The sequence below is a fragment of the Nycticebus coucang genome, chromosome 9 (assembly GCF_027406575.1).
Source record: "Nycticebus coucang isolate mNycCou1 chromosome 9, mNycCou1.pri, whole genome shotgun sequence".
Taxonomy (NCBI): domain Eukaryota; kingdom Metazoa; phylum Chordata; class Mammalia; order Primates; family Lorisidae; genus Nycticebus; species Nycticebus coucang.
The window spans coordinates 62,355,505-62,427,593 of record NC_069788.1 but is presented as its reverse complement, the minus strand read 5'-3'; the positions used below and the strand labels follow the sequence as shown (position 1 = coordinate 62,427,593).

General features: G+C 40.2%; 1 protein-coding gene across 2 annotated transcripts; it reads left to right on the top strand.

Moving 5' to 3' along the window:
* Positions 1-38,881: 38,881 nt before the first annotated feature.
* On the top strand, positions 38,882-64,183 carry STMND1 (stathmin domain containing 1). 2 transcript variants are annotated; one of them, XM_053603815.1, is made up of 6 exons: positions 38,882-38,898; positions 38,932-39,116; positions 48,566-48,731; positions 53,709-53,854; positions 62,338-62,469; positions 63,106-64,183. In XM_053603815.1, exons 2-6 carry the CDS (start codon positions 39,036-39,038, stop codon positions 63,388-63,390), a joined length of 810 nt encoding a protein of 269 aa, XP_053459790.1. In that variant the 5' UTR covers positions 38,882-38,898; positions 38,932-39,035; the 3' UTR covers positions 63,391-64,183. The 2 variants fall into 2 exon arrangements, with proteins under 2 accessions (XP_053459790.1, XP_053459791.1); XM_053603816.1 differs by lacking the exons at positions 38,882-38,898; positions 38,932-39,116 and adding an exon at positions 44,193-44,254.
* Positions 64,184-72,089: the final 7,906 nt, after the last annotated feature.

Genomic DNA, 72,089 nt, shown 5'->3' with positions numbered 1-72,089 from the left:
TTAAACTTCAAATTGTTCCATATTTGACCAGGGGAAACATCTCCTGGTCCCCAAGTTGGTTCCCAAGCCCTTTTGAGATGACTCTAGTATTTTTTGACAACTTCCTTTTTATCTAATATGACAGGATATGCTAGGCATCATTTTGTGCATTTCCTACTCCAGACCTAAAAATGATCATTTCTCTAAGAAGCCTTGATTCCTTCAGTGGAAATCTAGGCAGTGTTTCAATATGATCACCTAGACGCTAGGATGCTTATTGCTGCTGGGCTAATCATTGTTTTAATGATATTTTTAGTGGATAAATCTGGAAAAATGTGTATGAGATAAAATGCCTAGTAAGCTTATACTGGCTTTCTATTTCAATTCAAGATTACTGAATTTTACTCAAACTTTTCTCTATTACATCTGCATCTCCTTTCTTGCACACCAAGAATCTTGATTCTAAAGGCTACTGGCAGGCGGGGGGACCATCTTGCACCATGACAATGTGTTTGTCTAGATTCAGTTCCTGAGTCCACAGAGGTTAAACTTATGATTCACCTACCCTACTGTCCTGACCAGGCCACATGTGATTATTTCCCATTCCCTACAGTCAAAAACCACATGCACAGAAGAAGAGTCTCCAGACCTGGAGAATCTGCTCATGCCTATGAAAGTGAGCTTACAACACTAGAAGAAAATGAGTGGCAAATTTGTTTTCAAAAAATGGTTTATAAGAATGCAAAGTGCATAGAATGTCATGGCAATTATTTTGAGAAATAGTAGTCAATAAAATGATTTTACATTTCTTAATTTTTGTCTATTTCAAAACTTTTATAGTGTCCCTCATGGGTAACTATGGGCATAAATGAAAATATAGTCTCTTGCTATTTATTTTTGGCATAGTATTAAATTTAAGGTAAAGAATGGATTTGATGGGCCAGGGACAGGTGTGTGTGTGTGTGTGTATGCCTGTATGACTTGCATATCCTTTTTGGCTAGAAAAGGCTTTTTTCTTTTTCTTTAATGTTCCGCAGTTTTCCTAGACTACATCTTTGTGTTGGCCTTTCTAGAATGTCTGGCCTCAGATTGACATTCTGAGGTACATAGTGTGGCTTTCCAAACACAGTTTTAAAATACTCTTTTATTTAAAAAGAGTTAACTTGAGTTATAGGATTTTGAGAGGATTAATAAAATAATATGTGTAAAGCATGTAAAGTGCTTGACACATTGCCTTTTATATGTAGTATATTAATATTCAATTAATATTAGCTATAATTTAAATATCCAAATTCAGAATTCTCCCTCTCACCCAGGAGAGATGAAGGAACATTTGCAGCTTCAGATTTCTAAGACTCTGAATGCATTGTCTGATGGAGAGACAATAGTCATGAAGTAGTTGCATTCTCCATAGGCTGTGCAGAGAGAATGCTCCCTGTGCAGGGATCATATAGGAAGCAGGACTTTGAAAAGATGTGCCAGCTTTCCTTCTTGAATTTTGGAGCCAGAAATCCTCTACAAATTAGCCGTACTCCTAGAGCTCACTTAGATGCCTGGAACAAAGTAGAGTCATTATGGATAAACTTAATTTCCTCACTATTCCAGATAGGATGGTCCTATTTAGATATAGCTGGAAACTAGAATTGATTATGTCTATAAGAAATGTTGAAAGTTTTCTGGCCCCTACTATACCTCTCTCACCAGACTGACTCGATGTCTAAAATCTCCCCTGTAATATTACCAAGGTTAGCTCAGGCAGCAGACACACAGCCAGGATTTGAACTGGAATCATTCTAACTCTGATGACAAAATCCTCAGCTTTCCGCTCTCCTTAGTCACCTCTCCATAGTTTCAGGCATACAATAGAACTGTGTGTGTGAAAACAGGGCATGTTTTCCCAGCCTGTCTTGGAGAAGAGCCATGCATTAGTTCCAAGCACTTTGCCTTCGTGTCCCCAATCCCAGTTTTTATAGTCAGTTCTAATGGTACTTGACTTTGCAACAGCGTGTACTCTGTGAGCTTGAGCTACATGGAACCTGTGGGAATTGATCCTGCAGGTGCCAGAGCTTTGCCTGTGTCGCCACTTCTGCCCTTAGCCTTCACCCTGCTCTTTGGCTCTGACATGGAGCCCTCTTGAACATTTTCCCTGCCAGGCTGAGCCAGCTGCCTAGTCAGGCCACATCGCTCAGCAGTTACGTTTCAGTGTTTCCTTAGAGGGAGGTGGGGAGAGTTTTCTGTAGGTCACTGACCATGGGGAAAAAAATTGTGTGGAGGCAACATAAGTAAAAAACAAAACAAAACAGATAAATATCAAATATAGGTGTCAACCACTTAGCATATTAAAAATTGTTTGCAGAAAAACAAATTGGAAGAGAGCAGATAATAAAGATGTATTATGTTTCATATTGCAGCTCTATTTAAAGGAAAGATTGCAAGACAAGTGGAAAGAAGAAAGAAAATAGTATTGAAAAAAATTTTTTTTTTTTGTAGAGACAGAGTCTCACATTATGGCCCTCGGTAGAGTGCCGTGGCCTCACCCAGCTCACGGCAACCTCCAACTCCTGGGCTTAAGCAATTCTCTTGCCTCAGCCTCCCAAGTAGCTGGGACTACAGGCGCCCGCCACAACGCCCGGCTATTTTTTTTTTGGTTGCAGTTTGTCCGGGGCTGGGTTTGAACCTGCCACCCTCGGTATACGGGGCCGGCGCCTTACCGACTGAGCCACAGGCGCCACCCTGAAAAAAAATTTTTAAGAGTATGATGGATGGATTAAAACCCACGAAATGAAAGATAGCAGTTGAATACTTATATATACACATATACATATATGTACATATACATATTCAATTGAATACATACATTTGATTATATATAAGTAATACATATACTATATTCAGATATATATCCCATTGAATATAATATTCTCTCTATATACATATACATGCAAACACATGAGAGAGGAAGAGACACATCAGAGCAGACATTCCTACTTCCCTAGCTCCACTTTGTTTTCTCTATGTCTTACCTCTCTGGCTAAGGCGCTAGGAAGGGTTCCACTATACTTAGGTCCACTATGACCCACCTGCCTCCAGTAGACTCCATTTTGACCCAGTTCCTGAGCCAACTATGACAGGAAAGTAGAAAAGCCACAACCTCCTTGCTACTAATAGAAGGATCTTGGAATTGAGGTCTCAGGACCCAGGTAATGGGTTCCATTGCCCAGCCTCATCTGCGTGGCAACTCCAGTGACACAGCAAATCTCTGTGACTTCCTAGGAAAACTGGAACCGGGGGTGGGGGCAGAGGTATCACCATAAGTCCTGGATCTCTGTGACGTACCTGAGCTACGGCGGCCCTCCACTCAGTTATTGTTGGGGCCGTTACTTTTCTGTGGCCAGAGCATCTTCCTCTAGATGGGGGTTCGTTTATTCCTACAAGTATCACACTGGACTGAGTTAATGATGGGGCAGGAGTAGAGGACTCAGAGGCAGGCCTTAAATTGGTATGAGGGAGAGTGTCCTTCTCTCCCGGAGGCCTGCAGTGGTTTTGGCCTAACTCTGAGATCTGCAGGACTTTGGAGCTCTTCTTCTAGGGCCCTCGCCAGGCACCTGGAGGACGACCAAGACGTAAGCTGTGTAGGTCGAGTTCTCTCTGAGCTTTCTCCTCCTCTGTCACTTCAGAACTTCCAGCAAACTCTCACAAAGGCACAGGCTGGTGTCCACCCTATGGTGGGGAATTAGTGAAGGGACCTATCCCAAGTTGGTGACAGGGTAGACAAGGTACAGCAACACCTTCTACCCTGCGGCCACCATGGTATCAACAGCAGTAGTATTGATAGCAGCAGAGGAGAACCAGGCCCAGAAGGATCAACATTCTCCCAGGCGTTGCAGGGAGCAGCAGCAGTGTTGAGTGACAAGAAGAGGAGGGGACCTGTAGCCACCCCAGAATTGCTAGTGAACATTTTGAAAGGGATGATTTGGATAACCAAAGTTATGATATCAACGTTAGTGAGTTACCATAATAACACCAACTGCTGTTTATTATCTAAAAAATGCTTTTCATAAACTATTCCACTTAATCATCCCCACGACCTCACAATGTGAATATCTCCAGTGCTATCTCACAAAAGAGGAAACCAGAACTGAGGCTCAGAGACAGCCAAGGGCTGGTGAATGGCCCTTGAGGCTTTGACCCACACTGTGACTCTGAAGCCACTGCACTTTGTACCCCATCAAACTACCTCACCTTGCCACCTTCCTGCTCAGCTGCTCAAGAGGTCATGCAAGGACAGAGATATGCTCTCCTAAGTGACAGAGTAAATGACAAGTTGCAAAGGGAATGGGGTAAGCTCAGACACCACTCTCCATCTCCTGACTCTTAAAGTAAGTGGCCAGGGGTCACTTACATTTCCACTGTGTTTGGGCAACTATGGGCATAAATGAAAATATAGTCTCTTGCTATTTATTTTTGGCATAGGATTAAATTTAAGGTAAAGAATGGATTTAATGGGCCAGGGACAGTGGCTCATGCCTGTAATCCAGCATTCTGGGAGGCCGAGGTGAGTGGATCACTTGAGTTCATGAGTTTAAGACCAGCCTGAGCAAGAGTGAGACCCAGTCCCTTCTATAAAATGAAAAACTGAGACAAGAGGATTGCTTGAGCCCAAGAGTTTGAGGTTACCATGAGCTGTGATGCCATGACACTCAACCTAGAGTGACAAAGTGAGACTCTGTTTCAAAAAAAAAGAATGGATTTGACTCCAAATCCAAAGTTTCTCCAATCTGATCCCAAATGCTTTCCTCTCTAAATTCCTCGCTTAGACACCTAGCCTCAGTGTAACCTGAGCGACCACTATATTGCTCTATTTTGTCCTTTCCCTTACTTGTCCTCATTATCACAGCCCTTGCATAGTTCTTGCTCAAAGTAATTATCAGTTACCGGAAGACATTAACGTGCACTGAGGCTTCCTTCAGCAACAAGGAAAATATTATGGTCGTGTTCAGTACAAGGAAACCTCTAATTCGGAAACATGATATTTAAACATCCTTTAAAAATGGACTTCGAAAAGCTTTTCTTTGAGGAAAAAAACACATAAATACAGGTTTTAAAGTATGTTCACATCAGATTCAATATATATAATTATTTTCTCATAAATGAACCCTTTCATTTTACATTTATTTCTGAGCTATTTGTGTCACTTTATTTGTAATTACTTCAAGGGATTTTACCGGAGAGATAGACCCCATTGTAAGACACTTGCAGCAAGCGTAAGGGATATTTAACTACAATAAAATTGTGACGATAGTCTACACCCACGGAAAAGCTGTTAGAATGAGAAGGAAAGCACTAAATGACCCAGATTGCAACCCTGTGCTTTGCACTTGAAGCAGAATATGGTCCAGTCCTTCCTCTTCGTACAGTAGGTTTTGCAAGGTTTAAATTCACATAGTGGACTGGGTTCGGTGGCTCACATCTGTAATCCTAGCACTCTGGGAGGCTGAGGCAGGTACATGGCTTAAGTTCTTGAGTTCAAGACCAGCCTAAGCAAGAGTGAGACCCCATCTCTCAAATACTAGCTGGGCATTGTGGCGGGCGCCTATAGTCCCAGCTACTTTGGAGTCTGAGTCAAGAGAATCACTTGAGCCCAAGAGTTTGAGGTTGCTGTGAGCTAGGATGCCATGGTACTCTACCAAAGGTGACCAACTAAGACTCTATCTAAAAAAAAAAAAAAAAAAAAAAACAATAAAATAAATAAATTCACACAGCGTTTGAGCAGCTGTCATTTCTCTCATGTGTCACTCCTTCATTTATCACATTTAAATGGGGAAAACATCAAATCACACTAAAAATCATTCAGGGCCATGTTATTAGGACATTTATTAGAGCCTCATCAGGATGTTACGTAGAGTGATAGAAATATCCTTTCTCATTAGGAGGTCCATCCTTGGTGAGGTGATTTGGATGTAGACTACCACAAACATGGCCTTTAGGCAATAGGGACAAACTTAAAAATCATTTCTTATACTTATATATTGGACTTTGCCACCGAAAATCATATTGCCCTGGCAAAATCCTCCCAGATTATAGCTTCCATTGGCTGGTTGGTTTAGATTTGCCCTGTCCCAGAAAGAATTGTGGACAGCTGACCATTGCTATTTGTCTGATAAGGTGCCCCATGTATTATTAATAAAAATCCTTCCCGTGACCACTCTGATGGCTTGAGGCTGGGGAGGAAGCAAGCATTTTGGAGCTTTCTTAGCGCACCATTAATACATCACCAAAACCTCAATCTGACCTTAGCTGTCACTTCTAATATTTTAACCCATGATATATGGATTTTTAAAATATAAATGCTACTATTTTTACTTAAGTGGCTAGGAATTTTTCCACATTGACAATTAATGCTAGGCAAAATGAAAAGGCCTGATATTGGTCTGAAAATGAAAAAGGGTTGGTGGGGGCAATCTAATTCTGTCCCTGGGCAGATTCACCAGACAGGAACATGAGGAAGCTTAGAAATAAGGAAAACTTTTCTTACCCAATGAATTACGACCAGGAAATGGTGACTTGGGTCACATGGACTTTTAGGATAATAGTAGAAGTTCTGTTTATTAAATACCGGACACTACATTAGGCAGAAACTATACTTACAAGTGCCCTTTACAATGACCTTATTCTTATCTCCTACTTACAGCAGAAAAAATTGAGGCTAGACAAGTTATAGACTCAACTTAAAGTGATTCAGCTATGTTGGGCTTCAAATTCAGGTAAGCCTGGCTCTCTCTCTTCACCATGATGAGATCTGCCTCCCATCTGAGGTTACCATAACATACCTTACTGCCCAAAGCCCTCTTTTAGAGTCAGCTGAAAGAAATGAGGTAGGTTTCACTCATACCTATACTGCAGTCAATTTAGGCCCCACTTTGGGGATAAATCTAGAGTAATTATAACACTCTGGATTCCCTTGGTTTTAGTTTAGATTATCGAAATTTTCAAACCTCCTAGATAAAGTGATCAGATGGTAGGTGTTGTCATGCGGGATGTTGTTGGAAAAGTCCTTATAGGCTTGAGAGGCTACTCTTGCTGTTCTCCAGAATTGCTGGCCTTCTGACAATAAAGCTTGTTTGGATCTAATCCCAGTCTCTGCATCTGGCTGACAGAGACAGGCAGCTGGACCCTCTTCATCTGATAACAACAGCCCGGTACATGTTATTGCCCCTAAAGACCTTCCAGTGGACAAGACACGGAGGTGGAGGATGGTGATGTCAATGATCCTGACCCCATGTAGGCCTAGGCTAACGTGTGTGTTTGTGTAATTCGAAGAGTAAATTAACAATTTTATAGCATAGTAGATAAGGAAAACAAATATTTTTTGTATAGCTATACAATGTGTTTGCATTTTAGCTAAGTGTTATTAGGAAGAATCAAAAACTAACAAAGTTTATAAAGTAAAATTACAGTAAGCTAAGATTAAATTAATATTAAAGAAACAAAAATATCTTTGTCTCAATTGAGTACAGCCTCAGTGTACAGTGTTTATACAGCGTACAGTAGAGCACAGTGATGTCCTAGGCTTTTACATTCTCTCATCACTGACTCACCAAGAGTTCTGCATGCTCCATAGTTGGTAAGTGCCTTATATAGGTGTACCAGTTTTTATCTCTCATATCTTATTTTGACTGCACAATTTCTATGTTTAGATATGTTTAGTTACACAAATACTTGCCTATAGGATTCACTGCAGTCCATGTTGTCTAGGTTTGAAGCCCAGGAGCAATGGGGTGCCCCATAGAGCCCAGATGTGTAGTAGGCTATACCATCTAGGTTTGTGTAAGTATAATCTTATGACAGTGGTCCCCAAACTTTTGGGCACCACGGACCAGTTTCACAGAAGACAGTTTTCCATATATGGGTATATGTGTGTGTAGCAGGGGGACAGGAGGCAGAGCTCAGGCTGTAATGCTCTGCAGTTCACTTCCTAGCGGGTTGGGGACTACAGCTCTATAATGTCCGCACAATAAAATCTCCCAGTGATTCATTATTAAGCAGCACATGACTAGTACACAATCACCCCATCTACATGAATATGATGGCACTAAGTCTCATCAAATTGTAGCAACTGCCTCAAAATTCAATCTCTGTGGGAAGTCAAAACGTTAGTTCTGCCCATGCCAACTCAATGAAGAGAGATGTGTCAGGGGCAGCCATGATATTCCCTTGGAAAATAGAGCTATAGGAAAGAAGAGTGTGTTAGGAAATTTACTCAATTTTAGCAGACTCAAGAGAAAGATGAGAGAAGAGGGTGAGGTGAACAGAGATGAGGCCTGCGGCAGAAGGTACTGGGGCAGGCCTTTCAGGAGCAGGGACCCTGACTTCAGACTTACCTGAAGGCAAAATTGGACAATAGAGGACATTTGTGTTCCAGAAAATGTGCTCTGATTTCTCAACTCCGAAGAGCAGCTCCTTATCCTGAGTTTTATGCCCATGGACCCCTTCTTCCTGTGCAAATGAGAATCTCCTTTGCATTAAAACATAAACCCTGTGAAAGGGTATTATCGCAGACACCATTGACGGTTTATCCAGGCTTCTCCCTCATTGTTGGGCCCTCATCCCTCCTCTGATGTCAGCCTCAGACGATCATGGTGGTCCCATTCCTCTTGACAATGACTGGCCTGAGGTGTGCATGCTTCTCAGTGCTGCCTGAAGGAGACACAGGAAGAAATCTGCTGAGGGGCGTCTAAGAAAATGTTTCCTTACTAGGAAGAGGCAATCCCTCCTCTTCTGTATCATTTATATAGTCTGAATATAATACCTTGAACGGAAGCTCCATCTTTTGACCATGAAGATGCCAGCCAAGGACATCTTGGATCTGCCCTATCCAGCAACTTCTACTTATGTCTGCCCTATCCAGCAACTTCTACTTATACCTTATGAAATAAGGTATCTCATTATTTAAGCCATTTGAGCTGGCAGATGCCCAAATACAAAATGGCTGATTTTATTATAGTCACAGTGCCCTCCATATTCCATGTGGGGCCACATGGGCAACACTGAGGCCAGGTGAGCTGGGGGGGTAGTGGCTTCCATGGGAAGGAATGGGCTAGGCAAGGTATCCAGGCTCAGTAGGCTTAGGATGGCCTGGACTGCACAATCTCAGCAGATCCTGAGGAATGGAGGCTGCCCCAGTCATCTGGTCCCTGGCCCTGGAGTGATTAGGGCAGGGAGACATGACTCAGAGTACAAGAGCTCACTAAAAGGAGGAGGTTACCAGCTCTGGAGTGGCTGGTTTGTATATCAAAAGGACTTTTAATGGCTTGGTGCCCATAGCTCAGTGAGTAGGGCGCTGGCCATATACACTGAGGCTGGTGGGTTCGAACCCAGCTTGGGCCTGCTAAATAATGATGACAACTGCAACCAAAAAAAAAAAAAAAACATAGCCAGGTATTGTGGCGGGTGCTTGTAGTCCCAGCTACTAGGGAGGCTGAGGCAGAAGAATCTCTTAAGCTCAAGAGTTTGAAGTTGCTGTGAGCTATGATACCACAGCATTCTACCAAGGGCAACATAGTGAGACTCTGTCTAAAAAAAAAAGACCCTTAAACATTTACTATCTCCAGGTATTAACTAACCTTAGAAAGGGCAGTCTCTCCAGGTCATCAGGCACCAGCCATCAGAGCATCAAGAATATAGAAAAAAATTTTTAAAACATAGTTAATATATATTCCAACTGACACAGTTATTTTCAGAATTTTTGAGTTTTAAAAAGGCATGAAACCTTTGGAATAAAATGAGTGTTTATTGTAGTATCTCAAGAATACTTAAGAAAGTGGAAAAGATTATTTTGTTTTGTCCAAAGTTGTCTGTTCATATTTTTCTCAAATTATTCCATATAGACAACTATATATTCTGCCTAAACTTAAAGGGTAGGAAACCCCAAAGGAAAAAAACCAAACTTACAGTGGCTTAACCAAGTATCACTTTATGTTCTTATATATCAAGTACTCCAGAGGTAGGAGTCCAAGGCATGAATAGTAGCTCTTCAATGATATGAGTATCACCATCCTTCCATCCTTCTTTTTAGTCATCTTTTAAAATGTGACTTTCAGCCTTAAGAGGCTTCCTCCTCTCCTGATACTGTTTGCATTCCAGGCCAAGAGGCAAAAGGTACCCAGAATTCATCCAGCATCTTTTACTTACATCTCAGAGACCTTTCTCTCTAAGGGAAGCTAGGGAATGTATATTTTTAAATGGATATGCTATTTCAAACAAAGTTAAAATTCCATAATAATGAAGAAAAAATGGATATTGGATAGGCAGCAAATGTTATCTGCCATGGTTCACCCGCTTTGAGTACTCTGTGTTTTCTTCATCTATACAACACATTCATCTCAGCCCCATGCACCACCTTGTTCCAAGGTCTCAAATTACAGCAACCCACTTAAAGCCTGTCCTCTGTAGAATCAAAAATCTCACATCTGTTCCAATAGAGAATACATAGTGGCCTTAATTTTTCATGTATCTAAATTAAGACTGAGACTCTTGTCTGATGAATATTAGCAAGGCATTGCCTTCTTCTAGGCAAAACCTATGGTCTTGATGCATAAAGGAAAGCATATTTTCATCAGAGCATTTCCTTTCCAAACTTTCAAAAACTTCCTTAGAAATAGAGCATTTATTCCTCCTTCTTCTAGGTCAACAAGAAAAAAATTACAAATTTCTAATGAAGTATGATTTCTGGGGGGAATTTAGAGGAAAATGCAAAGAATTTCATGTTGTCTATAAGGAGTTGCAGGTAATGAAATAATTAGTAGTTAGAATTTCCCAGTAATTATGAATAGAGGGAGTTATTGGAAATTCCAGAAAGAACTCTGCTCTGTACAGACTAACTTTATGAAATCTAGATTTGTATATGTGTCATGAGAACACTAGCTACTATGTAGGTAAGATTATAAATACGACTGGCACAGATTGGATTTGTTGTTCAAAGTTAGAATTTCACATGTAATTATAATGGCTGATAAAACATAGGGAAATGTTTTCCTCCCAGTGCCAAATTCAACTCCTCATTTCCTAATATTGGCCTTGGCTACTTTAGGATGCAGAATCAAATGATAACAGTAGCACTAATAATCATCACAATAATAGAAGCTAGCATTTATTGAACACTTATGATGGGTCAGGCAATGTTCTAAGTCCTTTACATGTATTAACTAATTTAATCCTAATACCTATCTCATAAGGCAGAGGTACTATTTTTACCTTTTGTGGTCCCAGTAAACTTAATTGTGCTCAGAGCTCCCATCGTCAAAGATCTGCTTTATTATTTTTATTTATTTATTCATGTATTTTTTGAGACAGAGTCTCACTTTATCACCCTCAATAGAGTGCTATACCTTCCTCACAGCAACCTTAAACTCTTAGCTCAAGCAATCCTATTGCCTCAGCCTCCCCAGTAGCTGGGACTACAGGTGCCAACCACAACACCCAGCTATTTTTAGAGACAGAGTCTCACTCTGGCTCAGGCTAGTCTCTAACTCATGAGCACAAGCAATCCACCTGCCTTGGCCTCCCAGAGTGTTGGGATTATGGGCATGAGCTGCTGTGCCTGGCAAGATCTGCCTTTTTGAAGGAGATGAGACAAAATAAATCGTTGGGGTCGAAGAGACTTAAAGATAGTTAGGAATAGGTAGAATAATTAACAACTGAGGGGAAGGTCCAGAAGGTGTCGTCCTCTTGCTATCAGATCTTCAGTTTGTTTCTTCTTACATGCATACCCCAGCAGTAAATCTCAGTAACACTTTTTTAAAACCCAGGCTAGAAGCTACAAAGAATGAATTTGAGAACTGATACCTTGATTAAATAACAAGGTAGAGAGATTTACTGTGAGATGTGTAAAAGGTGACATGGATCCTCTTGCCTCTTCCAGATAGTTTATCAGAAAATGAATTAAGATTCAGGAATAAAAAAGATTTTTTAATAAACATCCAGAAACTCTTAAGGATTACACTCACAAAGAAGATACTTCCTTTTAGAAATATTGATAATTCGTATTCCTAGGGGCATCTGGAAGTGGATTGCATATAAACATTTTTATCTGCATAATAATATTTATAGAAACAATTTCTCCTGTATTCTTTGTTTTGCAGAAGAGAAGCAAATGTCTGAAATGGGAGGGAAACTAAACCCCAAAGCAATAAAAAGAGTTCAATTGCTCTAAAATGTTTATGTACTAACCTGTGGGTTGAATGGAGCTGACAATGACATAGTAAGAATTCAAAAGATGCAAACATTGTCCAGTAATAAATCTTCATCTAAAGTTGGCTGTTAAGAAAGGGATTTTGAGGCTGAGGCACATACATGGGTAGGGATTTCCAGATCACACTTGGTAGAGGAAGAGATGGGGAAAGAATCTCAAAAATGACAGCATGAAGTCTGAAAAAAAAAAAGTTAGGACCAAGATAGGCCAGAGGACAAAGGAGCCATTGTACCAGTGTGATCCTAAGGCCCCTACAACCCAGGCTGTGGCTATGAATGAGATCATAGTATTAGAAATAAAGTCAGGCTTTTCAGTTTATCACCACCATTTGGATACCCCAGCTCTCCACCTCCCACTCTTACTTCTGGAAGTCTCTTGGGCACTACACACACGGTTCTACTCATGGAGAAACTCTCGCTTGCTGTCTAGCCGCAGCCTCCACAGTTTGCATTGTCTCCTGGGGGTGGCATGCCATTCCTGCTATGCAAGTGCCGTCTGTGTGGACGTGCTGACTTCATGATCAGGGCGCTGATGTCTGATGTTCCCAAAGCTTTTAATTATTACAGTTCAAAATACTGATTGTTCCAGAGTTGTGCTATGCTATTCACTGACATGGGAAACTGGCTGCCAGGTGGCACTCTGGCTTCTTGGCACCAAAACTCCTCTACACATCTCTCAGAGTCTTTTGTGAAAATAGCTCTAGTCAGCTTCTGCCTGCAGCCCCTTCCTGTCACTGCTCAGATCTAATTTATAAGGCCAGCCTCCATCTTTGAGAAGCAAACCAAGGTGCATTTAGAAGTCTCCTCAGATATTTGCCATCCCTCAAGCTGTCTCCATGAGTAGTTGTAAATGCGCCTGATTCCCAGAACAACAATCCCTCTCCTCACCTATTACTACCTCACTTCCCATGGACCGCAACCCAGGTTATCCCAATACAACCCTGGGCAACTGCACCAACAGCATACTGATCACTACTGAGCACTAAGGCAGATTTCAGGGCTATTAAAAAATAAAAGGGGGAGGAGGAATGAAGGGTTAGGTAAGTTTCCACCCAGTGGGTACATTGTACAGGTATACTGTACACTTCCTGGGTAAAGAGCGCAACTACAACCCAGACTTTAACCATACAAAAGCAAACCATGTAATCTAATCATAGGTACCCCCATATTAATTTGAAAATTTTAAAAAGGACCAAAAAGAAAAAGAAAAAAAGAAGGAGAAATAAATGCCTAAACTCATTACCTGGGTATTATACCAAATTTTCAATGCCTACCAAATCAACCACCTGGGTTCATAAAAGTATTTTTACTGGAAATATATGGGTTACTTTGCCGTCACACTAATGTATTTAATCTTGTACCTCTTGGCCATGGCTAATTGGACAAGGAGTGAAAACACAAGCTTGAGGAAATCAGTTCAAAGACCAACTGTATCAGTCAGGGTCCTGGAAAGAAAGAGATAGCATTTTCAAACTCGGATACTGAGAAGAGCTTAATAATACACATGTAGGCATTAAGAAAACCAATAAGTTAAACTCAGTACCCTCAGACTAGCAAGGATTAGGATCTCTTACCACCATCTGCCCTGATGTGTAAGAGGAGTAAGAAGTTGAGAACTCAAAAAGAGTAGTTGAATAGAAAGAGCTGCCTGGCAGGAAGCATTACCCTTGGTAGAGAGATGTGGCCAATCCATGGCAAACCAGTAGGGAATAGGCTGAGATAATATATAACTCATTCTCCTCCCACCCTCTCATTTGCTGCTATAGTGCCTCATTGGCCAAGCCTAACCAAGAGATAGAGTGCAAAGGAGCCACTGCTATAGTCCATCTAGGTCAGCTTACTGAATCACAGAGCAGGATGGAGTAGGGTTGGGGGAGAGGGGTAGATTTGGATAGGCAAACTGTAGTGTCCACCAGACTCTACCACTTCTGCCATTCAGACTTCATATCGGACATTTTTTAGGTGAAAAATTCATATTTCCAACAAAACAGATGCACAAAATTCTATCAACAATTCTGTCAATGTAAGATATACATATAATATGATAAAGTTAGTTAGAACGAGTGACCCTCACAAAAGGTAACAGGAGAAAATGGAAAAGCAATTAGTGTCATACACAGCTGCTACAGCACCATTTTAGTAGCTGGTCATGAGGCCCAAGTTAACATTCCTAGCTTTCTATTCCATGTACATTCCACCATTTCCCTTATTCTTTACCAGCAGGTAACCTGATTAGAGTTTTTTTTATAATAGGGTGACTCAAATATTTATTCCTATAGAATCTGAGTCCTTGGTAGTTCTTACCTTTGCTGAGTTTCTATTGACTGGGACTAGAAGAAATGAAGTACTAAAAGGCACTCCAACAAATCTGCCAGGTTCTAGAGGTGCTGTTTCTTGACCACATGGCATAACAGCAACCCAGTTTCCTTACAGGAATTAATATGAGTAATTCTAGGAAGTACAATGACCCCCTTTCTCTATTTGTTAGCTCAATGGCATGTGAAGCTCCGAATGATCAGAGAGTAGTTTCTGCATTCAATTTAATGGAAATATTTCTTTGTTCCCTGGTGGGAGCATTCCTACATTGGGTATCGGGATCTCCAAACACACTGAGACTAAGGTTGTAGAGGTGGAAAGCCAAAAGAATTTATCACCAGCAGACCTATACTACAGGAAATATGAGAGGAAGTGCCTCAAGAAGAAGGAAAATAATACCTTATGGAAATAAGGATCTACACAAATGAAAACAGAACACCAGAAATGGCAAATATATGCATAAAGATAAGACTTTTTCTTAATTTAATCTCTTTAACTGGTCAAACTAACATTAATTAATAGGCCACTCGCCACTCAATAATAGCAGAACAAGAGCTCATGAAGTATTTACCAACATAGACTACATTCTGAATCATAAAACAATTCACAATAAATTTAAAAGAACTTAAGTCATCAAAAGTATCTTTTATGGCAATGGAAATAAATAACAGAAAAATATCTGGAAATTTTCCAAATACTTAGAAACTCAATCACATACTTTTATTTCATTTTATTTTTTACAGTTGTATATATTTATAAGTTACATGTCATGCTTTGATACAGTAAATCACATACCTTAATCCATGAGTCAAAGAAAAAGTCAAAAGGGAAATTAGGAAGTATTTTGAACTTCTGCTTATCATAAAACACCATTGGCAAAATGAAAAGCAAGCTACAAAATGGGAGAAAATATTCAGAAGACTTATACCTGATAAAGAACTGCTATCCAGAATACATAGAGAATTTCTTTAAATTGATTTTTAAAAGACAACTACTTTAATTAAAAATGGGTAAAAAATTTCAATGAGCAATCAACAAATGCCTTATCCATAAGGCAATAAACATAGAAAATTGCTGAACACCATTAGACACCAAGAAAAAAAAATTTAAACTAAATAAGATAACACTAAATACCCATTAGAATGGTGAAAATTTTAAAAAGCTAACAATGTAAAACGTTATCAGGGAGGTGGGGTAACTGGAACTCTTATATATTAATTATTAATATATAATGATATGCCAATTTGGAAAATCATTTAGTAATTTCTAATAAAGTTAAGATGAACTAGCAATATGTGTGTATCCAAGATAAGTGAGTGTTCACCAGAAAAATCCTTGTACAAAAATATTCATAATCACTTTATTTATGTAGCCTAAAACATGAAAGAACCCAAATGTCCATGTTCAGGAACATGAATAAGCAAATTCTGGAATATTCATAACATAAAATACTACTCTGAAAAAAAAAAAGGCAAAATTACTGGTGCATGCATAAATCTCAGAGAGATTATGTTGAGTGAATGAAGATAAAACGAAAGGAGTCAAATTTCATGACATCATTTTTAAAAAATTCAAAATCAGGAAAAACTAATAGAAGCTGATGAAAGTCAGAATTGTTTATTTAGAGGAGGGTGGGTTGTTAACTGGAAAAGAGCATGCAGCGGAAACTTACTAGGGTGATGAAAATATTTTGTATCTTGATCTGGGTAATGGTTATATTGATGTAAATGTATGTAAAAATTCATCAAGCTGTACATTTAAGATTAGTGCATTGTATTTTACATAAATTATGCATCAATTTAAAATATATAACATATGAACAGATTGCTCGGGCCCTCTGAAGATCTTGGAAGAGACTTGTGTGAGATGATCAGCTCCAAAATCAAGTTCAAGGTAAAGTGAAAAGATTAAAAGTAAACTAATAAATTCACAAAGGTTGCAGGATATAAGATCAATATACAAAAAAGAATTATATCATTATATAATGGTAAAGAATGACTTGAAAATAAAATTTTTTAAATCTGTTCAAATTACATCAAAAAGAATAAATTGTAATAAATTCAGTGAAGGAAGTATAAGACTTTTATGTGGAAAACTATAAAACATTGTTAAAGAATTAAAGACCTAAATAAATGAGAAGAAGACCTATGGTCACAGATAAGACTTAATATTGTTAGGGTGGCAATACTTCCCAAGTTGATCTATAGAATCAAGAGACAAGGTTGTCCTCTATCACCACTAGTGATATGATTCAACATAGTGCTGGAAGTTCTAGCCAATACAATCAGGCAAGAGAAGGAAATAAAGGGTGTCTAAATGGGTGCAGAGGAGTTCAACCTCTCGCTCTTTGCCAACGATATGATCTTAAACTTAGAGAACCCCAAAGATTCAACCACAAGACTCCTGCAAGTGATCAAAAAATACAGTAATGTCTCAAGATATAAAATCAATGTCCACAAATCAGTAGCCTTTGTATACGCCAACAACAGTCAAATTGAGAAGATAATCAAGCATACAGTTCCTTTCATAGTAGCTTCAAAAAAAAAAAAATGAAATGTCTAGGAATATATCTAACTAAAGAGGTGAAGGACCTCTGCAAAGAAAATTGCAAAACCCTAAGGAAAGAAATAGCAGAGGACATTAACAAATGGAAAAACATACCATGTTCATGGCTGGGGAGAATCAACATTGTCAAAATGTCTATCCTTCCCAAAGCAATCTACAGATTTAATGCAATCCCCATTAAAATACCAAAATCATTTGGTAAAAATCATTTGGATTTGGAAAAAATAAGTCTTCCTTTTGTGTGGAACCAGAAAATACCCTGCATAGTCAAGGCAATTCTTAGTAATAGAAACAAAGCAGTGGGCATCACCCTACCGGACTTTAGGCTATATTACAAGTCCATAGTGTTCACAACAGCATGGTCTTAGCACAAAAATAGAGAATTAGACATTTGGAACCGAATAGAAAACCATGAGATGAAACTAACATCTTATAGCCACCTGATCTTCGATAAACCAAACAAATGCACACGCCGGAGAAAAGACTCCCTATTCAATAAATGGTACTGGGAGAACTGGATAACCACACATAAAAGAGACTGAAACTGGACCCACACCTTTCACCATTCACAAAAAATGATTCAAGATGGATAAAAGATTTAAATCTAAGGCAGAATACAATAAAAATCCTCAACGAAAATGTGGGTTAAACACTTGAAGATGTCGTCTGGGGAAAGATTTTATAAAGAAGACATCTGTGGCAACTGCAACAACAACAAAAATAAATAAATGGAACTTAATTAAACTGAAAAGCTTCTGTACAGCTCAGGAGACAGCAACCAAAGCAAATAGACAACCTTCAGAATGGGTAAAGATATTTGCATGCTATGAGTTGAACAAAGACTTCATAACCGGGATCTATAGAGAACTCAAATTAATCAACAAAAAAAATCCCATATGTCACTGGGCGAGAGACATGAATTGAACCTTTGCTAAGGAAGACAAACAAATGGCCAATAAACATGAACATATGCTCATTGTCCCTAATCATCAGAGAAATGCAAATCAAAACCACCCTGGGATATCACCTAATCCCAGTAAGGTTAGCTCACATCACAAAGTTCCAAAGCTGTAGATAGCTGCAGATGTGCAGAGAGGGGAACACTTTTACACTGTTGGTGAGATTGCAAACTAATAAACTGGTGATTGTGTTATAGTATTAAGAAAAGAGAAATTAATGTGGACTACCATCATTAATGAAGATTTGATAGGAATGCTTCCACCTAGAAGGATTTAAACAAGTGAAAGGGATAGGGAAACTGTGGCCTTCTGATTTCAAGATCCTTCTGATTTTAAAATCATTCTTTTTTAAGCATAAAAGGAAGCAAAAAAAGCTTCATCTTTCCCTTCTAACCCCTTTTAAGAAAAGGATTTGTTATATAAAATTTGGAGTCAGTCAAAACGCCAAACTTAAGGACCAGCAAGTCCACAAGTTTCCTTAAGGCTGCAGGTTGCCCAGCTGCTCTTGGGAATAATGATCAAGATTCTTGAGGTGAGGGTTCCAGGCTGCAGAGATTATCTGACCAAAGGGTTTAAATCTGTCAACCAAATAGAAAAGGCAGGATAAGTAGGGAGATCGGCATCAAAACCTGAACAACGGCTTCCTTTGATGTAACCTAGACTTCCAGAATGGCAAAATATCAAATGTTTCCTATATTATGTTTCTCTAGTATTTTGCTGGCAATAACTTATATGAATCCCCTTTCATTCTTATTTTTTGGCAAACCTTGAAATCTTCAAGAAGAGCAAGAAGTTAACACATTGACGGTCACACTAGAAAAAAAATTGTTTTTCTTGGGGCCACAGTATTTTATTAGGTCAAATTAGATCAGGAGATGTGCATTATATAGGCTTCACAAGGCCTTGGCTCAAAAGTAGCCAACTCACATAGCAGCTAATGTGTTAAACAGTGCTCACTGTGTGCCAGGGATGGCTTCAAGAGCTACAGAGACGTTAATATACCTAATCTTCTTAAAACAATTCTATGTTCTAAGTGCTATTATTATCACACCATTTTCCCATTAAGGAAATTGCTCAGAGAAGTGGTAGTGTCCTCCTTCCTTGCCTAGCCCTCCCCCAACTAAAATTCATGTGTTAAAGCCCTGGTATTTGGAGATGGGGCTTTTGGGAGATAATCAGATGATAAGGGCAGAGGCTATGAGTGTGATTAGTGCCCCTGTGAGAACAGACATGAGAGAAATGATCTCTCTCTGCCATGTGAGTACATATTGAAGCCACAGCCATCTGCAAACCAGGAACAGGTCCCTCACCAGGAACTATTACTGACCACCACCTTTATCTTGGACTTGTAGCCTCTAGAACTCTAGGAAACAGATATCTGTTGTTTAAGCCACCCAGTCTATGTTATTCTGTTATAGCAGCCCAATCTAAGGCAATTAATTACCTTGCCCAAGGTGTCACAACTAGTGGATGGAAGCAGTGATTTTAAATTAAGACGGTCTAACTGGAGTCCATGCACTTAGTCTCCAAGTTCTAAGATAATCCTCCAGCACATCACTGGGATGCCAAGCAAAGAAAGCCAGTATAAGTCTCTTCCAGATAGAACTGCTACAAGAGATATTGTGCAGGCAGCGTCCACAGATTATAATTTCACTGGGGTGTCAGAGAGAGTCAAGAGGTCACCTTGACCATTAAGATGTCCCAGTGGTGATTCTAGAGCAGTGTTTTTCAACCTTTTTTTATCTTACAGCACACTGGAATCTATAGTTAAACTTCTGTGGCACATTTAATGAATTTCTATGACAAAACTTGACCAGGGTGTGTTTGTGAATCCTTGGCAAGTTCACAAAGGTATGGCCTGACTCGTCTTCTTCTAGACACTGTTTATTGGATTGGCAGATATTAATATCGTTAATACTTTGGTGCAGGCACTGTGGCAGATGCTGGGGAAATAGATGGAGAAGTTCAGCCTCTGCCCTCAAGGGTCTCACAATCTAGGGAGCAGTCCGACATGAAAGTGATCATTGGCACTACTGCAAGCCTGGTAACAGGGCAAAAGCTGCCCTAAAAGCAAAGATGGGGGGAAAGCCTGACCAAGAAAGTGTCACAGCTGACTATTGCGAGAACAGGAGAGTCTGACACTTGGAGAAGGATGAAGGAAGGGACGACAGTATGGAAGCATAAAGGACATGACAAATTCAAGCACTTAGAAGGTAAACATCCCATTCATTGCTCTCACTTTTCTTTTATTCCCTCTTGGGAATAGCGACAGGTTAGTGGTAGGTGATAGAGAGAGGAAGGGGATGGTAACCCACATCCTCTGCATTGTAAAATACCCCCCTTCAACTGAAAAGCCCAATGGAAAATTCTGGCTCTATCTATAACCATCTCTCCAATTGGTTTTTTCTGTCTTCTGAGTAGCTTCAGGGAATTTGTGCACCTCCCTTGTACCCAAGAAACCAAACCCACCCCTTCTGGGATGTTATGGCACCAGCTCCAAGTCCATTTCATGCCAATGGCAAATTTCCCCCTATCTGATTACCACTGTATTATTAGACTCTATTTTCATATTACCCTTTTTAGCATATAGATGGAATTTTTAGTTTTTTCCAAATGCATAAGATAATTTTTACCCATTTAAACCCCTTAAATGCTTTTTCAAAGACTGTTACTCATGGCTAGTGAGATTTAGTCCCCTCTGGCTCTTTTCAAAGGGCAGAGCATTGAGGAGATAACAGGTTTTGACAAGTTGTTACAGAGAAGGGTTAAGTTCACAGATCTCCTTGTATTTCCTAGCACAGAGATTTGGATAATATTTAAATTTATTTTGTTACACAGGCTTTATCATTTCATCCCTCCACCTGCCACCACCACTGAAGGGCCCTACCACGTGCAAGTTCCTGGGCAATACATGGCTTGCAAGTTGCCTGAAAGAGATCAGAGAGTATCTTAGAAACAAAATAGAATGTGTCTCTCTCTGATCACGATAACCAGAAATGGAAAAGCACACTGAACCAAAAATAGTAGCACCATTTACTCTGACAGAATAGGAACCTAGCAGCTTCTGCTTGTGAGTTTTAGGGTCTCAAGCAAGCAACACCTCTGTGACTCCTCTTACTCATCTGTCAAACAGAAAGGATGATATAGATGCAAATGTATTTCCCTAAAGTCTAGAATTAGTACAATTTTCAGTCCAATTTGCACAGCTCTGAATTTTACAAAAAGAAATGCCTAAAATAGTGGAGTAGTCCACCAGCCAAATGGCAAGCAGAGATTGCCACAGGCTTCAATAAAATCCTATTTAGAGTCAGAATCCTGGTGCCGTATTCACAACTGTCCGTCAGATAAAGTAAATAAGTGATTATTGAATGCACCCGTTAGAGTACAGTTTAGTAGAACATTCTAACACAGAAATGAACAGTCTCTAAGAGTTAGATATTACGTGGGAAGGTAGAAAATTCACATGCTTTGGAGTCCAAAAATATGGTTCCTGATCTCTGTGTGGCTTCTGCGTGATTCACACACCTCCCAGAGCCTAAGTCGCTGGTTCTCAAACTTTGTCACACAGGTACCTCTATCTGCAAAGAGGAGCAAACAAATCACCTGCCCCCAAACGGGAGGGGGGGGAGTTCCCACTCTCAAAGCTTTGACTCCCACTACCTAACCAGCCTTTTGAGCAAATGATCTTTTCTGTTCTACAAAAGAGAAAAGTGAGGCCATCAGACAGGAACTTTCTCACAGTCCCACTACACAGTTCTCCACTGACTGTGTCTGTATCCGATCTATCCTTCCTCCCGTGATCACACACAAAATGTCTCTTCTTAGCAAAAGGGTTGTGGTCCCTACTCCTTTCTGCCTTCTCAGGGACCATGCTCTGGATTTTCTCCTTATTGTCTGCAACTTTCACCTTCCCTTCTCGAACAGACTCTGCCCATTAGTACCAATTTTTTTTTTTTTAAGAATCTTCCATCTTAAAAAAAAGAAGCAATGAAAAATAAACAACCTTCCCTGAATCCCTTATCTCTTGTTAGCCAACTACTCTCTCCACATTTCCACTCAGAATGGAAGTTGTTCAGAGCTGTCCCTCATGTAGCCTTCATTTCCTCACCTCCCTTTGCTTTAAACATTATTTTTAAATTTTCATTAAAATAATCCATGTCCTTTTTTTTTTGCAGTTTTTGGCCAGGGCTGGGTTTGAACCCGCCACCTCTGGCATATGGGGCCAGCGCCCTACTCTGTTGAGCCACAGGCGCTGCCCTCCATGTACATATTTTTAAAAATTCAAATTTTACTGCAAAGCATTTATTGAAAATATAGTCCCCTTCCCTGCCTACTAAGTCCAAGTCTGCTGACCCAGAGCAAATACTTTCAATTATTTTTGTAGCTGTTTCTTTGAATATTTATACTCATGTTTTAAAATAATATTCTTAAACCTTATGGAACTAAACACTCAGCATGTAATCTGCACATTGAATTTTTTGTTTAAAACTATGTATGTAAGAAGCATCTATGCAGTTCATTCACTTCATTACATGTTATGTAACTTTCAGTTCAATGAACATACCACAATTTTTACATCAGATCTCTTGAGACTGGTTACCTGAACACTGTCCAGGTTTTAGCTATTACCAGAATGTTACCATGAACATTCTTACACATGACTCTGGGCACATGGGAAAGATTTTCTCTACATTCCTAGATGTGGAATAGGAGGGTCCCTAGTATGCATATATTCAACTTTTTTTTTCACTTTCTTTATAAAACAGAAGATATCAATATTAAGCTGTTATTAGCCAAATTTATCTTTCTTATCCCTGATGACTTGTTCTTTTTTGTATATTAAAAGTTTAGTTTCTTGCTCTTAAATTGTGAATATATTCTTCAATATTTTCTCTAAACGTTTTAAAGTTTTGCCTTTCACATCTAAGTTCTTAATCCATCTATGATTTACATTTAAGGACTGTGTGCCCATTTCTCTTCAAACCCTCTTACCTGCCTTCCACCTTCACCACGTAACTGAAATATCTCAGGAAGGTAAGAATGGCCTCTATGTTAACTTATCCAACTCTTCAGGCTTTATCTAATGCATGTACAGCCACTCAGCACCACTTGCCACAGCTGACTACTCCCTCCTTCCTAGAACAGCCTCTTTTTTTGGCTTCCATGATCCCACACTCTCCCAGTTTTTCTCTACACATCTGAGAGCTCCTCAGTCACCTTTCATATATCCCTTTCCTTCCTGACCTCTGAAGGTTGGTGGCTTCTGGGCACACTTCCTAGCCCTCCTTTCTTCTCTCTGTCCTTGCAGTTCCCCCAGGGAGTCTCCTCTACTCTCAGGGACATTTGCTGATCATTGCTAACCTGAATCTCTGGCCTACAGCTTCCCCTTGAACCCCAAATATGCCTCCTCATTAATGTCTCCTGATGTCCCAAAGGATCATGTCTAAAACCGAACCTTGATCTTCTATCATCTCCCTGCCTTCTCCTATACAGTGATTTCACGCTCATCCACCAGCCATATGCCAAATATTGGGGGGGGGGGGAAGGGTCTTCCTTGATACTTCCCTTTTCCTTTCTCCACAACATTCAACACAACAAGAAGTCTCACCTGGTCTTGTTGACAGAATTTCTTTCTGCAGTAGGTCCTTGGTCTCAGATTTGCAGAATTAACCACAGACTACACAGATCAGTGATAAGATAGGATTTATTAGATAGAAAGGACAGAAGGAATGAAAGGCACTGAAGCCGGAGGAGGGGAGACCCAGGTGGGAAGTTCTGAGCTTGTCTTTTGCCTAAGGGGTTATAAACTATTTGTAAATAGGAGGTCTTGAGAATTACACTTGGCTTGGACTTGGAAGACAGAAGACACCTTTTCAATATTGATTAGCAATGATATATTAACAAATGAATGTAGTCCTTCCAGCTCCAGGAAAAGTGGCAGGGAGTCCATTCTAGAAGAGACCCAGTTTACATGAAATACTAGAACAACTGCTCTTCTCCTGTCTTGTTTGTATTCAGAGTGCTGTATGGATAAAAAGAAGTCTATTTGCCCAGGCCTAGAAAACAGAGGTCTTTGTCCAGCTCTGAATGTGCAAACTCCGTATCAGTCTCATTCAAAATGCATCTGGAGGCCAAGAACAGTGGCTAATGCCTGTAATTTAGGAGGCCAAAGCAGGAGGATCATTTGAGGCCAGGAGTTTCAGACCAGCCTAAGCATGAGCAAGACCCCATCTCCACAAAAATAATAATAATAACAGAAAGGAAGGAAGGAAAGAAAGAAACGAAGAAAGAAGGAAATAAGTAAATAAGTAAATAAATAAATAGATAAATAAATTAGCAGCTCGGTGCCTATAGCTCAAGTGGCTAAGACACCAGTCACATACACCAGAGCTGGCGGGTTTGAATCCAGCCCAGGCCTGCCAAACAACAATGATAAGTACAACCCAAAAATAGCTGGGTGTTATGGTGGGCGCCTGTAGTCCCAGCTACTTGGGAGGTTGAGGCAAGAGAATCATTTAAGCCCAGGAGTTGGAGGTTGCTGTGAGCTGTGATGGCACAGCACTCTACCCGGGGCAACAGCTTGAGGCTCTGTCTCAAAAAAAATAAAAAAGAAAGAAAGAAAGAAAAGAAAAAGAAATTAGCTGATCATTACAGTGCATACTTGTAATCCCAGCTATTTGGAAGTCTGAGGCAGGAGGATTGTGTGAGCCCAGGAGTTTGAGGATAAAGTAAGCTATCATCATACCACTGCATTCCAGCCAGGACCAAAAAAAAAAGTATCTAGAATCTCTTTACCTGTCTTCAACTTCACTATCAATTATTTCACCATGTTATTACCTGGTAACTGTAACAGCCTCCTAATAATTCTTCCTGCTTTAATTCTTCTTCTCTTCCATATTTTTCCCCAAAGGGAAGCAGAATGATCTCATGAAGGTATAGTTGGATCCATGTCAATCCTCTGTTTAAATCCTTTGAATCATATTATCACACTTAGGATAAAAATCCCAAATCTATTATACACCCTACCTTGTATAGCACCCTCTTTCTATGTAATCCAGTATGCCTTAGGGTTCAGCCTGGAGTACTCTTTCCCAATTTTTTTTTGTTTATCTCATTCCTCAAGCCTCAGGTTAAGTGTTAGTTTCTGACCATCTTTCCCCCTATTATATGTTATCAGAGTAACCAGGAGTTGGATATCATGTAATATGATTTGCCATTAGATGTTTATCTGATAATTAACTCATTATCTGTATTTCTACTAGATTCCGAATTCCTGCAGTAAGAATTCTGTCTGTATTGTTATTATTATTCCTTCCAGGACACACTACCTACCCATAAGCCCATGTTAAATGCTGAGGGTTCATGGAGGAGAGAATGTCCCTTTCCTCACTGGAACAGCTACATAGTCTTACAGAGCTTCTTGTAGATGAGACACGTGTTCTCTGGGCTCCAACCCTGTTTGTAGGAAGACGACATTGGGAGAGTCACTGCTTATGTCTCTGGGCCTCGTTTTCCATTCCTGGAAGCCTCCCCTCTCCCTGCTGCTCTCCACATGCATCCCCTGTCCCAGGATTCACCTCTTACTCCCTTCTAGAGCAAAGATTTCCTTCTAAGAAGACAGGAGAGGGTATTAAAAGTTTTCCCCCTAGAAGCCTTCCCAACAGTACAGGCTGTATATACTGATTATTATTGTTACTTTAAAATGGAAATGTAATTACGCTATTAGTACTTAATTGTATAGTAGACTGTTAGTAAGTAGCACAAAATCCATTCACCAAAGATTATTCTCTAGGTGATTTGGACACAACAAAGGCAGCTTATTACTATTCCAACATCTCTGTGGTATTATTGCCCCCTGGTGGCTACAGTAATTACTTAGCCCTGAATGGTTTGGAGCTGCTGATGCTTTAGCAGGGGTCTACAGACGTTCCCAGGAGATTGTAGTGTTCACGTCTTTCCTAGACACACACATACAAAAAAAAAATAAGAGCACTTTTCTTGATAAAAACTGTGGTCAGCCTCACTCTCATCTTTTCCTTTGGGGTGACTGACTCCATACTTTTATTTCCCTTAGCCTAGAAGACATGTTTGTCCCTCTCTAGGCACCATCCAGGGAGGCAACCCCGAGAGCCATGAAGCCATTCAGTCTCCAAGAACAACTGATTGGGGACCCTTGTTTTAGAGAATACCTTTGTAAATTCAACCTGATAGGAACTAGTATTTCTGTGGACTTGGATTTTCAAATGTATAAAATAATAGTAGCACTACCAATAATCAAACGTATGACGTTACCTGTAATAATTGCTGTGCCTTCTTAGGAAGTATCACCTGTGTACATATTTTCATGTTTCCAGATGCATAATCACTCTCCAAATCAGAAACCTATCCACAAAACACAATTCAACCACTCACAATCGCACAGCCTTGCTCTAGCTTTTATGACAAAACAGTGGGAAGGTGGGTAAGGGGAACCATGTTTCTAATTGATAAAAAATCCTTTGAAAACATATATATATTAGTTTCTGCTATAGGTTCTTTCTAAAAGAGTGAAGCATTTCCAAAAAGCCAGAGATGGTTGTTTTTAGCTATGGTGGAAACAATTCAGTTAAATAACTAGTTGTCACAAAGCAGAACTAGCGGTGGGAACACGGGTTCCCACTATCTTCATTCCCATTTTTTCCTCCGTAGCACTATATTAAGAATCAGATAGCACTGGCTCTGATTCCTAACTCGTTCCCTACTAGTCACAGAAGGCAAGTTACTAAAGGGTTTCTGAGCCTCTGGATCTCCTCTTTATATCCATAAAATGGGTATAATAATATCTACCTTATACACTTGCTGTGAAGACCTTCCGTAATAATATATGTAAAGTTTGCAAAGTGCCAGACGCACACATTCAGCATTTGCAAAACAGTAGCTGTCATTTCTATAATTATTCTTATTGTTATTCAAGACCTTACAAATGGTCTTGAGGAAGAAAATAACAGAAAGCCAATCAAAGCTCATTGTTTGCATCTGAGAACAATATTTAGTCACTAGAAGAGATTATGAATAACAAAGAACAGACAAATAATGTCCTTTCTCTGCTCTCTTTCCATTGGGTCTCTCTGTGGCAAACAGAATTCTAAGATGGCCTCTAAAATGCCAGGCCCTTGGTCTACACCCCTGGGTAATCCCTTCCTCTTGAACGTGGGTGGATCCTGTGATTATGATGGGATGTCACAGTCATGAGCAGGTTATATCATGTGGTAAATGGAAAGGCATTCTTCAGATGTACTTAAGGTTTCACATCAGTTGGCTTTGAGCTCATCAAAAGGCAAATTATCTCGGGCTGATCAAATTAGGTGAACCTTTTAAAGAAGGGTCTTGAGGCTGGAAAGAGAAGCAACAGCAGAAACTCTCTCCTGCTGGCCTCGCAAAAGCAAGCTGCCCTGAGTTCCGCAGCTGCAAGGAAATGAATTCTGCCCATAACCACATGATTTTGGATGAGGTGAGGATCTGAAGTCCCAGATGAGAACCCAGGCAATGCCTTAATTGCAACTTTGTGAGACCCTGAACAGTAGACCCAGCTAAGTCATGCCTGGAATCCTGATCCAGGGAAACTGTGAGATAATACATGTGTGCTGTTTTAAGCCAGTAAATTTGTGGAAATTTGTCACACAGGTATAGATAGAAAACTAATGAACTCTCCAACACCTCCAAAAAATATTAACATGGTACTTGCTGGTGTTTTACTTTTTCAAAGAACGAGGGAAAGAACTCAGACGTCAAGACTCTTATTTCAGTATCTGGAGCTTATCCAGAGATCACGTTGTTGGTGTCTTCATTCTACTTCTGGTATATTTCCATCTCTCCCCACCCAGCCTTTGTGCTATCCCTGTTCTCACACCAATCTTACTTTAGCATGTATCATAAAACCTGCCTAAGAAACACTAACAAAACCTACACCAACGAATGTCTTAATCAAATCTCTCAAAACTGATGACAAAGGGACAAACTTTAAAAGGAGAAGAGAAAGAAACCATGCTAGGTGCAGAGAAACACATTGTCATCATTTTTGTTTAAACAATCAGTTACCTTTGAAGACGTTTGAATAGTAAGAAAAGCTCCTGTTTATGGATGTACTTACCATCTGCAGTGTTCTTCCATTTGTATAAATCCCTATTTCCATCCTGTGTTAAGGACTTAGCATTTCTTATACGTGGGTCTGCTGGTGATGAATTCTTTCAGCTTTTGTGTGCTAAAAAAGTCTTAATTTTCCTTTTGTTTTTGAGAGATATTTTCACAGGGTATAAAATTATACATTACTATATTTTTCTTTAAATACTTTAAAGTGCTCAGTCCTTTCATGTTTCTCTGCACCTAGCATGGTTTCTTTCTCTTCTCCTTTTAAGGTTTCTCCCTTGGTCATCGGTTTTGAGAGATTTGATTAAGACATTCCTTGGTGTAGGTTTTGTTAGTGTTTTTTATGTCAGGGTTCCTTGGGTAGCTTGGATCTTTCTAGTGTTCATCAAACTTTTTTCCAATATTTTTTCTGTCCCCACCTCCCCTCCTCTTCCGTTACTTGGGCTGTGTAAAGTTGTCCTTCAGTTCACTTCCACTATGTTCATTTTTGCTTTTAGTCTTTTTTCTCTCTGTATATTTCATTTGGGATAGTTTCGTTTGCTATGTCTTAAGTTTGCTAATCTTTTGTAAAGTAGCATTGGTCATTACACCTATTCAGTGTATTTTTTAAATCTTGGTTTTTATCCCCCAAATTTTGGTCTTTCTAATATCTTTCACATTTCTACTTAACGTCTTTATTCTTTCCTTTAGCTCTTTGAACATACATAATCCAGTAACAATACATTTTATTGACTATGTCTGCTAAATATAGCATCATGTCAGTTCTGAGTCAGTTTGGGTTAATTTTTCTCATTATCGTAGGTCATTTTTTCCTGCTTATTTGCATGCCTGGTAACTTTTGTAGTAGATGTCTGACATTATGAACTTTACCTTGCCAGGTATCAGATAATTTTTGTAATCCTATAAACATTCTTGAACTTTGTTTTTGGATGTAGCCCCATTACTTGGACAGTTTCAGGTCTTGCTTTTGCAATGTGTTAGGTGCAACCATAGTAATGTTTAATGTGGGACTAATTTTTCCCCACTATGGAGACCAAACCCTATGAGTACTCTAACCTATGCTCCATACATAAGGTCTTCTGGTCTGGTTGGTGAAAACAGGCACTGTGAAAGCTCTGGGCACCATTTCCTCTATTCCTTTTATTTTTTATTTTTTTTTTATTAAATCATAGATGTGCACATTAATGCAATTATGGGGTACCGTGCGCTGGTTTTATATACAATTGGAAATATTTTCATCACACTGGTTAACATAGCCTTTCTGGATTTTCCTTAGTTATTGTATTAAAACATTTATATTCTACATTTAGTAAGTTTCACATGTACCCTTATAAGATGCACCATAGGTGTAATTCCACCTTCTCCAGCCTTGGGTAGCCTTCTCATGTGTATGTGTTAATTGGTCCTCTGCTGAATTCTCAAGGGGATCCTCCAAAGTTTTCCAGAGTTATCCCTGTCTCCTTTCAGGTATTTGCCCTGCAAACTCTAGCCACTTCTTTCTTCCCTGGATTTTCAGCTCCTTCTCCTCAATTCCTTCTACAGGGCTCTGTGCACCATGCACCACCACCTGGAAACTTCCTCAAGGTCATTAGCTGTCAGTAATAAGTCCCGCCCTCTTTGCTTTTCATTTCTCAGGGGTCACCGCCTTTCACTGCCTGATGCCCAGTGTCTTAACAAACATTGTTTTACATATTTTGTTTCCTTGTTAACTTTTTTCCTTGACAGAGTAAATCTGTTGCTTGTTACTCCATCTGGACTGGAAGCAGAAGTCTATCTGGACCCTGTTACTGCAGAAGAAAGAGCAGCAGGTAGGAGTCACCATTCAGCTGAACAGCTTTTCTATTTCATCCTCTGTTTCTTTTTATGTAAGAAGACTGAGAAAAGGGGACAGGTGAGATGCCTCTTTTCTCTCTCTCTCTTTCTTTCTTTCTTTCTCTCTCTCTCGTGATAACTTGAAAGCATTTTTTCCCTAATATGGCAGGAAATAAAAGAATTTAAAAATTATTGCTGAATTTAATTCAGTGAAAGCTAAAAGTATAAGAAGAAAGCAAGCTATTTCCTTCCAGTCATTTGACGTGACATCTCATCTGCTCTGAGCAGTTGAAAGTACAATCCTACTACATTGTGTAGCTCCTTTGAAATTAAGATTCTCCCTGCTAGGTGCTAATATCACTGCAAACCTCAACTACTACTGTTGCCCTTTCAGCATTTATCTGGTAAATATTCGATCAAATTTACTAGTCAGCTGGGATTGACTCTAGGAGGACAGGAAGGAACTCTGCAAGAAAGTTTTAGGGCTACCCACTATCAATATTTCTTCAATTACTTCCTTTAAGTCTTCAGAGACTGTGCTGAAAAGGACCGATGGTGCTGTTAGCTATAAAATCTGTCAGGGGAGAAGAATGTTCCCTGCTCCAGTGTTTGCTGGAGTACATCAATGTCTGAGCAACATCCATATCATTACTAACACCACCTGTTTATGAAGTAAAATACATTTGGAAAAAAAAGAAAGACTTTTGTCATACAATAGAGCATTATCCCCAGCTGAGTGCTAGAGAAATTCTACTAGGAGAATAAGAACTAGCAGAAGCTGTGGAGGCGGAGTAGACTTTGGGGCACTGGAAAAAACCATATGCTAGGTCGGTAGCTTAATACATTATCCCCTTTTTGACCCTGGAATATACAATGAGCATATTAATACATAACTTTCTCAACAACAAGAACCACGTGGTTCTACTTCTCTTGGGGTCTCACACAGTCCTACTAAGAGTGGCACTGATGTTTTATACCCCTCTGCCTTGTCCCTATACACTCCAAACTCCTGTGCAACCACACTACCCCCCAGCTTTCCCTCACAGGTGCCAAGCTTGCTTCTACCACATTCTCACGTACTCTACCCACTTCCATCTGTAAGGGTCATTTCCTGACTCCCCTGTCTAAAAGTCGCACCACCCCTCCAGTCGTTTCTATCCTTTTGACCCTTTGTTTTTCCTATTGGCACTTTCTACCTCCTTGCCTGGCATATGTCCACTTATTTGTTTATTCTACTGTTCCTCTAGATGATAAGGTCTTTGAAGTCAGGGACTTTACTTTGGTCTCTCCTATATCCCCCACATCTGGGATAGTATCCAGTATACATGAGGGGCTCCATAAATATTTGCTGAATGAATAAATATGTAGGATAATTCACAGACTAAATAAATATGTATGCACCACTAGCTGTAAGTAACAAATGATGTTTGGCCATAAGGTTAAAATTTCGTATATCAGATAGTTGGAGATGCTATTGGAGTCCATCAGTATGGGTCAGCTGGGATGCTAGGGTAGCACTCTGAGAAGATGATGAAGGATGCATGAGAAAAACAAGGCTGGTTAAATCTGAGACATCCCCCCAAGAAAGACTTAGAAAGGAGGGCCTCCATCATGGATGCAACAAAATACCCATCAGCATGGGAACTGGTTCCAGGAAACCCTAAAATACCAAAATCTGAGGATGGTCAAGTCTCTTCCGTAAAACAACATGGTATTTGCATATAACCTATATACATCCTCCCATATCCTTAATCATTTCTAGATGACTTATAATCTACCTAATATAAGGTAAATGCTATGTAAATAGTTGTTATGCTCTACTGCTTTTTTTAAAATTTGCATCATTTTTGTGGTAGCATTGTTATTTTGTATTTTTAAAGTATTTTCAACTCATACTTGGTTGAATCCAAGGATGAGGAACCTACAGATAGAAAGCACCAATTGTACACCCTATAGAATGTGGAACAGTACCGCCTTTCCTGGACCCACCCCACTACTCAATATTAGCAACTGAAATTGTGTGGTGGCAAGGTACCTGACGACATATAAAAGAAACATCAGCAGCCTCGCAGGGCCATTTAAGAAACTGAGCTAGAGTTTTGCATTAGCACTTTTCCCTTACAAGCTGGCAGGAAAAAAAAAATTAAAGAATGAACAAGATTTTCTCATTCTCAGTTCATCATCTGGCTGGCTTCTCTCTTCCTTTAATGGTTGTTACGATGAGAATTCACCTGCTGCCATGCAGCTGAAAGGAGGGTCCGAAGTTATCAAGGACCAAGGTGGGGTGCCTACATTTGAGGAATTAAATGTAGCAGAGCCATTTCTGCAGGCAGTGATCTTGGGGCCACCTGGTGTGTGCATAAGGCCCATTCAGGCACAGGGAAGTTCAAGAATTGAATTCCTCTCTCCCGGTGGAGGCTGGGAAGATGTCCCAACCTCTCTCCATCCAGGCCTTCCCCTCCTCACCTTCCTTCCTCCTCCTCCCTCTGTCTACCTTTCTCTCTCCCTCCCCACTCCTACCCAACAACAAGAAGGTTGTACCTGAATTTTTCAGTCCTCACACAGAGAGAGGGGTTGGTTATCAGCCTCGCTATAAGAGCGAGACTCAGCAGACTTTCCCAGGGAGAAGAGCTATAATTTTCCTCCAGGAATTTTGACTATCAGGCCCTCACTGCAGCGTGTTCTGAAAGAGAAGAGAACAGAGAACAGGCAGCTTGCTGCTGTTGCTGCTATAATTGTAGAACCCAAAAGAGAAGACAGAGGGAAGGTGGGTGTGAGCACTAGGAGCCAGAACAGTGGGGCTGAGCATCCCCGGAGACCCTCAGAGACTTTCCCTTGAGTGCCCTCTTGTGCTGGGCCATGTGCAGCACCTGCACCCTTTCCTGAAGTTCTTAAAGTCCTGTGGCAGTTAGTATAACAATGAGAAAGAATCAAGCTCCTGGTTAAAACATACAAATACATGCACACATGTCCACACCCCCAAACAAATAAATCTTGTTCAAATACCATCTTACTTAACAACAACAAAAAAAAATATTCATTTACAGTGAGGTTAATTTGATAAATCTGTGGGCTCAAGCAATCCTCTTAGCTCAGCCTCCTGAGTAGCTGGGACTATAGGTGCTCACCACAAGGCCCAGCTTATTTTTTCTACTTTTAGTAGAGACAGGGTCTCACTCTTGCTCAGGCTGGTGTTGAACTCCTGAGTTCAAGGAATCCTCCCACCTCCACTTCCCAGAGTGCTAGGATTACAGATGTGAGCCACTGTGCCAGACACTTCTTTTTTAAAGAAGAGGAAATTTTGGATTACAAACTAATACAACCTCTTTGGAAAGAAACGTGGAGAATTCTCAAAGAACTAAAAGTGGACCTTCCACTTGATCCCTCATTACTAAGCATCTACCCAGAACAAAAAAAAAAAAATCATTTTACCACAAGGACATTTGCACTAGAATATTTATTGCAGCTCGGTTCACAACTGCCAAACCATAGAACCAACCCAAGTGCCCATCAACCCTTGAATGGATTAACAAACTGTGATATATGTATACCATGGAGTACTATTCAGCCATAAGACAGAGACTTTACATCTTTTGTGTTTACCTGGATGGAGTTGAAACACATTCTTCTCAGTAAAATATCACAAGAATGGGGGGAAAATGTATCCAATGTACTCAATGCTCCTAAAACCAATATAGAAACAATTACACACCCACAGGAAAGAAAAACACAAGTACAGTCTAGCAAGAGGCGGGGAGAGGAGGGAGAGTGGAGGGGTGAGGAAGGAGGGTGATGGCCGGGATCTCACCTACTGTGCACAATGTGAGGGTGTTCAGCACTCTCCCCCCACCCCAAGGGCTCAACTACATCCAGAACTTTATTTTAGAAATGAAAACAATGTAACCTAAACATTTATACCCTCATATCAATCTGAAATTTAAAAAAAAAAAATGAAAAAATGAAAAACAAAAAAAAAGAGGAAACTGAGATTTGTGAGAGTGAAGTAACTTCCCAAGGTCAAAAGTGAAACCAGGTCAGTCTCCCTTTGAAGCCTAAATTCTCCTCTACTCTCTGCCATGTCAGTGATCCCTGACATGCCACTAGCCTGAGATGCTGTGTGGGCAGCGCCTGTGGCTCAGTCGGTAAGGCGCGGGCCCCATATACCAAGGGTGGCAGGTTCAAACCCGGCCCTGGCTGAACTGCAACCAAAAAAAAAAAATACAGACTGTGGTGCAGCCGTTCTGGAGATTCCCAGGATCTGATCCCATAGGCTTCTTCATGTTGCTGGAACTCTGCATTGATGACAGCAGCAGAGGCTCTTCTAAAACAGATGCCATAGAACCTCACTTTGAGAACCAGAGCTCCAGGCATCGTTAAGTATCCGGCATCCCTAGTCCAGCCCCCAGACATGAAATGGCTTCCTCAAGGCCAATCCACTAGCCTGTGGCAGGGCCGGGATCAGAACGGAGCCAGCTGGCCCAGCATTCTTTCCATCACATTCCAACAGAGAAAAAAATGCGAGTCTCTTAGGGAGCTTTGTTCTTCCCCTCATTTTTCAGTTCTTCAAGCAGCCAAACTCCCCTGGAGCATCAAACAATATGTTCAAGGCCAGCACGGAAAAATCACACCACTAATTCGAACAGTGCTTTGTGCCCACGTACTGCCAAAATTGGAAGCAGTGAAAATCATTTAAATATTACTTTTCTTTAATTGTGAGAATATCAGTGTGTGAAAATTGCCACGTGTAACCTTAAGAGTTGTTACAGCTTTCTAAAAAGCAAGCTTGCCTTTTCCAACTGCCATTCAGCAAGTATTGTTTCTCCTTTTACACATCCCCATTAAATTCCCAGCACAGAATTAGACGTACATAATATCTAAACGTGGTTCAGGACGGATTCGTAAGGGTAGATGTAAATGAATGCCTTATAATTCTATGAGATTATTACAGCTACATTTGCTGTTAAGCTGCCATTCTCTATCACCCTGAGATTGGTGTTTTCTCTTTGTATTTACCCAGTTTGTGTTGAATGAGCAAACATCAAGATTGTTGGCTTAATGCCAAGGTTCAGCAAACAATTGTTCCCCTGTTCCTGGGCTTATTTATTTATTTCTGGTTGTTCTCTGCAAGGATTTGTCATACCGAGTCTCTTAAAGGGACACCTAAAATAAGGTTGGAGTTTGCACTTAGGGACAACTCCATTAATTTATGGCTGATGTGATCACATGCATTGGCACACGAATTACAAAAATCTTGATTATGCCAATGTTGCTGTTGTGTGTGTGCTTTTTAATGACAATATTCTGGTACTAGTTTCCTTTAGTAATAGTAGTTTTCTTTATCACACAAATGTTCACAGACAGATTAATCATGAACTGTCTAAATACAGTTGATACAGTTACTGAGGCAACCTACCCCAATGGAAACTTCAGAGACCTCCTCCCTCATATCAAAGCAATACAGCGTGTATGGATGAAAGAGGGGAAGGTGACTGTTTTCCAGAAATCTAATATTTGGGTTGAAACATGTGTCAAAGGGACATGAAGAACCACAGCAAAATGAAACTTTAAAATTAGGTCTTTGAATTACAGATGACACTCAACATTCGACTCATGTCTCATAATCCGATGCTCTCTTGTCTTTTTCAGAAGCTACAACGCTGCCTGCTCAGATGCAAACAGGCCGGGCAGCACAGTGAGGTTTTGTGCCTCGCTCTATAGACTCCTGTTGAACAGGGTGCTCCAGCGAAGCATGGGTGGGTTTTATCAGCTGAATGAAGCCACTTAACAAAATGTTTTACAGGCCTGGGAATTCTGTCACTTAATGAGATAAATTCCCCTTGTATGACAGTTACCCTGTAGTTTTTTGCCCTTCTGGAAATGACACAAACTCTTTCTAGCTATTAAAGTTCCATGTAGCTATTTCATAGCAGTGTGAGAATTACTTTATCACTTTAAATCAGGGGTCAGCAAACATTTTCTGTACAAGGCTAAATAATAATACTTTAGGTTTTGCAGGCTGTACATCTCTGTTGCAACTACTCAGTTCTGCTGTTATAACACAAAAAGCAGCCATAGATAATACATAAACAATAAAAATGTCTATTCACAAATACTGAAATTAGAATTTCATAAAATTCTCACAAATCACTTAATCATATTCTTTGATTTTTCTCCAACCATTTATAATATCTAATCCATTCTTTGCTTGTGTACCTACCACATGAAGACAAAGAGTGGGTGGGATTTGGCCCCTGAGTCATAGTTTTCAAACCCTTATTATTTAAACCAATAATAGACTAATGAAGTAGAAATACCAAAACAGCCATCAGCGTCCGCCATTTACCTAATCCTTAGCAAGCACTCAAAACGTTAGTTGTTACCGTCAAAGTTAGTTGGGACATGTTTGGAAATGAAAGTCAGCACATAATTTTTCTGTTTGTAGGAAGAATACTGGCAAACTCAGTGACTTGGGTGTTGGAATCAGAACTGATTTCTCTAAGGGTCTTTCCACTTATTAGGAAAGACTGGAGTCTGAACTGAACCAGGAAAGCATTCACTATGGAATTTGAAGCTCCGGGGCTGCGTGTGACCAACCCTGCCCTAACATACCAGCACTCTCAAAACTGCAGGGAGAGCTCGCTACTATCCTGCATCCCACATAGGTTAATTCTCTATCAGAGCAGAGACAAGGCAGGGAAACTGACTCCAGAGCTTGAGAGATGGCAAGGAAGGATTTCTTTTCTCCTTCACCAATTTATAAAGATCCTTTCTCTACTAAGGAAGAGGGATAAGGAGCTGGTAGAGCATTGAGTCTCCCCATTGTAATTTTATGCATAAAAGTCTTCCTAGACTGAAAATACCTTCATAGAAAGAGGCCCGTGTTCCTTTTCCTCTATATTTGGCTGTCTAATGGACTTCATCTTAATTCTTCCCCATCATTTTCCCCCCTCTTCTTTCTCCTTCCTTCCATTTTTCCTTTTTACCTTGTTTTCAAAGAGTGATTTGATATTCAGAGGTATTCTACAGCCTTGCTACACAAAGTGTGGTTGTGTTTTTAACATAATTAATTTAATTATAAGTTTATATCCCTTAATTTTAATAAGGGCTGTGTTTAATAACTGGATCAAATTATTCCTGATAATGAGTTCTCAGCAGTCAATTCCAGCTGGCCCTACCATTCCCCTAGGAAAAAGGCATTTTCACAATTTTGGAGGCACCTAGGATGCTTCAGAAGATGCCTGCACAACATATTTGAGAACCATCCCATACATTTACAGCAAACCTCTGTTCACAAAGAGCCTTAAAAGCAAAAAAAAAAAAAAAAAAATTCTGGGCAGTACATCACTCTTACAGTTCTACAAACACCCATTAAACTTTCTCAACACCACTTTATAGGTGCGCTCTGTGTTGGATTATTCTAGTGGAGAACTTTCCAGGTTCCAGTTGGACCATTTCATGTGACTTATTACCCCTAGGAGTGAATACTTTTAGAGAAGTTCCCCAGACACCATTGTAGCCTTGTTGCAACTATTCATTCATAAATCTTCAATGTTTGTTGCTCCAGAATTATAATGCTTTGCCTTGACTTTCATCTCGTCTTTCCTCTACTTCAATTTTAGTAAAAGAAAAATTGACAGCAACATCCAGTAAGCAGGAGGGAGCAGGAAACGGTTTCAGACACTGTAAATTGTCAGCTTCCTAGAACAGAGCTGACCCTTGGTTTCCTTGGAAGGATCCAGGATTTTTACATTTTCAAGAATCCTTCGTTGTATTTTCATGGTGTTGTAGATGCTTGGAGGACTGAGTCAGGCCACTTGGTCCTCATCCCAGCTCCCTCATTAACTAGTTCCCAGAGGTGCTAGGACCATCACTTAACTCCTCGGAGCCCAAGTGTGCAGCCTGTAAAAACAAGTGTTGGTAGATGATCCCTAAGATCCTTGTCGGGTTCTTTTTTATTATCATTCTCAAAATTAAAAAAAATAATAATTAAAAACAGATAAAGAGAAAAACTCCAGGATAGACAAACTTGTTGCTTATTTGAGCAGTCTTGCTGGTCTTTTTTGATGAGTTACATCATTTTTATTTAATTCTCTGAGAAATATGACTAGCCACGCTTTTTCTTCATAGTCACCGCTCATAAAAACCCCCCGCCATAAAAATGATTTGTGTGACCCATTTGGCGGCTGCCAAAGCTGTTTATGGTCCTAAGTGTCTGGTTTTCGTCACTGTGTGGGTTTCCGTTGGTGTGGCCGTCCCTTCTGAGGCAGTCCTGTACCACTGCCTCCACTCCGGCCACCTGCCCTCAGGAGGGCTCTCCACTGACTGTCGCCTTCCACGCATAACCTTCCACTCGTCCCCGCGGCGTCTGAAAGCAGCTCGAGCGCTTGCCCCAGGCACCGGGAGTTGGGGCGTGTCCCACGCAGCCTCACAAAGGAAAAAATAAGGTCCCGGCAAGATGCTTACGGCTCCAGTTCCTTTAAAACGAACTTGGCCAGGAAGCTGGCCCTCTCCTCCCTCCTCTCGCTCTGGAGAAGGCTGCAATTTGCCTTCTAGTTGTAATGTAGACGCCTCCAGTCTTCTAGTTTTCAGTTTACAGAAGTCCCTTCTTCGCCGCCCAGGTCCCGCGTCTGAGCGACGCTGTTTATTGTGGCAACCATTGCCTACAGCTGCCCAGATGCCGAGCGCGTCCTGCAGAGCGTGGAAGTGCAGGGAGTGCGAGAAGCAGGCGGTGGGGAGCGCAGAGGCAGGGCACGGGGGCGCAGGGGCACCGGGAGCGCAGGGCACGGGGCGCAGGGGCAGAGCACGGGGCGCAGGGCACGGGGGCGCAGGGGCACCGGGAGCGCAGGGCACGGGGGCTCAGGGGCAGGGCACGGGGCGCAGGGCACCGGGACGCAGGGGCACCGGGAGCGCAGGGCACTGGGACGCAGGGGCAGGGACGCAGCAGCTCCCGACCCCGCCGGGGCGCGGCGGGGAGCGCTCACCCGGGCTCAGGCAGCGAAGCCGGCAGAGGAGGAGCCGCGCGGGAGCAGCATGGGCTGCCGCCCTTCCCAGCCTGCTGAAGACCGGACACGGGTCCCCGCGCCCAGGAAGGGCTGGCAAGTGGGAGTCAAGGTAAAAACGAAAAACAAACTAAAAAATATACAAAGCGTGTAAGTGTGTGGGGCGGTTGGGGTCCACTGGAGCAGGGTCTATCCAAGTTCACAGCTCCCCTAGTAGGTGGAAAGTGGAGAGGACAGATGAGAGTAACTTTATTCTGGAAGTGTTAACTGCTGTCTTCACCAGAAAATATACAGAAGGTGCAAAAAAAAGTATGCTCATTTTAAGAAAGGAAAAAAAATGGATTAAAATCTCGTAATGCTCAAAATATACCCAGAACATTTGTTATCTTGTACCTTGTATCCATTGTCACTGCAGAAGTCAAATGTGACTCAAGTATTACGATTTTAATACTTTTTTTGCTGAAAGCAAAGTATACACATTTGTAAAATTATTTAATACTTTTTTGCTGAAAGAAAAAGTATACACATTTTTCTTTCTTAAAATGTGTATATAATTTTGGCATGCTCTGTAGATAAATACGTACGTGTATATATTTATTCTAACTGGACCAGTTCTTTTGTGTTTAAAGAGCCTGCGAAGGTGGTCCACCTCTCAGGGCAGAGGCAGGAAAGAGCAGGGCCTTCTGCTCAGAGCTGGGTTGGCTGTGATTCTCAGGGGAAAGTAGGAGTTCCTGGAAACTTTCCCATTGTATTGGCTTCTGGAAAATGGTCCTTTGGTAGTTACTTACTTATAATGAGGAAAGAGCTCAGAAATCTCAGATGCCATCTCAGGATCTATCTGTGTCCTCTGGGTTGAGAGGCCCAGAGAGGGGGACATCTTGCCCAAGGCTGCACAGCTTCTTTGGGGGCAGAGCAAAAGTAGAATCCAGAGTTCAAGGGTCTTTCCAGTGCTCTTTCCATTTGCCCTCAAGGCTACATCCCCTCTAATTCTTCTGGAGACATGAAGGGGATTTTTCTACAGGGTGGGACATGAAGGGATGGGTTGGTTGAGGCAAAAATGAAGGCCATGACTTCTTCCCATTCTTATCACCATCAGGATTTTACAAACAGAGCTAGGAACCCTCAGGGGTTCTTTTCAGGGAAATTACCCAAAGATAGAGCCACCATGTAGTTTATAATCAAATCATACTGTTAAAAGTGAAAGAGAACACTATTAATAAATGTTCCCAGGCCATCTGGCTGAAGCCCAGCAAACTGACTCATGGCCACCTCTTGGAGTACATTTCAGAAACAAGCACACCAGAGTCTAGTCAGGGCTGAGACTCCAGGCTTGATACCTGGCCCTGGGGGAAGCTTTCACCCAAACGGCCACCCCTCTTAACCAAGTTTTCTGCTTTCCATCCCGAGGCTACCACAGTCTGTGTTTATGGGTCCATTACCATTTACCAGGTCTTTGTGCCTCTCCTGTCTACCTTCACCCATGCTGTCACCTATCTTCCCATGAAAAAATTTTTGTAGTGTGCAAAACCTTTTACGATTTGGTCCCATCCTTTCTCTCGAATGTCATCCTCTCCTCTAAGGCCAGCGGCTGTCTCTTGTGAGGCTGCCAGACCAAATGACTTGCAGGCTCCATTCTCTCAGGTTGCCCTCCATTTTCACCCTGCCCCTGCCACCCTGCCTGCAAGGTTGATCTTATATCTGCTCCTGTCATATTTCACAACATTTTGTTGTGGTTGTTTCCATGTTTGCCTCCCATGCTGAGCTGTTGCCGCCTTGAGAACAGGAACTGTTTTGTCTTTGTATTTGCAGTGCTTACTACGTGGCATCAGACTGATCTGCAACAGGCACTAGTGAATACTTCTTAAGTGGCTGCGTGTCCCTCCCGGTTCCAAGACTCCTTAGTGTCCTTTTGTCTCATAGTAGCATAACTAGTCTAATGACAGTCTGCAAGGAGAAAATTCAATATTAAAATATCCTGAAAATAGACTCAGAGTCGACTGATGCATATACCTCTCCCTGCCCCAAGTACTTGACATTGGAAATCTGATCTGGGAGAGGTATGATTATTATTAATTAACCACTTTACAGACATGAGAATAGAAATGCTTTTCCTACTTTCATAAATATAAAAGGCTTAAAGCTTAGTAGGTCAACAGTGTCTTTAAGATGAAATGAATATGTTTGCTTGCATGAAATATTTATGTTTCTTAGAGGCACAACTTCAAGATATTCTGAATTAAACTTCTTGAGACTGGTCTACAGACTTTTTGTTCCTTTCTACCTTAGTCTAATCTAAAGTGGCAAGAAGACACTGTAATAAAATAGTGCATAATAATAAGAAAAGTATGAGAAAACTTTTCTTAGCTGGAGAAATGCTCTCCTTCTATATGAATAACTCAAAGTTCCTTGTCTGTTATAAAAGGAGAGAGGCTAGATTGGCATAGATGGTCTCCAAGGACCCTGCACAGATTTTTCCCAATGACTGAAAAAGAAAATTCTTGATTGTCAGTAAAAAGGCCCAACTTCCTAAAGTCCACCTGTTAAAACTATCATATTTTTGGCTGGGTGTGGTGACTCACACCTGTAATCTTAGCACTCTGGGAGGGTGAGGCGGGTGGATTGCTTCAGCTCAGGAGTTCAAGACCAACCTGAGCAAGAGTGAAACCCTGTCTCTACCAAAATAAAAAAACTAGAAGGGTATCATGGTGGATACCTGTAGTCCCAGCTATTCCGGAGGCTGAGGCAGGAAGGTCTCTTGAGCCCAAGAGGAAGAGATTCCTGTGAGCTACAATAACACCCTGGCACTCTACCCAGGGTCTCAGAATGGGACTATTTCTAAAAACAAATAAATAAATGAAATAAAATGATCATATTCCTGAGTGTTTTAGAGAGTTGTTATTTATTATTCCATTTATTAAAATTAAACTGGGAAATATCTCAAATTTTGAAGAATTAATTCTTCCTAGATGTCTAGAGACAAATATATTTATAAATTGCATCCACTAATAATTTGATTTAGGAAGGTTTTAGCTCCAGGAAGCCTCAAGGAGTTATCTCCTCAGAGCTGTTTGGCAAATATGTACCCACAAAGCTGTAGGACACATGTAATACGTCCATGCCTAAAACAAACAACAAACAAAACCTCACCTGTCTATAGTTAAAAGGGATACTTCTTTTGGAAGGCTGATCATTCCTGTGCATAGCTGTTAGCTTGGAATTGAAAACTTATTAATTCTGTCTGAAATTGATAACATTTTATCTGCAGGACACTGAGGTATACCATAATGTTGATATAAATTGTAATAAACACCTGGAATCTGTTTTTCTGTTACAACTTCATCTGAAGGAAAAAGTAAAACCTTCCACCCACTTCCCTGCTCCAGTACCATTGCTCGTATAATGCAGGTATATTTCTTAACTGGTGTGGAAATACAAACACTGCATACACGTCTAGAACAAGAACACTACTTGTCTTATTTCTGAGATGCATAGATCTAATTAATTTGTAAACATGTCTGATTTTGAGCTATGTCTATTCTCAAATCTACATCATGAAACTGGGTCAAAACTTCCAGAACATGCTGCATACAGGTAAGATATTTGAGAGATGTTCTTACTTTTCGAAAGAGAAGAACCTTAATTTTTTGCTCTGGAAACAGAAGACTGGTTTCTGTTGTTTTATGCTAAAAAATTGTATTGTGTGCACTCAATTAAGCTTTGGTCACTAACCGGGCTCAAGGGGACGCTGTCTCTAAATAAGCACAAATAGGTAGAGATCCTTGCTAAGGCCTGGATTCTAATTCCAAGCAGTTAAAGTGGCTTTGATGAAACAATTGTGAGATCATTCAGGGGTTGTAGCATTTAGATCCATTTCAAGTTGTGAATTACAGAATGTCTTTGTGAAAAACCACCTTTTAGACTGAACATATTCAGATTTGCTCTCAACTCCAATGTAGGCATTTTGTTGTTGCTGTTGTTAAACCGATTAAATTTTTCAGGATCTTTATTTGGAAATGTTAAATGACAAAATCAGTCCCTCTGTGTAACCCAGTGCTTTACTATGATCAAAATGATGGGTCTGTTGAACAAAATAAACTTGTGAAAATACTTGTGTTACTATCACTGCAGATACTGGCTTTCAATCATTTATTTGAAAGAAAGTATAGAGCGCTTAACATGATTTGCATCTTTACCTTCAGTATAAACTGAGTTTCTGGAAGAAAAGCACCAGACAGGATTTTCTTTTCCTTTGTCATATATAACAAACACACACACACACACACATATACATATGTAGGTATGTGTGTATATATATATATGTGTGTGTGTGTGTATTAGATTAGAACCTAATGTGTGTGTGTGTATGTGTGTATATATGTATGTGTATATATATACAGGTTAGAACCTCCATAGTTGACCACTCCCTGCTTAAATTGACTTAATTTTCATAGACCAGCCTTCACCATGTGTATGTATCAGTACAGTAGACCTAGTTCCCTATGTTGACACCTCCATATGTTGACCAAAGTGATCTTTGTTATAGTTCCCTTGAGTGGTCAACTTACAGATAGTCTACTGTCTATGTATTTATGTATTATGTTGTATGTAGTATGCTATGTTTAAAGACTTTTCCTGGGCCCACTTACTCTATAGAGACTGTATGGGTAGTAACCATGTTTATGAAGAAAGACAGAGGGAGGAAGAGAGAAGCATGTAGTTGCATTTAGGCCTTTTCCTTGCTCTGATTCCTGTTTTAGATACATTGGGGTTTTGTTTGCTTACTTGTGTGGTTGGTTGGTTGGTTGGTTGGTTGGTTTTTCATGTTTTCACATATGGTCTCAAGCCACAGAACTAATTAACCCTAAATTAGGGGTTAACCCTAAACACAATGACCTGATGTTGGTTTAGCTGGAGTGATGATTTCATCCACACAAGGTGATAGGAGCTATGTAAGACCTCCTATGAACATGCAAGAATCCCTGACTGACTTACAAAAACCTGATCATGACCAGGGTCCCTATAAGCTAGCCATTGCAATTTCTACCTAGCCTCTAAGGGACATCAGATTTTGGAGTAATTCCAGAAAGTAGTCTAATGTGTATACGATTTTTACTATAAGGTATCAAGCGTTTCATACCAATGTCCTATTTTTTTATTTAGTTTTCCTAAAGGGAATGTCTCCTCCAGTTCTTAGAGTCATAATTTTAGAGCCAGAAGGGAGTTTCCTTCTTCAAACGGAGGCCCTAACAGGTCAGTTCTCTACCTTTCTGGACCTACTTCTTTCCCCTATTTTCACTGCCACTGTGCTAGTTGATGTTTAATCAAATCTCACCTGGATCACTGCAATAATTGTAACTAATTATCCTGTTCTGTCCTTTCCTTCCTTCCACTTCCAACACTTACACTAACCCAAAAGTGATCTTTCTCAAAAACACACCTGATGAATTTATTTTACTTCCATGGATAAAAATCCCGTGAAGGATTTCTGTTGCATTCAGAATAAATCAATTTCCTTTACTTGTCACAAGTCTTCCCTTCCCCACCTCAGCATCTTCCACTGTCTGCCTCAATCTGTTTCCACTACCCTGGTATAGTTCACATTTCTAGACACACAGTAGGTTTCATATCCCTCTTTTCTATATGCTTTTCCCTCCATCTAAATTGCCCTTCTCTCATTGTCCAGTGGAAACACGTTCATCAAGACCCAATTCAAGCTTCTTCTCCTCTTTAACACCTTTTGCTACCCACCCCCACAAGACACAAGCTTGTATCACATATAGCAAGGCTGTGCTACAGACAAAGGGAGGTAGAAATCAGGTCCTGAGGTCCTTCAAAGACTCAGGAGAGCAGAAGAGCATCCCTGGGCCAAAAAATAAAATTAGTAGACAGGAGAAGAATCCCAAGAAGACAATACTCAGTGCAAGATACTTATGTTCTTATCTCTTATGGAGACACTGAGGAGGCTTCCTCTGGTACGTGTCTCAGGTGGAGAAGTTGATAACACCCACTACAATGGGAAGTGGAAAAGTTGCCACCCAAGAGATGAAGGATTGCTCAGCACCTGAAGAGAGGAGATGTGGTAGTTAGAGAGGGTATGAGAAAAGTTTTTCTGAACATGTGAACATGTAAAATGTACTTACTCTCAAAATAAATGAGAGTTCTTCAAGTTGAATTCATTTAACTTCATGAAAGACTCATATTTTTCTTATTCCTTTTCTTTTGCTGTGGAACTATGAAAAATTTGGCATGGATAATCAGTTTGTCCTCAATGGTTTCTTAAATCACACATAGGCCGGTTTCTTACACTTTGTTTTGACCTATGTACAAGCAGTGGAACCCTGGTTCGAAGAAATAGACATCCTTGAAAGGAGAAGGTTGGATTGTAAATTATTGCAGTATTTGTGGAGGGCCCTCTGGAAACACATGATAATATAAAAGGTGCATATCCTTGACCCAGCATGTCCACATCTAGGAATTTATTCTCACAGAATGATAGGAAGGGTTCACACTGATATATATGCATGGATATTATTCTAGCACTACCACTTACGAAATTGAAAAGTCAGAAATGACTAGATGTCCTTCCGTAGGATTTGGTCAAATAAATTGTGGTATAATTATATAATGAACTACAGTACAACCACCATTAAATAGAATGAGGAGGACTCATGGTGACATAGGTAAACATCTCTGATACATGTAAAGGAAAAACATGTTACATAAATATATCATTAATACGTAATTCTGTTTATTTTACTTTTTAAAATAACTTTAATGAAATATAATTCACATACTATATGATTTACCCACTGTTTTAGTCTGTGCTGGTATAGCAGAATACCACAAACTGGGTAAGTTAAAAAGAACAGAAATTAATCTCTCACACTTCTAGAGGCTGGGAAGTCCAAGATCAAGACAACACAACATTTGATTGTCTGGAGAGGGCCATTCTTCTGTGTCCTCACATGAAGAGCAAGCCAGCTCAAGGCTGTGTGAAGTCTCTTTTATAAATCCCTTAATCCCCCCCAAAGGGAAGAGCCCTCAGGGCTTAATCATTTATTAAAGGCCCCACCTCTTAATACTATCACACTGGTAACACTTGAATTTTGCAGGCGACACATTCAAACCATAGCATCCATTTAAAATGTATAATTGACAACCATGACCACAATCTAATTTTAGAACACTCCCCTTACCCAAAGAATGGCTACCCAATAGCAATCTCCATTTCCCCCATCCCCAGCTCCACCCTAAACAACAGCTAAATCTATCTTCCACCTCTTTAAATTTGCCCATTCTGAACATGGATGGTCTTTCTAACTGGCTTCTTTCATTGGCTTCTGGTTTCCAGGTATCTATGCTGCAACATGTGTCAGTTTTTAATGTCTTTTCATTGCCAAATGATATTCCTTTGGTTGCCTAGACCACATTTTATTTATCTATTCATTAGTTAGTGGACATTTGGATCATGAACATTTGTGTGCAAGTTTTTGTGTGAACAGATGTTTTCATTTTGCTAGGATATATATGCAGAAATGACATCTTGGGTCAGGTGGTAACTGTACGTTTAACTTTTTGAGGAGCTCTTAAACTGTTCCCAAAGTAGCTACACCATTTTATATTTGCACAGCAATGTATGACGAGTCCAGTTTCTCCACATCCTTATCAACACTTATTATTGTGGTTTTTTTTCATTATATTTATCCGAGTGGGTGGGAGGTGTTCTCTCATTATGATTTTGATTTTCAAACCTGTGAGCTTCAGGCAATCCACCTGCCACGGCTTTCCAGAGTGCTAGGATTATAGGCATGAGCCACTGCGCCCGGCAATGATTTTGGCTTTTATTCGCCTAAAGATCAATGATGTTGAACATCTTCTCCTGTGTTTATTCTGATTTGTAAAGACTATATGAGCAAACACATCTGGGAAGTGATACTCTTATACTAAGATGTTAATAGTGCTTCTGTCTAGGTGATGTTACTTCTTACTTTCTGCTGCGTTTCTGTATCAGTCAGTGTTCTAATAGAGGAACAGAACCAGTAGGACAGATGGATGGATAGGTAGATAGATAGATGAATTGCAAGGAATTGGCCTGTGCAATCACGGAGGCTGGCTAGGCAAATCCAGACTCCATAGGATAGATAGGGCAGGCAGGCAGAAAAAACAGACTGGACTTGAAGCTGCAGCTCACAGGCAGAATTTCTTCTTCCTCAGGGAGACCTCAATTCTATTCTTAAAGCCTTTCAATTGATTGAATAAGACCCATCAAGATTATCAAGGAGAATCTGTTTTACTTAAAGACTGTGGATGTTACCACATCTGCAACATACCTTCCCAGCTACATCTAGATTCCTGCCTGAATACAGTAACTGAGGTTGGGCGTGGTGATGGCTCATAATTGTAAAACTTTGGAAGGTCAAGGTGGAAGAATTGCTTGAGGCCCGAAGTTTGAGACCAGCTTGAACAAGAATGAGACCCCATCTCTACAAAAAAATAGAAAATTAGCCAAGCATGGGTGCCTGTATTTCTAGCTACTCCAGAAAGTGAGGTAGGAAGATCACTGGAGCCCAGGAGTTTGAGCTATAAGGACTCCCTGGCATTCTAGTCCTGGCAACCAAGGGAAGCAAGACTGCTTCCAAAAGAGAGAGAGAGAGAGAGAGAGAGAGATTGATTTTACAATAAATTTAGTTTTTTGTTTGTTTGTTTTTTAGAGACAGGGTGTCTGTCACCCAGGCTAGAGTACAGTGGTGCAGTCACAGCTCACTGCAGCCTTCAACTCCTGGGCTCAAGTGATCCACCTGCTTTAGCCTTCAAACTGCATGAGCCACTACACTTAGCCAATATTACTGGTTTTAATCAGCAAAAACAATATAGGTTCATTTTTCTTTAGACTTAAAAAAAAAATACCCTCGTAAATCTACTGTGATACTGATGATGAGGACTTGCTTATCTGGCATCCTTCAGCACACTCAGCATGGTATCTTGTATCTGATAAATTCATATTAGGTACTACATTAGTTTTCTATTGCTGCTCAAATAAATTAACACAACTTTAGTAGCTTAAAACAACACAGATGTATTCTGTTACACTTCTAGAGGTCAGAAATCCAAAAGCTGTTACACGGGGCTAACATCAGGGTGGTGCAAGGCTGGCTCCTTTCAGAGACTCTGGGGAAGGAGTCTTTCCTTGCTTTGTCCTGCGTCTCGGAGCTGAATTCCTGACTTTGCTTCACTCAGGCCCCTTCCTCCATCTTCAGCTCCAGTACTCTAACATTTTCAAATCTGTGGACTCTCATTGGATCATTTTCCCCTTTTCTGTAGTCAGATCTCCCTCTGTCTCCTTTTTCTAAGGACACTGGATAATTCAGGGTAATCTTGCCATCCCAAGAACCTTAATCACATCTGCTAAGTTGTTTTGCCGTATAAGGTAACACCTAGTTTCTAGGTGCTACTCAGCCTACCACAGACACTGGTTGGCTGCAGAGCACAAACCTGACCCTGCTACCTTGTTTTTGTTTTCTGAGAAATCTTGACTGTCCTAAAGCTGTTCCCTTTTCACAGGCTGATGTTGCCAAGGAGGATTGCAGCCCCCAAATGGAAACTGCACTGCCCAAGGACACTGTGGACAACGCAGAGGACCTGAAACAAGCCCACATGGGAAACTTACCTGGAACCCTTCCAGAAAGGTCACCATCTCCCAGGGACAGAAACAGGAGAGTAAATTCAGGTAACCTTCCTCCACCCCATTCATGTTGGTCTTACAGAGGACTATTTCTCTAAATACATTATACAATGTCCGTGTGGTAGACCTTTTATCGCTGCTTTGTGGACCATGAAGTACTTTAAATGATAAGATTTTTATCTCCAAGACATTAGGATTTAGCCTTAGGTTTTCATTACACAAGTAAATAATGCTACACATTAATCTTCTTGTTGCCGAAGTCATTAAAACCATCTCAAAAAAAAACAACTAAGGGCCTTTTTGAGAGTTGGGAACAAACCTTAGGAACAGCTCCTGCAAAGTTTAAAGGAATTTAACCTCCCACTATGTTAAGATCTTTCTAAGGGAAAGTCTATAAGGGGTCCTCAAACTTTTTTTTTTTTTTTTTGTAGAGACAGAGTCTCACTTTATGGCCCTCGGTAGAGTGCCATGGCATCACACAGCTCATGGCAACCTCCAACTCCTGGGCTTAAGCAATTCTCTTGCCTCAGCCTCCCAAGTAGCTGGGACTACAGGCGCCCGCTACAACGCATGTCTATTTTTTGGTTGCAGTTCAGCCGGGGCTGGGTTTGAACCCGCCACCCTCGATATATGGGGCCGGCGCCTTACCGACTGAGCCACAGGTGCCGCCCGGGTCCTCAAACTTTTTAGACAGGGAGCCAGTTTACTGTCCCTCAGACCGTTGGAGGGCCAGACTGTAGATTAAAAAAAAAAAAAAAAGAAAGAAAGAAAACTATGAACAAATTCCTATGCACACTGCACATATCTTATTTTGAAGTAAAAAAACAAAACGGGAACAAATATAATCACACTGCCTCCTGTGGCCCACAGGCCGTAGTTTGAGGACCCCTGGTACATTTTCAAAAATAAATAAAACGTACACCAAACTGTCTTCTGCATCTTTCCCCACCCAAATTATCAGCAAATAAACAATAAAAGAATCTTTCAAAAATGTAAATGAGGTGTTTACTCCCTAGTGTGGTCTTTAGAAACTATTGGTGGTTTTTGTCCTAGGGTGGGTTTTCCCTTTACTTGACTTACCCCCTGGTGTTGATTTAACTCACCTTATTTGTAGTTGTCAGCCTTTGCAACAGATTGAACTTCACAGACCTCAAGGAAAACTGCTCTCTTTGATTTTCGGAGAAGGCATTCATTTCTTGCTTTGTCTCTGTAGTTTCTTCTCTAGGTACAAGTAAGGACTGGAAAACAAGTTAACACATGTGATTATTTTTCTTGGACTTTTCTGGCACACTTGGGTTACCACAGATTTTAATGTTCTCTCTCCTCTTTCAGCTCTGCTATGTCGACACAACCTCTGAGAATGATGTAGGTGGTTGGGGAATGCAATGCAGGAACAGCCCCTCTTTTTCTTCAGTGTCTTGGGCCAGCTCAGACATTATTTACCCTCTAATAATTCTGTTAAGACCCTGTCTAGACTGCAGCATAAATGCTAAATATCTGTGTTGATCACAGACCACAGATTATCAGGCAGACAGGGACCAGCTGTGTCCCAGAACTTCTGCTCTGTGGCGTGTTAGGAACCACGCTGTACAGCAAGAGGCTGTGAGCGAGCCAAGCTTCATCTGTGTTTACAGCCAGTCCCCAGCATGGCATCCCCACCTGAGCTCCATCTCTTGTCACATCAGAGGGGGCGTTAGATTCTCATAGAAGCCTGAATCCTACTGTAAACTGTGCCTGCAAGGGATCTAGACCTCATGCTCCTTAGGAGAATCGAATACCCACCCCCTATGGCACCCCCACAAGCCCTGCCTATGGAAAAATTTCTCTTCCGTGAACCCAGTTCCTGGTGCCAAAAGGTTGGGGACTGCTTTCCCCAACACAGTCAGTCCTGCCAGCCACATATACACTGTTAAAAGGATTTGCAGAAGGCAGGAGAGTGCTGAGCCAGAGCAGCTGGGGTGGGTGTCAGCCACCAAGGCAGCTGTTTCTTACATGTAGTGTCAGTGAGTGTTCAGGAAGCACCTTACTGCGGAATGAATAAGACCCTGCATCCTAGACTTGCTGTTTGCTCTCGGCCCAGTTGCCTTTCTTCCTCCACATTCTGGGTTTTCTCCTTTCTGTGCCTCTGTTCTTCACATGTGCAGAGTCTATTTGTTAAGAAGCTCAGGTTTCACACTATTTCCCAAGTGTTTCCTTTTTAAAAAACTTTTTATTTCTCCTAAGGAGCATGAAGAATAATTTCAGATTCAAGAAAAGGTGCCCAAATCGAAGAACACCTGTGTTCTTTCACCCAGATTCCCTCAATGTTAATGTGCTACCACATTTGCATTATCATATTTCCCCATATACTCGTATATCCTTATGGGAATAAGTTATAGACATAATGCTACTTTACTTCTAAATACATCAGTATTTCCTTAAAACAAGGACTTTTTTTTTGCATACTCGCCATACAAGGATTGAAATCAGGAAATTGCCATTGATGCCGTGCAATTATCTCATCAATAGACTAGATTCAGGACAGGTGTGGTGGCTCACGCTTGTAATTCCAGCACTCTGGGAGGCTGCGGCCAGAGGATCGCTTGAGGTTAGGAGTTGGAGACCAGCCTGAGCAAGACTGAGACTCCATCTGTACAAAAAATAGAAAAATAAGCTGGGAGTGGTGGTGCACACCTGTAGTCCCAGACACGTGGGATGATGACTGAGGAGGAGCCCTGAGTCCAGGACTTTGAGGTTGTGTTGAATTATGATGATGCTATTGCACTCCAGCCTGGGTGACAGAGTAAGACTCTATCTTTTTTAGAAAAAGATACTCAAATTTTGTCAGTTATCTCCCAACTGTCCTTTGTACATAAATTTTCCCGTTCAGGTTCTAATCCTAGATCACACATTTAATTTGGTTGTCAGATGTGATCAGTCTCCTTTAATCTAAAGAACCTCTCAGCTTTTTATTCGTTTTATGCCCTTGACATATTTGAAGAGTGTAGACCATTTATTTTCTGGAAAGTTCCTCAATTTGAGTTTGTCTGAGCTTTCCTCACAATTAGGTTCAAGTTATACATTTTTGTTAATACCAAGAATACCTAAACTGATACTGTGTTTTTCTTGGTACATCAGATTAGGAAGTATGTAAGACCTATATTTGACCCATTATGGATTTTTTTTTTTTTTGCTTTGAACAGTTATTTTTTGAATCCAGTACAATTTACTGATTTTTTAAAATTACATTTGGAATTTTAGTTACAGTTAGAGAGCCTTTCCCTAAGCCAAGGGTAAAGACAAATTCACTCATGTTTCCTTGCATAATGTCAGATGACGTGAGAAAATGCTAATATAAATGTTAACTATATGGGGGAAAAATGGTATGTCCAGTATTATGTCAAATTTATTAAAATAAAAGTTTACTAACTAACAAGGGTAATCTCTGGGTGGTGAGGATATGCTCGTTTTTATTTTACCTTTTATACTTTGCTGTATTTTCTAAATTTACTACAGTAACTATGTATCACTTTTATAATAGCACATTTTAAACATCCTCCAACATTCTCCAATATCCAAAGAAAGCAAGAAAACTAGTTGAAATGACCCATATACTTGAGGGATTTCTGTATAAGTTAGCTACACTTGCATGAGGAGAAGACACACACAGAAAGGTACTGAAATGGGAAGGGATTTGTTGGAATTACTTGCAATTATTAATTAGCGAAATCTCTTGTAACAGAGAGGTTACTATTGTGAAGTGAAAGACACCTGATTAGAGTGTGTGTGTTTTCTGTCTGCCCAGCACAAATTCATGAAAGCTGTCTTTGCTAACCCCTGAGGTTAGAAATTTTCATAAAAAGATTCCATCCACAAAATGGAATGGACTTAGTTTCTATCAGGGCTTCAAGTGGATTACAAAAGAGAAGATAGCTCATTTCCGAGGATGCCCCATTGCACCCTCTTTGACAGGAGAAGTGAAACTGCCTTTGGCCCAACAGTCCAGGGGCCTTTATTTAGTAATGTGATGGCATAAAGGCAGCTGCTTATTTGCTTATTTATACAATGGGGTGACTTGGAATGGGGGCCTCTCTCATTAGTGCAGGTTGTAAAGCTTCTCTCGTAAACTGTTTCAGTGCTCATTTTTAGATCATTAACAAAAATTTAGTTGATATCACTACAATTCTTATTTGGTTCAAAGACGCTTCAAAAAGGCATACTTTTACTTATGTAGATTTACCAGATGGTATATTTTAAACTCAGGGTTGCAGAACTAGAAGTCTCTTGGCAACATCACGCTGTTTATCCTCTGTATACAAAGCATAGAAACCAAACTGCAACTCATAATAGTCACCAAAAGAATATCTGAGTCTTAGCGGTGGCTTAGCTACATAATTAGTTGAGCAAACCCGTGTTGTCAGACCCAAGTGTATAAGTGTTGTTACAACAAAAAGGTAGTACATAGCAGCACACAGGAAGACTTTCTGTTATGTTAATATGTGACCTGATAAGTAAATAGCATATTATGTTGATTATATCCTCTGTAAGACTATTAAAAAATTGAACTTCAAAGGATTGCAACAATTTATAATAGAAACAGATATTTAGGTAAGAATGCTGAGACTAAGATTTAATTAAGTAGCATTTTTCTTTTTTGTTTATTTATTTAGAGGCAGGGTCTCACTCTGTCACTGGGGCTGGAGTGCAATGGTATAATTATGACTCACTGGCCTTGAACTCCTGGACTCAAGTGATCCTTCCATCTCAGCCTCCTGGCTGGAACTACAAGTATACACCACACACCTGGCTTTTTTTTTTTTTTCAGGGATGGAGTCTCACTATATTGCCCAGGCTAGTCTCAGCCTCTTGAGCTCAAGTGATCTTTCTGTTTTGTCCTCCCAAAATGCAGGGGGTTAGGCATGAGCCACCATCCCTGGCCCTAATTAAGTAGCATGGTTTATAAGACATCCATTTAGCATTTCATTGGTAAAATCTTCATTCTTAAATTTTGCTTTCTTTTATCTTTCCCTTTGGAACACCTAGTGACCAATGGATTAATCAATAAGCCCCAACCCCTACAGAATCGCGAGCGACAGAAGTCATCAGACATCCTGGAGGAACTAACTGTTCAAGGAATAATACAAAACCACAGCCAAGTATTTAGAAATGGAGAATCATATGATGTCATGGCAAGTAATTTTGTAATTAACATTAGCTTATACTTAAAAGTAGCAATAGACTATGATTGATCATGGGCCATTATTTCCAGCATATTTAAATTATAATACAGATAAAAGCATTTATCTACGTCAGATTTTTCTTCCATAAAACCCTACACACCATCCTTTTCTATGGATTCAAAAATTCCCTTAATTATTAATGATTAATCAATCCAATAAAATGTTTCTTAGATTTTACTACATTTGAAAAACAATAAGCCCCATTGAATAACATGCCTTAATTTTTTCAGTAATTTTTATTATGGATTGCCTATGTCATAGGCTTTGTGCCAGGCATTGAGAATATAGAACTATATTCTCAATATAATTCTGGGGGCGGTGCCTGTGGCTCAAAGGGGTAGGGCACTGCCCCATATGCCAGAGGTGGTGGGTTCAAACCCAGCCCTGGCCAAAAACTGCAAAAAAAAGTAAAATAATAAAATCTGCTTTAACCAATAAGAAAATGAGCCTGTGACAACACAATGTTTGAGGTGATGGATATTGCCTGCTAATTACCCTGATTTGAACATTGTAATGTTCAAATGCTACTTAATGATGTTATTGAACACCATTATTTTGTACATTATTGAATATTATGAATTATGTCATTATTATAAATTATTGAACATTTTAATGTATGCATGTATCAAAACATACCCTATGAATATGAACAAGTATGTTTCAATTAAAAATAAAATAAATGTTAAAGAAAGAAAAGAAAATGGACTTAAATGCCAAAGCTAAAATAGTTACGCTTATATATTTATACATTTGCACACCCTAAAATCAAACATGAGGGAATAAATACAATTCTAGAAATAGTTGTATTATTATTTTTGTTTTTATTGATTCACCTTGACTAATCTGTCATTGTTTTTCTTTAGTAAGAGTAATATTTTTACTGTGGTTTTAACTGGTTTGGCCAAAGTCTAATGTTCCAAATTTTCGAATAAGTTCTGTGTAAACCTGTGAAGAAGATAGAGGGTTTTGTCATTGTTTGTCATTCTTTTTCTGTTTTGTTGTTTGTTTGGGTTGTCATTTTATGTTTCTTCAAGTTAGTGTTCTCAAGTACCACCAGTAATCCTTGATCCATAGGCAAAAAAGAGACAGTGAAAAAGAAAAACAAACAAACAAACAAACAAAGGAACCTGCAGGAAAATGAATGGAAAAGAAAAGAAAGAAAGAGAAATAGTGGAAATAAAACCCAGAAATTATACCAAATGCTCCTAATGGTTGCCTATCCCTTTCTCATAGGGAAAACAGTCGATTGAGAATAAAAAGACTCATTATTTAAATCTAGTTTTCCATCCAGACCAAGTCACTTCATGTTTGAATAAAGTTAATTTCCTTCTCTGTGTGTAGGGAATGTTGAGAACTCATGAATAAAAGCTAAAGCGGCATTTTCTTTTGAAAAAGGAAAATAAATCTTGCAGAAGGTTTTTAGGGAAAAAGAGAGGAGATTTTTTAACCTTCTGAGTGATATTACCAGGCTGCCAATTATAAGAGGGTGTGGGGAAAAGAGGAAGGTAAAAATGCACCATATAACAGAAAAGATAATGCCAAAGCCAGGACAATTTACATTTGCACAGTGCTGAGACAAGGCATTTTGGAGTACTTTATCTCATTTGAAAGTACTACAAGAAAGATTGTGGTTTTTAATATCAGGGAGGTGGAGAGATATTTTTCTAGCTTTCAGTGAGTCTCTGGGGTGAGATAAAAGAAGGCCTGTGAAAAGAAAAAGACAGGAGAGCAGTCCAAGTGGAAGAGGATGGATTTTGAAAACCCTCAGCAGCTAAGCAATGCCTTCGTAAGGGAAATGCTGTAGACGCAGCTTGCTGTTAACACCAGCAGGAATAACATTAAAATATTTCTCAGCGATTCAATTGCCGGAGATGAATTAGTTCTGACTTAGACCTTGCAAGGGAGCAGGCAAGGTTAATTGATGTAAACTACCTTGTGAAAGCAATATATTTATTACAAGAAATGAAAACTATGGGCTTGACGTTCAGTAACATAATTAAGTAAAAACAAAGATGAAGACTTTCCTATTATAGAGACATGGAATGGTTTTTAGGAGCAGAGTTTGGATCATTCTCAAAAGGATTTAAATGTGACAGCCTGCAAGAATAACTCAGTTCTCTCTCTCTCTCCCTCTCTCTCTCTCTTTTTGCTTTGGTATTAGGCCACGATATCCCTTCATAAGCCAGGCTTGCAACAGGCCAGAGCAGCAACACACAGGCTTTTGTTTTATTGCCCAACATAGAAGCCCTTGACCTGCCTGTCCATTGGAGTCACCTAGAGACGTTTCAAAAATCCCAATGTCTGGGTCCCCCACCCCCACCCCCGCACCAGTGCCAAGGCCTGGGAAGTGGCTTTCACTCTTTCAAAAGCTCCCAAGGGATTTCGGTGGGCAGCCCAGGCCGAGAACCACTGCCTTACAGTTTCAACGAGCTGTAGACAAAACTGTTATATTCATTACCAAGCTAGGAAAGTTTATAGCTTTTGAAATCATAGTCCATTCCCTATTCATTGTGAAAGAGAATTTTAAAATATTCCTGAAAATATAACATTCTGGGAACAGGGTGTAAAATTATCCTCAGGAAGCCCGCGGAGATGAAGAAGAGCTGCAGTCGCTCAGTGTCACAGATAAAGCCTGTTTTAGTGCAGGTGCAGCTGAGAATCTATATGTCAGACACCGGGTGTCTTGCATATTTTGGGAAAAGTGGTAAGGCCAATGTAAAACGATGAGAACAAGTACTGAAGGACTGAGAGGGAACCGTGTTAAGAATGAAACTATTACTATTTTGAACTGTCTGATACATAATTTTTTAAAAAGACCAGATGTGATACAATTGGCTAAGAAACAAACCAAGGAGTCAAGAGAAACACAAAGGAGGTGCCAGAAAAAGGATTTTGATGTTGGCAGTTACTATGATGGGGTGAATCTGACCAGACACGTAAATATTATTTCTCCATTGCTCTAGGAGAATACATTCTTTTAAATAAAATATTATGAGGAAAATAGAAGAATTGTGAGACTACATTAAAAATAAGTCTTCCTATGTGGGCCAATAGTATAAATAAATACAAGAGAATTTTAGACATAGATCTGCTCCTTCTTAACCAGGTTGTTGTCTTTCATTGAGTTAGTTTGAGTGGAACGGAATAAAGCATGCTGAAAAGTGTGGGTCCTCCATTCACCTTCTGAATCGGGGGCATCCCTCGTGAGCCAGTCTCTTCCTTGAAGTCCGAGGGAGGATCTGTGTCCACCATACAGCCCCTTTTTGTCCATTTTCCTTGTATTTATCACTTGCTTGCTAATGAGTACTACAGCACTCCTTAGCGCTCTCTGGGTAATCAACTTTCAGAAATGTTCATGCTAATAGAATCTGTGTTTCCTAAGAGTTAAAAATATATGCAAAAAGTATAATACTTAAGACACTAAATAGCATATTAAGTGAATCTTTCAATGTAGTTCAGAACATTCTAATGAGAGTTAGGTGACTATGTTATAACTGTGCCTTGGTTTTACGAACCCATGTCTGTGAGTATGGATTGGTGTGGACCACTGTAGAGAGATGTGTTAGGCTCTTGTTGATCCACAGAGGTTATCATTGGGTGTCTTTTAAGTGTCTTTTATCCCAAACTCCTTTCTCCCTACTTTTTAAGCATGTCCTGGATCATCCTGGATGAAGGACTGTGAATTTTTCCTTTGACTCCTATGTCTGGTCCAAGTTTATTCCCTTCTCTGTGAAACATCTGTACTTGGTAACCTTTAGTGCAGTTAGGAGGTTTGTTCACATTGCATAAGAGTCTCTAACATTATTTGCTGAACCTCATGTGGAGTTTTTAAGGAGGAGGAAGTTGACTGGGTTAAGACTAAATGTCAGTGATCCGAGTGACCTTCCCAGGGAGGTCTAACGGTGACAAAACAGGAATGACCAGATCTTTTGCAGGAAGCTTTGTCTATTTTCTATGTACAAGACTCCTTTGAAGGAAACAAAACCGAAGTTCGTTTATAGGTCAATAGTTAAGAAAGCTCTGAGGAATACACAGTGGATGTAAAAAGTAATAATTACAAATTAAGTTGTCCAGAAACAAGACTCCGATCTCTGGAGTTGGTAGTCCTCTAATAGTATCCTTGAAGAAAATTAACTGAACTGGTAACTTTTAGAGGCTTTAAATTTGACTTTTTTTCTCTTCCCTTCTTCTCTTTTCTTTTCTTTTTTTACTTTAAATTTCTGCTGGCAGCATCCCTCCAAGCATGATATGATCATTGTTTTCATTTTTAAGGGCCAACATTTGACAATAATGATTTCGTAAAATTCAGTGGTAAAGAATGCAATTGTCATTCTATACATTTCTCAATTCCTTAACTTAAAATGTTGAGCTCAAGAAAAAACAGGGCTGCCTAGATAGGATTAACTTCCTCAAGGGGAAGGAAGAACATAGTATCACAGGCGTCATTTTGGGATTAAGCCACAGGAAGCAGCCACCCCAACAGGAAAATCCAAAGTTCTTTCAGAACTACTGATCTCATCATTTTAGTCAAGGTGCAGACTCCCATGCAAAGAAAACCCAGCTTTTCTTTATTGTATCTTGGATTATTACTTCCATTTTCTTTTAGCCCTTTACAAGTGAACATTCCTTAAAAAAACATTTTCATAGTAATTTCACAGTATCTGTAGTTGAGCCGCCATGTCCCTCTTTTTAGCAGATGGCTTCTGCCAGCAGGAAGCCTAAAAGCCGATTGTCATAAAAATAATACAAATGGTGGTCGGGGTGGGGAGGGAATTTGCTTTGCGAACGTCCCACAGTTTTCATGTGGTGAAAAACTTTGCACTGCATAAAACGGATTGCTCTAGGGAGCCAAAACGTCAGTACATGTTTTCCCTTTAGAAGACTCCTATAATCATAGATTTCAAAGCAGGAAGGAACTTTAGCAGTCCTCAGTCCCCTCCCTGTTTCACAGTTGAGAAAGTGGAGCCTGAAGAAAAGAGTTACTACAGCTGCACACTGGGTGTTTGTGGTCACCCAGGGTGGAATCTCAGGCCTCCTGCCAGCTGGCCTGTTGAGTGATGACACTTGCATCCCTGGTTATGACTTTGTGTGCTATCATTGCAAAAGTCACTGCTTTTACAGAATGAAAACAATTTACTGAGTGGCTATATATACTTTCCTTTTCCTTCTACCTTCTGTTTCCCTCCAATCCTGTGAATTAAGTATTACTAAATCTATTTTACAAATGAGGAAAGTGAAACCACCGTTTACAAATTTAAAAGTGGTGGTGAGGATGTATAACACACCCCTGGGTGAAGGGCTCTTTTACAACTAGAACTTTACTCTGGAAGTGAGGACAATGTAACCTAAAAATTTGTACACTCATATTAATTTGAAATAAAAAAATAAGTTAAATAAAATAAAATAAAACAGAAAAGGCGTATAAGACCAGAACTGTGGTAAGGGCCCTAAGGTCAGAGGCACAGTCATTGCTGAAAGTCATGATAATAACCAGCCACCGTCCTCTCCTTTGCTTTGCTATAATTGTTACTCGGGAGCCCTATAGCTGATGATCATGGCGAGTATTAACTTTCTCCGTAGATAACATTACTCTGTGAAACCTAAGGCTAGTTTTTGAGATATCTTCCAGGCCCTGCTTTCTGGTAGAAGGACTGGCCCACCCAGAACAGTAGCCCCACTATGAGGATTGACTCAACTAGTATTGCCACCCCGACCCACTCAGCAAAGAAGACAATGTCTACACCCTATAGTTCCATCCCAGTCCCAGCCAACTAGAAGACCCAATTTAAAAAACTATCTTTAAAATCTCTTTTTCCCACATTTTTGGGGAGGTGGATTTGAGAAATTCCTCCCATGTCCTCACATGGCACCTGTGGATGCATTGAACGCTCTCCCTGCTATCTCCGCCCCTGCTATCTCAGTGTATCGACTTCATCTTGGGCAGTGGGCAATGAGCTTGCAGAATTTAAGCACTCATGGAAAGTCATAGCCACACCAGGATCCAAACCAAGATCTGTCTGGGTCCCAGTCTCAGGTGCCTTTTTTCTACTAGGCTAAACTGCCTGTCCTTGTTTGTTTTGTTTTGTTTTGTTTTTTTCTCAATGTCTACAACATTATGGTCTGAAGAGCCAGTGTCTTAGAAATTACGGTGACTATTAATAGCTCTGCTGTTTTTTAAAAGTCTTTAGAGAAATTATCTAGAACAATATTCAATTTGTTTTATCATGAAACCCTGGAGTTCATTAAACCTCTCCCACCCCCAGTTGTAATTAATCTGTACATAACTGACCTAGAGAGACGCCTATATTAAATGAATTGGAGAAAGCAAATTGCAAAGCAGTGTATATGACATAATTCCACTTAGGGTCTGTTTAACATTACAGATGTCTTAAATGCATGTTACGTCTGTGGGTCATCACTATGAAAATTTTGAAACAGACTGTGTTATGGTCCATCACTTCACTTCCGAGAAACACAGTCACCAGCATCCTTTCTGATTCACCTGTGCAAGTTTCAACTTGCTCTGCTTATAGGTGTTGCTGGAAGGGCTAGTTTGTTTCTGTCCATGCAGATTTTACATTTCTTGATTACTGTGTATCTTAAAACTTATAATGACTCAGATATAAAAACATCTGTGCATAGAGGATATCTGAAAAGACAGATACCAAAACCTTTAAAAAGGTTCATACTAAGAAGTGAGGCTCGGCGCCATAGCACAGTGGTTAGGGTGCCAGCCACATACACCTGGGCTGGTAGGTTGGAACTTGGCCCTGGCCTGCTAAACAACAATGACAACTGCAATAAAAAAAAATAGCCAGAGGCAGCGCCTGTGGCTCAAAGGAGTAGGGCACCAGCCCCATGTACTGGAGGTGGCAGGTTCAAACCCAGCCCCAGCCACAAACAGCAAAAAAAAAAAAAAATAGCCAGGCATTGTGGAGGAAGCCTGTAGTCCTAGCTACTTGGGAGACTGAGATAAGAAAATCACTTGAGCCCTAGAGTTTGAGGTTGCTGTGAGTTGTGACACCACAGCATTCTACCAAGGATGACATAGTAAGATTCTGTCTCAAAAAATAATAATAATAAAACAAAATAAAATAAATAAGAAGTGGGATTGGGGGACCAGGGGGTTAAGCAGAGATTATGTATCATTTTAATTTTTCATAACAAATGTACATTATAAAACATTAATTTTAGAAAGGAAAACATAAATTTAAACTTTTTTCATAGATCCTTTACAAAAATTTTACTTTTCTTGTAAACTAGAAATTATAATAGGGTGGCACCTGTGGCTCAGTGAGTAGGATGCTAGTCCCATATATCAAGGATGGCAGGTTCGAACCCAGCCCCAGCCAAACTGCAACAAAAAATAGTCGGGCACTGTGGCAGGCGCCTGTAGTCCCAGCTACTCAGGAGGCTCAGGCAAGAGAATTGCCTAAGCCCAAGAGCTGGGGGTTGCTGTGAGCTGTGACACTATAGCACTCTACCGAAGGTGACAAAGCAAGACTCTGTCTCTAAAAAGAAAAAAAAAAAAAAATATATATATATATATATAAAATTAGAAAGTCATTATACTGCTTAGAATTATCCAAAGGGCATTTGATCATATGAAATGAGATTTTTTTCTCCTGGCACGAAAATATTTGTAAACTTCCAATAGCAAAGCCCAGCCCAGAACTATTGCTCAGTAATTGTTAATTGGCTCTTCCCAACAAAAAACAAAAAGCAGTAAAAACTAATCTCTGTGACAAATGAAAGTAATCTGTAGCTTATGGAATATTATAAAATCATCGGCTTGAACTTTTCACCTTGAACTGCAGTCCCCTCCTTCATTCCTCATCTTTTTCCACCTCGTAGTCCTTCTTCTATTTAGTCTCTGAGCACCTTGCACTCGCAGCACCTTTTCTGTAGTAGCCTGGGTTTTTAAGGGACCTAAGAGAGTTTATATTTACAAATTTATTCTGTGGTTAATAGCTATCCCATGGTTGCTTGTTTTATCTGCCTCTAGAAAGTTCAGCTGTTTAGGATTCACTTTTCTTTTTTATTTCTTTTATGAGACAGTCTCACTCCATCACCCCAATAGATTGCAGTGGCATCTTCACAGCTCACTGCAACCTCAACCTCCTGGGCTCCAGTGATCCTCCTGCCTCAGCCTCCCAACTGGCTGGCACTACAGGTGGCTGCCACAATGTCCTGCCAATTTTTCTTATTTTTGGTAGAAACAGGGTCTTGCTCCTGCTCAGGCTGGTCTCAAACTCTTGAGCTCCAAGTGATCCTCCTGTCTAGACCTCCTTGAGTGACAAGATTCCAAGTTTGAGCCACCGTGCTGGCCTACGATTTACACTTTAAACTGCATTTATTCCAACTTCCCTGCCTTCATCCTCTGTCAGTAGGACAATATGGTTTTCTTCACTTTACAAAGTGTCTTGTTCCAGGTGAACACAACTGAGAAGCCACTGGGAAAGCCACCAGCCAGGCTGAAAAAACTCAAGATGAAGAAGGAAGTAAAGGACTTCACAATGAGGGACACTGAGGAGAAGATGCAGGCGGCAGAGGAGCGCCAGAAGGTATTGAGCTCACCGATGCACCAGGCCTGAGGAGCTCGCTGCACGCTAAAATGAGCTTCTGTCCGTATTTTATATGATCTGAGTGCTTCTTATGCTATATATTTAGTGTTTTCTTTTTAAATTTCCATTGTAGAGGAATAAAGCAATATCTTGAAGTTAATTGAAGATTACATTTTTATCCATAAAACCTAAGTAAGAAATCTCCAATTCTCAAAATTAAGTGCAGTATGGAGTTTTCCTCAAATAAAAAAATAAGTTTAATTTGGTGGGGTGTGGTGTTAAGCTGACCCGAGCCCTTGCAGAACATCAAACAACACCAGCAGCATTTGCACATTTGCACATTTGCCCCCAGCACCCTCCACCTGCCATTCTGCCTGGACCCAGCCTTTGCTTTGGGTCCCACAGCCTTCACTTCCCAGCCCTCTATTTGGCCTTTCACAGCAAGAACCAGATGCCAAGCTCCATGGGGGTGGGCTCTGCGTCTGCCTTCATCACCAGGAGTTTCGCAACAAGCTTCTGGTACATGACTGTATAATGAAATAGACAGAGCCATAAATGTTGATTAACAAGCAGTCTTGATAAGAACTTGTAGACTGTTATTCCGGCTCTATTTCACTCTTCAATACTGCTTTTTAGAGAAAAGAAGACAAAATAAGAAAAGGGCTATGGAGAGACCGACTTTTGCCCTCAGCCAGTCATTCGGGTTCAGCTGAACTGAGTAAGGCTGAGGTGCAGTTTGCCAAAGGACTTCAAACAGAGAGTTCTCCTGGGCTTGACCTGTCCGACCTGCAGGAAGGAGAGCCACTGAAGAGAAAGAACAGTAAAAGTGATGTAACTTCGCTTGATAGAAACTACAGTTATGAAAGTATTGTGATTGTGGAGTCAGACATGTCCTACAATCAAGCAGATGACATATTCTAGTAAGCCATCTTTTGTGAATTTCTTAGGAGGGGATCCATTCTCCCCAGTTGTGACATTCTTAGTGTGTGTCAGGTTCTTTGGCTGCCTGACCTCACTCTGTTGGCATTTCAGCTTTGGGCTTAGGAATGATTGTGTGAGCTGAAGGTTAGTTAAGTAAATTAAATGGCCATGCTAGCTAATAAGTAAAAAGGAGAGAGATTTGACCAACCAGCTTAGATGTTATAAAATTGGTGTTCTCTTTCATGTGCTTTAAACGTTGTAAAGATATGTTTATTTTATGAGTATTTTCATTCAGGGCTGTCCAATCTGATGCCCTAGGGGATGTGTGCAGATTATTGGAGAACTGTTTCACTTACCTGTGGTGTCAGATATCATGGAAAGTGTGCACAGACCTTTATTTTTGCTCATCAGCTGTAGTTAATGTTTGTGTATTTAATGTGTGGCCCAAGATAACTCTCTTCCAATGTGCAATAGCAAAGAAAAAAGATTGGACAACCCTAGATGTTTGTGCCAAAGAAAAATCTTTCCTCTTCAGAACCTGTGGCTGTGTCCACCATCCACCCTCTGCTGGTCCTTTAAGAAAAATTGCATGGATTTATATGAAGTATTTTCATAATCTGTATACTTTTTATGCTGTACATCTACTTTTTAAATTTCTTTGTATTACAAAGGAATAAAGCAATATCTTAAAGTTGGTTGAATTAACCAGTTTCATCTATATAGTTTCAGTAAGCAGTATCCAGTTCTTAGAATTATGTACAGTAATGGAGTCCTGGTCATGTAAAAACAGGAAAACTTCAGATGGGGTGAGGGGAAAGGAAGTTGGGGAGGTAGGAGATAGATTAAGAGTCGGCTGTATTTCCAGTGTCTTTCTTCCCTGCAGGTATCTGAGCTGAGGAATTTGCTGGTCCTCGTCTTACGGGAATTATACCCTGGTTCTTTCCCTCCTCACCATTCAATCAGTTATCAGGTCTCATGGGTCTATATTCTAAAGGTCTCTTGCATCCATCTTCATACTTTTCTTCTGTCACTACCTAGTTTAGGCCACCCATCATCATCCAGCTAAGTTACTGCAACAGTTTTCTCAATCTTTACATGGTAGTCGTCTGTTTAAAACCTCTTGCTCGTCCCCTTATATTGTCAAGATAAAGTTCAGACTTCTTGGTAAGGATCTCAGCTTTCACGATTCACTCAAACTGGAACCTGTTCCAGTTCCTCAAACTCCGCCCACCCTTCCTTAGCCTCTGGTCTTTGCACATGCTGTTTCCGCCTTCCCCTCTCCCTGTCTTAGTCCTTGACTTGAAGAATGCCTTCTTGTTTTTCCCTGGCTCAACTTAGATGTCATTGCCTCTAAACCCCCCAGTTCAGGCTGGTGCCCCTGTCTCTGAGTCGCCTTTTGGGACTGCTCCTCTCTGCATTTATCACCCTGTGTAGGAGTTACCTGATCTGTTCCCATCTTTACTGTTAGGTATTTTCAATTCCTGTGGGGCAAAGGCATGGATCTGTTGTGATTATGGTTGCATTTTTTGTACCACTGAAAGCAAAGGCACATTATAAGTGTTGTGGCTTCAGTTAGTGAATCATGCCTCTATGTCCTCCAGACCCAGGAGGATGTTGGCTTGAAAACCTCTCTACATATATAGAGTTAAACATGCAAAAGAGCAACATATCCTAAATGATAATTGGTATATTTTCCACTTTAAAAGGATGGAAAGAGAAACAATTAGAATGGAGGGCAACTGGATCCCAGGAACTTCTGTAAAGTTCTAAGTACGTCACAACTCACAGAAACCATCTTAGGGTTTGAGGGTGAGAAGACAGAGACTTGGAGACTCTGAGCAACATCCCACAGTCACAGAGCCGCTACCCTCAACTAGGGCTGCAGCTTGTGTTGGAATCTTTGCCTCCAAAGCACTAACTCCATCCCTGCAATGTGCTTTTAAAAACTTCACATATAAATTTGGCTTCTGCCCATGATCATCTTTCTTTTTTCCTCTCTCTTTAAAGAAAGTTTTGTATGGATGAGTAATCAAAAAGAAAAATTGAGATTTCTAAAATATATCCTCTGGCATAATGTTAATTTTATGTATTAAAATAACGTAATTGGTTTTCTCATTCTTGAAACATAAAATTTTGAACAATCACCAGGGTATTTCAACTAAAATCAAACCACAATTTTCGGGAAAGTACAGGCCAGGGAACGCATGATTATAAATGCCTCTATAATCATCTTAATTGGGGGCCAACTGACAAATGCCTGTACAGTTATTTTTTTGTGAAAAATGACTTTGCTGTATCTAACAGAAGTGACTTGGATATTTAATTCTCTAAACTTACAAGGGGGAAAAAACCTCATGGATAACTAATATTTAAAGTATATTTTAAATAATATTTAAGGTACTATATTTTAAATAGTATCTAAGAGCTATATTTTTAAATCTTTCCCAGACATTTTAAATAATGCACATTATAAGGTACTTATGTTTGTGAAAGCAATTTTGTAATCACAGGGACAAAAATAGAATTTATCACAGAGTGTTGCTATAGAGACTACCAGTACTTTATGACTGTGCCTATTTCTGTGTTTGTTATTTCATAATCGGTACATAGCTAGTATTTGAAGAAGTAATGATACAGTAAAGACCACATTCTAAAGAAATGTAATGCTAAATTGTATCAGCATATAGATCACTTTTGCATCCTCATAATCTGTATATAGGAAACCTTCACATAGGGCACAGTGGCGCCTATGTCTCTGGCTGATCAAGAAAGGGCATTGTTTTTAAATAAACTGTGGAAGATGACAGTTACATTCTCTCTGTGTCACTTATATTTGCCTTTTGCAAATAAGAGTTACCTCTTTGGGTATTCTTTTTTTAATTCCATGAGTAATGTGTAATAGGAAAAAGCAAAAAGCACTAGGAACCCAACACTTTCCTCTCCCCTTAAAATACCTGCTGGCCAGGCTCAACGCCTGTAGCGCCAGCCACATTCACTGAGAGTGGCGGGTTCAAACCCGGCCCAGGCCAGCTAAACAATGGCAACAAAAAAATAGCCGGGCATTATGGTGGGCACCTATAGTCCCAGCTACCTGGGCTGAGGCAAGAGAATCACTTAAGCCCAAGAGTTTGAGGTTGCTGTGAGCTGTGATGTCACAGCGCTCTACTGAGGGAGAAATACTGAGACTCTGTCTCAAATAAAATAAAATACCTGCTGGCCACTTTTTGTCATAGGGACTTCAATACATTTACCTTACAAAAATCATCCTATATAAGTTGTTTTGTACCTTGCTTTTTTCTCTCAGTAGTAGGCTGTCTTTCCATGTAACTCAATCTGCCTCCACAGTTTCATTCTTGATGATGTAACATTGTTTAATTTTCCTGCTATGTTTTTAAGGGTTCCCATAGACAAAGACAGCCAAAACGTGTGTTTCCATTTCCGTTTTGAGAACGTGGGTAAGTAAATATAATTGAACCTTTTCCCATGAAAGCAGAGTAGTCTAAACACCGTGGAGAGCAGAAGCTGCCACTCTTGCCACGCCCACATAGCTTGATCACTGCTTTTCCATCAGTAAGACTGTGAGCGCAAACAATGAAGGTCTCACCAAAGACTGTGAGTGCAAACAAACAATAAGGTCCGTTGCCACCAGTTTCAAAATCCACCTCCCGACTCTTCTCTGGTTCAGGAAGTTGAATTCATCTCATGACACTTTTTATTCAGCACACTGAGATCTTAAGCATACTTCCAAAGTTCATGTGATAGACGGGGGGAAAAAAGAGTGACTATTACATCCTTATATCCAAGTTGGCTTTTTAACAATTAGGAATAAAAACTAGCCGCATGTGCAAAGTGTTGTTAGCAGAAAAGTGTTTTCAGGTAAGGGTCTGAAACCTCGTCTGTAGAAGCAAGAAATTACTCATAAAATCAAGTGATCAGCTATTTTAAGCACAAAATGAAATCATCCCAAACATCAGGGTCGTGAAAGCAGTAATTCAATTCCTAGTAAGGTCTAGTAATTAATACATAAATTTCTTCTCTATGCTATACAAGTCAATCCCTACCCCAAAGATGATGTATCATGAGAAAATGTAAATGACAAAAATTCTTGCATTCTTCTGCTTAATCTAAAATAAACAGCAGTGCTAACTTGTTAAATGGAAGAAAGACTGTACAGAGGATTATCGCTTAATCAACCTCCATTTACCAATCTGCTGGGATGGCCTACACCAACAGTTCTCAGAGAGTGATCCCTAACTGGGGGCATCAGCTTTACCTGAGAACTTGACATGAATACACATTCTCAGACCCCATTGTACACCTTCTGTGTCAGATCATGGGCCACCAATATAGGTTCTAACAAGGTTGCTCTGTGCTTGCTGTTCACTTTGTAAAGGCACCAAGCAATGCCCACAATAATAGCACATTACAGACTAAAAGGTACATTTTCAGCATTCCCAGGTATTCCTGCCCCCGAGAGTCAAGTTGAATATTTATCAAGCCACTTATGTTTATCCTAAGACCTACTAGTGCTATGTGTGTTAACTATTCCATTAATTTTGTGTAACTTTTTAAAACATGGAATAGACAAATTTTATAAAAAAAAAAAAAACTTTGAAGGATTCTGCACTCATATTGTTTTGTAAATGTCCAAATTTCACCCCTAATTTTAAGGGGACTAAAACTGTAATTACAGGTAATGCATTGTGGATGTGGTTTATGCAATAATATTTTCAAGTGAAAGTGTATGTTAAATGGTTTAAATTAAAATAAAATATTTATTATATATATGCATTGTTACCTTCTCTATTATTGGATGGGGAAAACTAAGGTATTTTTCCCACCCTCAGGCACTTAATACCACTTCACCCTGGTCTCACAAAATGTGTGAGATTTCTCCCCAACAACAATCAAGCAATTCTCTACTGGACACCACCAGGGTGTGCTGTAGTTCAGTTCAACACCATCTACCTGGAGATAGTGTCAGATTCCACAGGCTAAAGGCTCAGTCCCTCAACACTAACCCCCACTTCAGATGCCAGTCACAAGTAGTAAGTTGTCACCTATACTTTTGACCAACTGGTTATAAATTAGGATTCCCACAGCCCCCTTCTCAGGTTCAATTAATATTCTAGGCAGCTCATAGAACTCAAGGAAACACTTTACTTACATTACCCAATTTCTATAAGGTTTATTACAAAGGCAACATAAGAATAGCCAGATGAAAGAGATGTATAGAACAAGATGTGAAAAAAGTCCCAAAGGGAGGCAGGAGCTTCTGTCCTGGTAAATTTGGGGTGTGCCTCCCTCCCAGCACGTGAATGTGTTTGCTTGCCCACCTGGAAACTCTCTAAACCCTATGGTTTAGGAATTTTCATGAAGACCTCATTGGGTAGGTGGGATGGATTATTAACTTCATTTCCAGACTCTCTATTTTCTCCAAGAATAGGAGTGGCGGGAGGCTGAAGGTTACAAGCTTCTAATCCCAACTTGGTTCTAGTAACCAGCTGCCACCCCGGAACCCACCAAAAGTTGTCTCATTAGAACAAAAGCTTCTCTTTTTACCTAGGAAATCCCAAAGGATTTAAGAGATCTGTGTCAGGAACTGGGGCAGAGAACAAACATTAGAACAAAAGATTTTTCTAGCACCCTATCACTCGGGAAATTCCGAGGGCTGTATCAACTCTATGCCCAGGACTGGGGGCAGAGACTAATATACACGTTTCTTACTATTTCACAACTATTTTTTAACCAATAATTTCTCACACCCAGTTGTATATATTTCCAATTTAATGAAATTTTATGATACCATCTTTAATACATTGCTCCAAGTTTAAAAAGTATTTTTATTAATTATGATATTTATGACAATTTACATTTTGAACACTACTAGATATTTGATGATATCAAGAATTTGTTATTTTTGCTAATGTGATAAAGGTATTGTGACTATGTTTTCAAAATAGGGTCCTCTTTTATAAATTCATACAGAACTGTTTACAGAGGAAATTATAGGATGTTTGGAATTTGCTTCAAAATAATTCAGATGTGTGGAGGAGGTGAATAGTGATGTATGTAAAATGATACTGGATTTCAGTTCATAGCTGTCGAAGCTGAGTGAGAAGTACCTTTTTAGATGCTTGAAATCTTATGTATTCTGTCTACTTAGAATTTTCCATAATAAAAAGTTTTTAAAAATTAAAAAATAACATTTTTATTGAAAATCAGTTTTTTCCTTAGTGCCATTCAAAATTGCTGACAATATTTTAGAAACTGCTTAAGCAGATTTGTAATTCTAAAAAAGTTGGAAGATGCCACCATTACTGATCCCTGTTGTTGGCAATTCTGGTTATTTTCAATTTATCAATAGTATATATTATTGTAAATAATCTACACTCAACATAAAAAGCTGGTTTATTGAATAAAATTTCATCTCATAAGTTAAATGGAATAAAAATTTTCATTTTGGCAGAAACAGCCCAATTAAGCTGAAGACTTGGAGCCCAGCCAAGAGAGTTGATAACTGCAGGTCACCTCTGCTAAGGCAAGCTACAACTCCAAGAAACCAAGCTTCAGGTACAAAATTCATCTGGAAGGAGGAGTGTCCATCCCCTCCCCCAAGAAAGCTGTGGTTTTTCTTTGTTTTTCTGTCTTCTTTCTTTTCTCTCTTCGTTTGCTCCTGCGGGTTTTCTACAGAAAAGCGGTGAACTGTGGACCTCTTCGCTCACCCCATGGGTGAGTGCTGTGGGAAGTGGGGACTACTTCCTCAGAGGGACCTCCCCGTGACTCTGAAAACTCTCTTGCTAGGCAGAAATATCAAACTAAGATCTTCCCTGCCATTTGGAACTTCAAGTACGCCCTTCCCCTTTTACCCGTTGAACCAGAAGCCTAACCCCTGCTGAGACTGAGGGAGGAGGTTCTTGAGCAGTGCCCCCCTCCCTGTCTGCAGGACCAAGTGCCCCCCCAGCAAAAGACTCCAGAGGCCACACCAAGCACCCCCACCACCAGGATCTCCACCGGCAGCCACGTAGCCTCACACCCCACGACCCACAACCCGCGACCACCCAGACCTCCATATGAGCAGTGCCACGACCCACAACCCACAACCCATGCACTCTCGGACTTTGATATGTCCTGACCAGGAACTCTGGGAGCAGTGCAAACCCGCATCCTCCCTCCCATACCTTTCCTGTCTCCACACCAACCCACTCATCTGGCCAGGGACTCTGGTAGCCGTGCACCTTCCAAAGCCCTCCCTGCTTCTGCACAGAGCCCTTCTCCTGGTCAGAGACTGCTGGAGCCTTGGGCTCTCTGTGCCAAAGTCACCAAGCGCCAGGCGCTCCCAGAACCATGTGCACCACCCCCCGACCTGTTGCTAGATCTGGGTATGCCACACTCCAGAGCTGCTCCCACAACCAGAACTCCCTGGCTGGGGTAGCCGCAGAGGAGCTACACAGGGTCACTCTCTACAAAGATCCAGCAACAATAGAGTGATCCCGCTGGGGTCTGATCTTGGAGAGATACCTCCCCAACTCTGAGGACGCCCAGAGGCAATGATGAAAAACAAACATGAGGCAAAATCAATGGGAAAACTCTGGCAATATCAATAATCAGAGTAGATCAATTCCCCCAAGGAACAATGGGGCAGACACAGCACAAGATCCCATGCACAAACAAATAGCTGAGATGTCAGAAATCGAATTCAGAATCTGGATAGCAAATAAGATCAAATTAGAATTCCAAGCAGTAACCCAAAAGATGTCTCAAGAATTCAACGAATTCAAAGACCAAATGACCAAAGATTTTGATGCATTGAGACAAGAAGTTGCGGCCCTCAAAGATCTGAGAAACACAGTAGAATCCCTCAGTAACAGAATGGAGCAAGCAGAAGACAGGATTTCTGACACTGAAGACAAAGCTTTCAAACACTCCCAAACTATCAAAGAGGAAGAGAAATAGAGGGCAAAAACAGATCATACTCTCAGAGAGCTCTGGGATAATTTGAAGAAAACAAATATTCATCGTATAGGGATCCTCTAAAGTGACAAAGTGGCTTCACAAGACACAGAGTTTCTTCTCCATGAGATTATAAAAGAGAAATTTCCAGACATGCCAAGAGATACTGAAATTCAGATAGCAGACAGTTTCAGAACTCCAGCACAACTCAACCCAAATAAGATATCCCCTAGACACATCATAATCAATTTCACTAAAGTTAATATAAAGGAGAAAATTCTGAAAGCTGCCAGACGAAAGAAAACCATTACCTACAAGGAGAAGAATATTAGAGTAACAGCAGATCTCTCTGCTGAAACATTTCAAGCTAGAAGAGGATGGTCATCGACTTTTAATCTCCTAAAACAGAATAACTTTCAACCCAGGATCCTGTAACCAGCTAAACAGTTTCATTTATGATGGAGAAATTAAATACTTTAATGACATTCACATGTTGAAAAATTTGCCATAACTAAACCAGCTTTCCAGGATATTCTCAGACCTATCCTCCATAAAGACCAGCATAATCCTCCACCACAAAACTAAACCCTCCCAGAAAATTTTGATCAAATTCCAACTTCCACAGTTGCAAAAGGATTAAAAATGTCCATCAGATCCTCGAAAGGCTTATCAATATTCTCAATTAATGTGAATGGTTTAAATTGTCCTTTAAAGAGGCACAGGTTGGCTGACTGATACAAAAACTC

Bases quoted from the DNA above. Each gene is read 5' to 3' on its own strand.
- STMND1 (XM_053603815.1), top strand. From the start codon at position 39,036: ATGGGCTGCCGCCCTTCCCAGCCTGCTGAAGACCGGACACGGGTCCCC. The intron at 39,117-48,565 runs GTAAAAACGAAA...CCCTTTTCACAG, and splicing joins GCTGGCAAGTGGGAGTCAAG to GCTGATGTTGCCAAGGAGGA. The intron at 53,855-62,337 runs GCAAGTAATTTT...GTCTTGTTCCAG, and splicing joins GAGAATCATATGATGTCATG to GTGAACACAACTGAGAAGCC.